Here is a 72,089-nt window from a genome sequence, read left to right as displayed (position 1 = left end):
GGCAGCGGCGTTCCACTCGCCGCCGCCACCTGACTCTTCCCCGGTGGATTCGGGGACACGTGGCCTGGCGACCCACCACCAAATCCTCCCTCCGCCCTCCCTCGACTCTTGAACTATTTCTTGTTTTTTGGGTTCTAGTTTTATTTTGTGTCAAGGGACATCTGGAATCTGTCCTTTAAGGGGGGGGGGGTACTGTAACGATCCGCTGCCCGGATCATAGTTTGTTTATGTTTGAGTCACGTGTTTTCAGCACCTTGAGTTTCGTTTGTTTCTGTTGCCATGTCGACCGATTACATTCACCTGCCTCTGGTTAGTGTTCGGGACGCGCACCTGTTGCCCGGGCACTAATCAGAGGCATTATTTAAGCCTGCCTTTGCCGGTCAGTCGGCCTCGCTTCATTGTTTGCTACACGCAACCTGCTACGTGGGTATTGCTTCTCCTAGTCTATGCTAAGTGGTAGCCTAAGCTTCCAGTGCGATCGGCACGTTGTTCCTTCGGCTTGTTTTCTGTTCTTGGTACTTCTTTGATTTTCAAAGAATAAATCATGTTCCTACCTGCACTTCCTGTCCGGAGTGGTTCGTCTGCATCCCGGGGGAACGAACCCTGCAGTAAGCTGCGACCCCTCCCACAACTACAGTTTCAGTACATGAGTTTATTCATTTGTATCTGTTGTAAAAATAATTTGTTTTGAAATGATCATCCAAACTGGTATATAAGTGTTTTGTGTCATTTCGTTTTGGTCTGTTGTTGTCCAAGTCCTCCTCCTGTCAGGCTTGTCCTTGACAGTTTTAGTTTTTCCTCTGTTTCTGTCTTTATTTCCTGTTGGCACTCTTATTTTGTCTTTATTTCCTGCTTGTATCCGTGAGTGTTTTTTCAGGTGTGGCCAGGTGTGGCACCGGGCCACACCTGGTGTCAATCAGCCAGCTGCTACTTAGATCTGCTTTGTCCTCCAGTCAGGGCTGGATTATTGTCGCTACTACCTGTTATTAATACCGTATTTTCCGCACCATAAGGCGCCCTGGGTTAAAAGCCGCGCCTTCAATGAACGGCATATTTCAAAACTTTGTCCACCTATAAGCCGCCCCGTGTTGTAAGCCGCATCTAACTGCGCTAAAGGAATGTCAAAAAAACAGTCAGATAGGTCAGTCAAACTTTAATAATATATTAAAAACCAGCGTTCTAACAACTCTGTTCACTCCCAAAATGTACGCAAATGTGCAATCACAAACATACGTATATCAACATGGACAGAGCTGCGTGAAAAAAGCCACCCGGCCTCTTCGCGTAAACTTAAACTTACCTTAACCACTCGCTCATCTTTTCTTCATCCATCCCTTCGAGTTAGCTTTTATGATGACGCCGGCTGGAAAGGTCTCTTTTGGCAAGGTCTTCCTTTTGAATATCACCATGGGTGGAAGTTTCTGGCCATTAGCATGGCAAGCTAGAACCACAGTGAAGGATGACTTCTCATTCCCTGTGGTGCGAATATTCACCGTACGTGCTCCCGTTGTATCCACAGTGCGGTTCACAGGAATATCAGTTGCTGTGAAATAGTAATCCGTGTGCGGATGGAGAGATTGCGTCTTTTCATGAACCGGATCCCTGACGCTTAGTAGGAGCCATTTTGTGGTCTTTACAGATGTAAACACACAAAGGAAATGAAACGTACGGTATATCCGCGCGCTTTTTCTTCTTCTACGCGGGCGGGTGGTTGCTTACAGTAGAAGAAGAAGCGCCTCCTGTTCTATGGGGGCGGGTGCTTACCTTGGCGGTTGCTTGCGTAGAAGAAGAAGCGCTTCTTGTTCTACCGGGAAAAAAGATGGCGGCTGTTTACCGAAGTTGCGAGATCGAAACTTTATGAAAATGAATCTTAATATTAATCCATATATAAAGTGCACCGGGTTAAAAGCCGCACTGTCAGCTTTTGAGTAAATTTGTGGTTTTTAGGTGCGGCTAATAGTGCGGAAAATATGGTAATGTCTGGCCAGACTAATGACGTATTGTAAACGTGTCATCGACATACCCATATTAGTTATTACTGTTTTTTTGCGTACATTTGCATGTTATTTGAAAATGTTTACTTCTATTAATGATTATTGTGATCTTGTGTTTAACTTTTCTGTTTTTGTTGCTGTGCAGAATAATCAAGGAGGTGTCAGAGTGTGTAGGTGACGAACCCCAAGATGCGGAGATGGCGGCAGGCATTGAGCAGGAAAACATGATTTAATTTAACACTAAAACAAGAACAAACAAAAAGGTACAAACAAAAGGCGCGCACAAGGCGGAGAACAAACTTGGCTATGAACAAAAACTAGCACCAAGGCTAACTGTGGACAAGAAATAAAAGGAACTATGACATGAGCAGAGTGAACAGAAGTAGACACAGCTACAACGGCAAGTATTAATAGTAGCGACAATAATCCAGCCCTGACTGGAGGACAAAGCAGATCTAAGTAGCAGCTGGCTGTTTGACACCAGGTGTGGCCCGGTGCCACACCTGAAAAAACACTCACGGATACAAGCAGGAAATAAAGACAAAATAAGAGTGCCGACAGGAAATAAAGACAGAAACAGAGGAACAACTAAAACTGTCAGGGACAAGCCTGACAGGAGGAAACGAAATGACACAAAACACTTATATACCAGTTTGGATGATCATTTCAAAACTAATGATTTTTACAACAGATACAGATGAATAAACTCATGTACTGAAACTGTAGTTGGGGGGGGGGGGGGGGGGGTCCTGAAGCCGGATTGGAATTTGTACATGAGTTTATTAGTGGCAAGGTAACCATCGACCTGTTCATAAACTATTTTTTCCATTACTTTCGAAATGGAACTGAGAATAGAAACAGGTCGGTAGTTGCCAGGTTCCAATTTAATAATAACTGGGATTTATATAGCGCTTTTCTAAGTACCCAAAGTCGCTTTACATGTAGAACCCATCAATCATTCACACCTGGTGGTGGTAAGCTACTTTCATAGCCACAGCTGCCCTGGGGTAGACTGACGGAAGCGTGGCTGCAATTTGCGACCACCACCTATCATTCATCATTCAATTCACCGGTGTGAGTGGCACCGGGGGCAAAGGGTGAAGTGTCCCGCCCAAGGACACAACGGCAGCGATTTTTGGATGGTAAGAGGCGGGGAGAGAACCTGCAACCCTCAGGTTTCTGGCATGGTTGTTCTACCCACTACGCCAAGTATTTCTTTTATTTATATATATATATATATATATATACTAATATATATATATATATATATATATATATATATATACTAATATATATATATACTAATATATATATATATATATATATATATATATATATATATATATATATATACCGTATTTTCCGCACTATTAGCCGCACCTAAAAACCACAAATTTACTCAAAAGCTGACAGTGCAGCTTATAACCCGGTGCGCTTTATATATGGATTAATATTAAGATTCATTTTCATAAAGCTTCGGTCTCGCAACTACGGTAAACAGCCGCCATCTTTTTTCCCGGTAGAACAGGAAGCGCTTCTTCTTCTATGCAAGCAACCGCCAAGGTAAGCACCCGCCCCCATAGAACAGGAAGCGCTTCTTCTTCTACTGTAAGCAACCACCCGCCCCGGTAGAAGAAGAAGAAGCGCGCGGATATTACGTTTTATTTCCTTTGTGTGTTTACATTTGTAAAGACCAGACCACAAAATGGCTCCTACTAAGCGACACGCGTATAACGCAGAATTTAAACTTAAGGCAATAAGTCATGCCGAAGAACACGGAAATAGAGCAGCAGCAAGAGAATATAACATAAATGAATCAATGGTGCGTAGGTGGAGGAAGCAAGAAGATGACCTGCGCCAGGTAAAGAAGACAAAACAGAGTTTCCGAGGGAACAAAGCAAGATGGCAACTGTTGGAGGACAAACTCGAACAGTGGGTTGTTGAGCAGAGAGCAGCAAGCAGAAGTGTCAGCACCATCACTATTCCAATGAAGGCAACAGCGCTAGCAAGCGAACTTCACCTGGATGATTTTAAAGGTGGTGCTTCTTGGTGTTTCCGGTTCATGAAAAGACGCAATCTCTCCATCCGCACACGGACTACTATTTCACAGCAACTGCCTAAAGACTTTCAAGAAAAGCTGGCTACTTTCCGTGCATATTGTAAAAACAAGATAGCTGAAAAAAAGATCCGGCCAGAGAACATTATCAACATGGACGAGGTTCCACTGACTTTTGATATTCCTGTGAACCGCACTGTGGATACAACGGGAGCACGTACGGTGAATATTCGCACCACAGGGAATGAGAAGTAGAAGAAGAAGCGCTTCCTGTTCTATGGGGGCGGGTGCTTACCTTGGCGGTTGCTTGCGTAGAAGAAGAAGCGCTTCCTGTTCTACCGGGAAAAAAGATGGCGGCTGTTTACCGAAGTTGCGAGACCGAAACTTTATGAAAATGAATCTTAATATTAATCCATATATAAAGCGCACTGGGTTATAAGGCGCACTGTCAGCTTTTGAGAAAATTTGTGGTTTTTAGGTGCGCCTTATAGTGCGGAAAATACGGTAACTATTTAGTTACTTCTTTTTTTCTTTTTTTTTTTTTAAAGCTCCCATTAATGCCCTTTTTGCCTTCATTTCAGTACTGTTATTGCACTGGAGAATAATACAATCTGTTGATCAACTTGACATGCATTTTTATTTTCCTTTTAACATAATGAATGAAAAACAGTGCAACATAAAAAGGCATTCCTCCTTTCTTTAAACTTGGACCAATGACCATTAATAAAAAACAAGTTTAAGTGCAACATAAGAAGAAACATCATCTTCCTTGAAACATAGGTAGTGAAATAAAGCCTGACATCTGGAGTGATGCTGCTGTCTTCCACACTTGGAGCCATGGATTGTAGAATCCTTGTTTTCAGTGGCAGGATCATTGACACAGATGGTGAAGTTTCAGTGCTCAGTAGAGATGGAACACTTTTGAGGGGTTTAAGCACCTGGAGGACCTCATCTGCCACTCTCACATCATCATCAGACAGGGTGACATTTGTCTTCAGGGTGTTGTGGGTCAATGCAGAGTATATAGCTGCCTGCTGCTCCAACATATCATAAGTGGAGTTCCACCTCGTTGGGACATCATGTATGAGCAGGCAGCTTTAGCATTTCTTGCTTTGTCTTAAGCACATGAGCAGCTGTTGTGCTTGGGTGGAAGTAAGAAACCTTCCTGATCCTCCCAAAGAGGCGCTCCATCCTATTAGAGGACCTCATCTGCCACTCTCACATCATCATCAGACAGGGTGACATTTGTCTTCAGGGTGTTGTGGGTCAATGCAGAGTATATAGCTGCCTGCTGCTCCAACATATCATAAGTGGAGTTCCACCTCGTTGGGACATCATGTATGAGCAGGCAGCTTTAGCATTTCTTGCTTTGTCTTAAGCACATGAGCAGCTGTTGTGCTTGGGTGGAAGTAAGAAACCTTCCTGATCCTCCCAAAGAGGCGCTCCATCCTACTGACTGAGATTCCCTTCTGTGATGCCAAATTCACTACATGTGCAAAGCACCTATCTGTGGTCCCAGTCCTGCCTCATTCTCTGTAATTATTTGATTTTTGGCATTATCACGTGTGACTGGGATATCTTTATCTTCCATTCCTCCACTGCTTGTGTCAGTACCTGCGCAAGGTGACTCTCGTAGAGGGGGCGTGTCTTCTCATCTCCCAGTCTGCTGTGATGAAGTGAGCGCTTATAGTTCCGCTGGACGTCCAGCCGTCTGTCATGAGCGCAACAGATGATGCTCGGGATAGTTCATCCACAACTTTTTGTACTCCTGCTCATAAAGATCTGGCACAATCTTATTGCTGAAGTGGGTGCGCGACGGGATGTCGTAACGTGGTTCAAGCACGTTCAGCATGTGTTTAAAACCCTCGTTTTGCACAACCGAGTCTGCACTTATAAACACACCGATTCAATGGCGCTGGGCGTTCAAGCTCCTCCGTTATTGCGCTCGCCATGACCACGCTGTGTGTGGACTGAACGTGCCAACAACTTTTTTTTTTTGTTTCATATATCAAACCGCGGATCAAACCTCCCCTCCCCGTCCCCCCACCCCCCACACACACATAGACCGCGCCTCTTTTCTTCTCTCCGGCTTGTGACAGAGGAAGATTCAGAAGAAAGACACCGCAGCGCTTCTGTTTCTAGCCGATACTACATCAAAAGTAACGTAAAATAACGCAGTAACGCATCATGTAGTAACGGTAACTAAATTACTGAATAAAAAAAAATAACGCGTTAGATTACTAGTTACCGCCGAAACTAACGGCGTTACAGTAACGCGTTACTTTGTAACGCGTTAGTCCCAACACTGCTGATTATAACCCAGTTAGCAGAAGAAGTCCAAAGATGGGCGCCGCAACCAAACCATAACTTAGAATGGTAGGCTGAATAGCTATATGGAATGATGCAGTCACTGCTTATGTTGATTACCAAACCGTAACTTAGGATGGTAGGCTGAATGGCTATAGGTATTATGCCATGTACCTGCCTGGCAGGTGGTGTCGTTTACCAAATCCTGCATTGTGTCATGATCCGTTGCCCGGATCATGTTTTGTTTAGTTAAAGACTACCTTAGTTCTGTTTCAGCACCCCTGGGTCTGTGTGTTCTTGGTTACCATGGGTGCTGATTAGTGTTCAGGACGCTCCCGGGCACTAATTAGAGAGCTACTTATTCCTGCTTTTTGCCACACTCAGTCTGGCTGTTTTGTTTGCTTTACGCAACAAGTTACGATCGGTGATTCCTACGTCTTGTTTCTATGCTAAGCTTTTCCATAGCTTCCCGTGCTATCGGCACATTTGCTCTATTTTTGTTTGTTTTCCCGTCTGATTTATGGAAAATAAATCATTGTCCTACCTGCACTTTGGCTCCGGAGTTCCATCTGCATCCTGGGAAAACGATCCGCGCATTAACATGCGACTCCGACTTTACACATCGAAGCTTTCGAGAAATTGTCAAAGCAATTGGTTCAAGTGATTCAATGCCTCAGGAGGTTTCATCCAACCATCCCTAGGAGGTTTGCCCAAGATTTTGTTTATAATCAAACATAGAACATTGTCAGAGCCTTCTGTACTATAAGAGCAATTTGGGATTGCCATCGCGATCAATCACAACTCAATGAGAAGTCGAGTCTGCGCGGTCCACAAGATGACGTTTCACTTTAATGTTTTAAACCTGTTGATTATCTACGGCACTGACCCAGGTACTTCGCCTTTTCCCACACACAGTCCTAATTCACGGTTTCAACTTTTGGTTCTTCTTAAATGTGTATTTACATTTTACTTTCTGCAACCTTTGTAAATTGTACTACCTTTACCTGAGTGAAGCAGGTAGCTTGGTATTGGTGGCATGGCTCAGTGTGTAGCGTGGCTGTACAGAAATACAAAGGGATCCCTGTTCAAATCCAGCTTCAGCCGCTGTGTCCTTGGGTATAGCACTTAGACAAACTTTTTTGATCCACAATTGTTTCACACAGTAGCTCAGTTACAAAGGATGGAAAGGGTGAGGATGGAAAAGACAATGCAGGTATAAAGTAGACTAAAAATGTACCATAGTAACAATATAACGTCACCCACCTTTCTCCCGGTGCCACCCACACTGATATAACTGTGACTCATCACCACTAAGCTTCAATGTATGGGTCTCTCAAAGTGAAGCGCGTAGGGACAATTTTGAAATAGCATTAGGGCAAGAAAAAACTCAACCCAATGGGAACAAGGAGAAACATTGGAAGGGACCGCAGATGTGGGGATCCCCCCTGGGTGACCGGTGCAATGGATGCCGAGTGGTTACGGTTATTAATGTGAGAGTCCAGTCCATAGTGGGGCCAGCAGGGGATCCTCTTGCATGTAGACACGTCGGGGCGCAGAGACGTCACCGACTGATGCATAAGGAGTGGTTCATGTGAGGGTCCAGTCCATTGGGAGGCCAACAGGGGATCCTTTTGAATGGAGACAAGTCAGCAGCGCAGAGACGTCATCAACTGATGCAAAGAGGAGTGGTCAATCCCGTGTCCCGACTTTGTAAGGGGGCAGAGCAAAAAAGAGAGACAGCAGATCAACTAGTCTAAAAAGATGGGCCCCTTATCAGTCACAACCACCCGATCTTGCTGAAAGTTTGGTGATGGGTCAGGGCATTGGGAAGGACGTGACTGCACTGTGCAATGTGTGAACCCAGAGGTGCCAGGGCCCGTTCATCGCTGTTTGCTAATTTAATTGCGATTATTTTTGTTATTATCACACATCAGTGGTGGGCCAGCAAGGTCTTCTCGGCTGGCCTAACATAACCAGAAATCATCATCATAACTAAAGATAAAGGTTTTTTTTTTTATTTACTGTCCCTAAATATCTAAAAGTATTCATATTCTCTTCATGTCATATTATGCTCCTTCCAGTGCTGTGGTTTTTGGTTTTAGTTTATATCCAATCAGAATTCAGCTAGCTTATGTTGCCATGCTGTACCTAATAAAGTTAAAGTTAAAGTACCAATGATCGTCACACACACACTCGGTGTGGTGAAATTTGTCCTCTGCATTTGACTCATCCCCTTGCTCACCCCCTGGGAGGTGCGGGGAGCAGTGGGCAGCAGCGGTGGCCGCGCCCGGGAATCATTTTTGGTGATTTAACCCCCAATTCCAACCCTTGATGCTGAGTCCCAAGCTGGGAGGTAATGGCTCCCATTTTTATAGTCTTTGGTATGACTCGGCCGGGGTTTGAACTCACAACCTACCGATCTCAGGGCGGACACTCTAACCACAAGGCCACTGAGTAGGGGCCTTCAGAATCAACAATATCTGTGCATTGTAAGTGATTGTGCACATACGGTTGATAGATAATTGCACTAGCCAATCAGATCACCAGTTGTTGTCAATAAGGCCTTCTAGCTGGCCTCATGTTGACCGTGATATTTACACGTCCTGTGATTGGATACTCAGTGGTTTGAGCCGCGGCGGCGCTATGCAGATCAGCAGAGCCACACCCGGATAGCGGATACATTTGAGAACACATACAGCTGATAGACAGTTGCGATAGCCAATCAGATCACAAGTTGTTGACAGTAACCTATCTAGGTAGCCTGATGTTAACGAGACTGTAATTGGATACTCACTTGTCATTCCAAAGTGAGTATCCATTCACAAGTTGCAGTTTACTAAAAGCAGGAAGTGTTGCGCCGTAGCCATACCGGGCTAGCAGAGAAATCGCCGATACACACTTTTTTAACCCACAAAAGAAGAAGAACAAAAGGTTGATTAGGTGGCAGATATATATTTGCAGGGCCATTTTGAAGAAGGATATTTAAAGAGAAACTACATCTTGTGAAACGATGTCGGCCAACCCCAGCCACTTCCACTTGAATCACCCGACTACAAGCGGTACCACTGGCTTGAATGGGTTCTACAAATTGTGAGTTCAAATATTTGATTTCTTAATTTTTTCACGTGTATTGTGTTTTTTTGCAATTTTAATTTTGACAGTACCACATAAGATATGTTTTAATTGCTGATGCGGGTTTATTGATTTTTAAATGCGCCAGAAAATAACCCGTTTTATACACTTCAACGCACAGTAGTGCGTAAATGTGTTTCTGTATAGTATTTCTCCAGCAATGGTCATGTGGCGACATCAATTATGGCATTTTGAGAGGTAATCATTGAAGTCGTAGGTAATCATTGAAGGCCTAGGTGGGACTTACTATTGCATGGCGTAGTGGGTAGAGCAACCGTGCCAGAAACCTGAGGGTTGCAGGTTCGCTCCCCGCCTCTTACCATCCAAAAATCGCTGCCGTTGTGTCCTTGGGCGGGACACTTCACCCTTTGCCCCCGATGCCACTCACACCGGTGAATTGAATGATGAAAGATAGGTGGTGGTCGGAGGGGCCGTTGGCGCAAATTGCAGCCACGCTTCCGTCAGTCTACCCCAGGGCAGCTGTGGCTATGAAAGTAGCTTACCACCACCAGGTGTGAATGAATAATGAGTTCTACATGTAAAGCAACTTTGGGTACTTAGAAAAGCGCTATATAAATCCCAGGTATTATTATTATTATTATTATACTAAAGTTAAAATATGAACAAACCATACATCCACATATGTATGAACCTGTTGAATGACTTACCAAATAACTGTTGAGCAGCAAATTCATAATATTATATATGACAATAGATGATCAATTATTCACTTTCATGATAGGAGCTTTTACAAAACATTTTGTACCTGGAGGAGGTCAAGTCAAAAAATGAGGCACTCCTAACTTGGAGGAGCCAAACCACAGTCTTATATTCCTTCTTTCTCTGTCTGGATGAGAAAAAAAACTTGACTCGTTGGAAGCGCCACAAAGGCGCAGAGGCCGTTTGCACATAACAAAAAGGTGGCTGCCAGTCGATCATTACGACTTGTTTATTTTTTCACAGCACGTCCCCTCTATGATAAAGCATCATCGACACGGGCGATCCCCGCTTCTGCCGTCCTAGTCAGTGCCGTTGTGTCCTCGGGCAAGACACTTTACCCACCTGCTCCCAGTGCCACCCGCACCGGTTTACAAAGACGGGCGGGGGACAAAACTGCTGACTCACAGTCTTCAGGATGTAGAAACACAAAGAAACACCCGTGGAAAGACTGGCCTGCCCGCCATGCTGACGGTGGGAGATCAGTCCCAAAAAGGACATTTTGCACAGAAGTGCCGATCAGTTTGCAGCATCAATGACATCCTGGGACGTGAAGACGAGGAGGATTTTGCTTTTCCAGGAAAAGTGAGAGAAGCCAATGAAGAAAATATGAAAGTGAACTGGGTGTTGTTTGGTGGAACCCTTCATGGCTGCAAAGAATAAAACATGAAAGTCATGTTGACGTACAAACTAATGGTTGGAAATGTTACTTGACCTGATGTGCAATGATTAGTTGGCACTCTTACTCCCATTAAAACTAATTAGCTGTCACGGAACTAAGAGTACTTAGCTAAATGAGTCCCTGCCTTAAATGTTTTTAATCACCTGAGTGTTTACATCGTCAAAACACTGGACCGGACTGTGGTGGAAGGTCTGAATCTTAAACAGCAACAAAAGTGAATTTAGTACAAAAGTTTTATTTACCCATAATCAAATGGTACAAGGTTGGATTGAATTGTCATGCAAACAGACAACGTCCTCCGGAGACGTTGGATGAATGGAGAATCATGCGAATCATACATAGACTTGGTTTATTTGGTCATTTATGTGTTTCCCTCGTGTGTCAAGGTCCCGTTGTTTTGGACCTGTTTATTCTGCAACCTCCTTGAATCCTTTAGCCATAACAAACAATCAAAACATTTTGTAGAATGTTCAGGCCGACCATATATTCAACTCTAACCCACATATGCTCCTTCAATGGCACAGAATAGAAAAAAGAGAAACGAGCAGACATTCTTAATGCTTTTCGACCTCGCTCTCCTTTCGGACTTTGACAGACACAAACTATGGTACAAAGGTCAGAAATTCCACCACATATCCCCCTTCCAGGGTTTTAGAACCCTGGACCATACCGATTTCTGACCGAGGCCACTTCCTTAAAAAATCTCTACCACAGATTGAGGCGAAAACCCCAATGTTGTTATGCGGGGTGAAAATTCCTCTATGACCCTCACTAAGCGATCGCTGTTATCAGCCTGCAGTAAAACCGTATCACAGAACACAATTAGTGGCCTCACCTTTGATTTAGTAAAATGGAATAACAGAATACTTTGATTATGCACATCATTGAACATAATTAGATGAATATATATATAAATATATATATATATATATATATATATATATATATATATATATATATATATATATATATATATATATATATATATTTGGGCTTCACGGTGGAAGAGGGGTTAGTGCATCTGCCTCACAATACGAAGGTCCTGAGTAGTCTTGGGTTCAATCCCGGGCTCGGGATCTTTCTGTGTGGAGTTTGCATGTTCTCCCCGTGACTGCGTGGGTTCCCTCCGGGTACTCCGGCTTCCTCCCACTTCCAAAGACATGCACCTGGGGATAAGTTGATTGGCAACACTAAATTGGCCCTAGTGTGTGAATGTGAGTGTGAATGTTGTCTGTCTATCTGTGTTGGCCCTGCGATGAGGTGGCGACTTGTCCAGGGTGTACCCCGCCTTCCGCCCGATTGTAGCTGAGATAGGCTCCAGCGCCCCCCGCGACCCCAAAGGGAATAAGCGGTAGAAAATGGATGGAGATATATATATATATATATATATATATATATATATATATATATATATATATATATATATATATATATATATATATATATATATATATATATATATATATATAGTTTTATAATACACCTCGGCGTGGCGCAGTGGAAGAGTGGCCGTGCGCGATCCGAGGGTCCCTGGTTCAATCCCCACCTAGTACCAACCTCGTCATGTCCGTCGTGTCCTGAGCAAGACACTTCACCCTTGCTCCTGATGGGTGCTGGTTAGCGCCTTGCATGGCAGCTCCCTCCATCAGTGTGTGAATGGGTAAATGTGGAAGTAGTGTCAAAGCGCTTTGAGTACCTTGAAGGTAGAAAAGCGCTATACAAGTACAACCCATTTATTTATTTATTTACCTCACGGTGCAACCTGGACACATCATCAGTGATTCTCCCGGGGTCATAGGGTGTTTCGGGTCTTAATCAAACACCCTCACCCGGGCGACCCAGCCGAGGGTGATCAGTCCCCCAACTTGTGTCCAGGTAGCGCTCTACGCCACGCGTCTCCCCTCCGACGGTCTGCCCTGGGGCTGCTCCGGTGGTGTTTGGAGGTTCTGGGCACTGTGGGGAGTGTCCGGGCCTGGATCCTCCTCCGTCTCATCAGGTGCCGTACAGGGTATTGGCACTGTGCGTTGCACCACGGGTTTCCCTAGGCAGCCTATCTTGGTCTGATGTATCTTCAGGGTTTTTCGTAGCGCTGTATGGGTGCTCCCTTGCGAGAGCTGCAGCTTGGGATGCTACCCCTCCCTGCCCCGGTCGCCGTCTTTCCGGGCTGTCAACTGTCTCTTCAGTTATCACCACTCTTTGGGGGTTGTCATCCAGCCTCTTCCTGGAAGTCAATGGCGATGCCATACTATAATAGTTTTATAATACACCTCACAGTGTGTATATATATATATATATATATATATAGGTACTTATACAGATGTATTTCACATTAATGATCAATCAACCAAAATCTGTTTTAGAATGAATATAGACTTATGACTGTAAGCTGTTGTAGAATTCTTTCTCCGGCATTTGCAATGAATGTAGTTACCAATATTGTTGTTGTGTTTGATTTTGAACAAAAAAATGAATTTCATATGAGTCCATGCTCGATTAGTGCTCGTGTAGATCCCTCGGTGGTGCATCAGGCTGGTGGCCTGCCGACACCTCGTTGGGCTTTTGGCTGCCTTTGTGGAGAAGGGCGCTATTTCACCCCTTCCCGTGGCTGGCAGGGTGGCTTTTGGAGTAAGGGGGCCATGGTCATCTACACTGTCGGCCTTGGTGAAGGAGGAGATCCACTCAAACAGTCTGGCTCTGTCCATTGGGCAGGCTGTGCAGTGGCATGTGCGCGCTGGCCGCTTTAAGGAAGGCTGAGGTAGAGTTGGAGCTGTTGGTGCTCTATTCCAGGCCTTCGGCTTGCTTCAAGGCCTCCTCGCCGCTCGGCACCCCCGACACCTCCTTCCACAGCTGCTGGAGGTCCGACGGACACATCGTGGCTGGCAACCTTAGTCGTTCTCGTCATCGCTGGCAAGGTGTTTTCTCTCCTCTGAGGTTCCTCCCAGTCAGGTATCAGGTGTTGTCTCTCCTCTCCCGATTCCTCCCAGTCAGGTATCGGGTGTTGTCTCTCCTCTCCCGGTTCCTCCGAGTCAGGTATCGGGAACAGGTCTGGGATCCGTCTTTGACCCTGACCCTCTCGGCGGGTAGAAGGGAATCTGGAGTGGCGGGCTGTCATCCACGAATCTGCACAGAGGAACTGGCACACAAATTCTGCATTTTGTAAAAATACCATTTTGGTCTCACGCTGATTCCCCCTCCCCTGCTGGTCCTGGGAAGGGCTGATCTGTATGCAGTTCATAGGGTGAAAAATTCAAAGACCGTAAAAACAGTTTTATTCAGGGACATTCGAATGATCATTAACGCTAATGGCAACATGTCAATCAAATTCAATTTGGTCTGTGCACAGATTTTAGCCAATTTGTTTTGATGTTCTGGTTCATCCTTTCAACCTTACCTTGTGACTGAGGATGATAACTTGTGTTCTAGTCCGCGAGCCTTTTCGACCAAGGCTAAGTGAGTATTTTTAAAATGGGTGCCGTTGTTTGACCTAATGTCTTTGGGGAAACCATGTCGGTGTATTAGGTCATTCACAAGTCATTTAATTACTGAATTGGCATCTTCCTTTGAGGTTGGGGTTGCTTCCGGCCAACCACTGTAATTGTCAACACAAGTCAGCAAGTACCTTTTTCCTTGTACCGGATTGATCATATCAATTAAATAAAAAACTTGATGCGCTCAAACTCGACACGATCCAAACTCACCTCTTCCCCCCTCTGTCCCTGAAAAGGGGACAGTGTTAGTAGTAGTAGTAGTGGTAGTAGTAATAGTATCACTTTCAGAAACATCCAAGAAAAATGGCAGCTGATAGTCGAACGCAGCAAGAGCAGAGGCGGAGGACAGGTCATGTTTGAGGTCAATGAAAGCCTTTTTCTGTGGACCACTGGAGGGTGGCAATAGGGTAGGGAACCCCTTAGTGATATTGACCCTACATTTTATGCATATTATTCAATATGGCGAAAGCCACAAAATATGCTTATATATATATATTGTCACAATATTAGAAAAATACTAACCTTATGGCGGATGCTTTTGCAATAGTAATTTGATATTTTACAACACCTAGTGAATTATTGTGGCCACAATAATTCACTAAGTAGTTTATTTAGTTTAGTGTTTATATGATAGGACAATGCACAGAAACATTAAATTCAAAGACAGATATGTTCTGTACCAGATTATAGCTAAATAGCTACTTTCCATCTGCAGTCCCTGGCTACCTAAATTAAAGTGATACAAAAATCATGCAATAAAATTATGACAATAAAATCATACTATCCATCCATCTTCTTCCGCTTATCCGAGGTCGGGTCGCTGGGGCAGCAGCATAAGCAGGGAAGCCCAGACTTCCCTCTCCCCAGCCACTTCGTCCAGCTCTTCCTGTGGGACTCCGAGACGTTTCCAGGCCAGCCGGGAGACATAGTCTTCCCAACGTGTCCTGGGTCTTCCCCGTGGCCTCCTACCGGTCGGACGTGCCCTAAACACCTCCCTAGGGAGGCGTTCGGGTGGCATCCTGACCAGATGCCCGAACCACCTCATCTGGCTCCTCTCGATGTGGAGGAGCAGCGGCTTTACTTTGAGCTCACCCCGGATGGCAGAGCTTCTCACCCTATCTCTAAGGGAGAGCCCCGCCACTCGGCGGAGGAAACTCATTTCGGCCGCTTGCACCCGTGATCTTGTCCTTTCGGTCATAACCCATAGCTCATGACCATAGGTGAGGATGGGAACGTAGATCGACCGGTAAATTGAGCGCTTTGCCTTCCGGCTCAGCTCCTTCTTCACCACAACGGATCGATACAGTGTCCGCATTACTGAAGACGCCGCACCGATCCGCCTGTCGATCTCACGATCCACTCTTCCCTCACTCGTGAACAAGACTCCGAGGTACTTGAACTCCTCCACTTGGGGCAAGATCTCCTCCCCAACCCGGAGATGGCACTCCACCCTTTTCCGGGCGAGAACCATGGACTTGGACTTGGAGGTGCTGATTCTCATCCCAGTCGCTTCACACTCAGCTGCGAACCGATCTAGTGAGAGCTGAAGATCCTGGCCAGATGAAGCCATCAGGACCACATCATCTGCAAAAAGCAAAGACCTAATCCTGCAGCCACCAAACCAGATCCCCTCAACTCCTTGACTGCGCCTAGAAATTCTGTCCATAAAAGTTATGAACAGAATCGGTGACAAAGGGCAGCCTTGGGGAGTCCAACCCTCACTGGAAACGTGTCCGACTTACTGCCGGCAATGCGGACCAAGCTCTGACACTGATCGTACAGGGAGCGGACAGCCACAATCAGACAGTCCGATACCCCATACTCTCTGAGCACTCCACAAAGCACATGTAGACTGGTTGGGCAAACTCCCATGCACCCTCAAGGACCCTGCCGAGAGTGTAGAGCTGGTACACAGTTCCACGACCAGGACGAAAACCACACTGTTCCGCCTGAATCCGAGGTTCGACTATCCGGCGTAGCCTCCTCTCCAGCACACCTGAATAGACCTTACCGGGAAGGCTGAGGAGTGTGATCCCACGATAGTTGGAACACACCCTCCGGTTCCCCTTCTTAAAGAAAGGAACCACCACCACGGTCTGCCAGTCCAGAGGTACCGCCCCTGATGTCCACGCGATGCTGCAGAGTCTTGTCAACCAAGACAGCCCCACAGCATCCAGAGCCTTAAGGAACTTGTATAGCGCTTTTCTACCTTCAAGGTACTCAAAGCGCTTTGACACTATTTCCACATTCACACACTGATGGCGGGAGCTGCCATGCAAGGCGCTAACCAGCAGCCATCAGGAGCAAGGGTGAAGTGTCTTGCTCAAGGACACAACGGACGTGACTAGGATGGTAGACGGTGGGGATTGAACCCCAGTAACCAGCAACCCTCCGATTGCTGTTACGGCCACTCTACCAACTTCGCCACTCCGTCCATTTCACTATCAGAAGGTGGAATACTTACAGGAATTGTTTAAAACGGTGGCTTTGCTGTGATGGTGAGTCTCATAAAGTAGCCGAGACATTCAAATCCTGTATCGATGTTGAATTTAAAGATATTCCTGATGACGCTGGGCTTCACCCGACTTGCTACCGGCGGTTCATTGATAAGAAGTGTTTGGATTCTGCCGAAAAACTGGCCAATCGGCTGGATGTGGGTCAAGATGAGTTTGTGGCATCAGACAACACTTCAGAATCGACAAGTGGCATTCCAAAGAAAAAACTAAGATCGAAGACGGGCCTGCCTATCGCTTCTGCTGGCCCTGTGCTCCCTGCCATGTGTATCATTTGCAAGAAAACGGACAAGAGAATTACTGTGGGAGGCAAACGGCAGAAGGACGATCTCTCACAGGCACAAACGCTTTCAGCAGGTAAACACACACACACTACACGTAGCACTTACACACTTACAAACCATTGAATCATCTTTTATTTTTAGGCCAGTTGATGAACGCTACCAGGATAAAGCAAGACAGTAGCATTCTCTTGCATATTGAAGACAGAGACTGTGTGGCCATGGAAGTGCGGTTCCACAAGTCCTATTACAGACAGTACACCAGCTTCATGACAAAGTCTGATGTAACACTTACTGGAACCGCAGATGAAGAAGTGAGTTATTAAATTCCATCCATCCATCCATCTTCTTCCGCTTATCTGAAGTCGGGTCGCAGGGGCAGCAGCCTAAGCAGGGAAGCCCAGACATTCCTCTCCCCATCCACTTGGTCCAGCTCTTCCCGGGGGATCCCGAAGTGTTCCTAGGCCAGCCGGGAGACATAGTCTTCCTGGCACCTCCTGGTACCCTAGCACCTCCAAAACGCTCAAATCTAAACTCCAAACATCCCACAACAAGCTGGTCAGATTACTTCTAGACCTCCACCCCACATCCCACCTCACTCCTACCCACTTCTCCAAAGTGGGCTGGCTCAGGGTGGAGGACAGAGTAAAACAACTTGCACTGAGCCTAGTCTATAAAATCCGCTACACCTCCCTGATACCGAAGTACATGTCAAACTACTTCCTTAACGTAAATGACCGCCATAACCACAACACCAGGGGGAGCTCCACTAACCACGTTAAACCCAGATTCCCATCTAACAAAGGTCTTAACTCATTCTCCTTCTATGCCACATCAATGTGGAATGCGCTCCCAACAGGTATAAAAGAAAGGGCATCTCTATCCTCCTTCAAAACCGCAATAAAAGTACACCTCCAGGCAACTTCAACCCTAAACTAACACCCTCCCCGGATTGTTAATAATAATCAAATGTAAACAATCAAATGCAGATATTTTTCTTATGCTTTCTGATCTCTCTCTCTCTCTCTCTCTATGTCCACTACTTGCTGTCCATATCCTACCAAGTCAGACCTACACTGTTTCAATATCCATTTTTCTGTTCTCAATTGTTGATGACTGATGATAACAACCAAACCTAACCCCCCTTCCACACCCCAAATTGTAAATAATGTAAATAATTCAATGTATACACCATGATGATTATCTTGTGTGATGACTGTATTATGATGATAGTATATATGACCCCGACTTAAACAAGTGGAAAAACTTATTGGGGTGTTACCATTTAGTGGTCAATTGTACGGAATATGTACTGTACTGTGCAATCTACTAATAAAAGTCTCAATCAATCAATCAATTCCCAACGTGTCCTGGGTCTTCCCCGTGGCCTCCTACCGGTTGGACGTGCCCTAAACACCTCCCTAGGGAGGCGTTCGGGTGGCATCCTGACCAGATGCCCAAACCACCTCATCTGGCTCCTCTCCATGTGGAGGAGCAGCGGCTTTACTTTGAGTTCCTCCCTGATGGCAGAGCTTCTCACCCTATCTCTAAGAGATGATGAATTGTGTTGTGGTAAGTATTCCCCCATACTTCAACACAAGACTGAAAGATGCGTGTACATTGGACCTCCTCGCTGGCATGGGAATACTTCGCCGGCCTGTAAAGCAGCGGAGTCAAGTACCAGCGGGGACCGTCAACAGAAGACACGTAAGCGGTGTGATCGGAAGCAGAAGCGGGGATGCCGAGCGGGGCTAACAACAAAGCTAAAGGCTAATCCCCACAGAACGCCGCTTCCTTCCACCCTGCTTTCAAACGTCCACTCCCTGGAGAACAAACTGGACTACCTGAAGCTGGATTTAAATGCAAGACGCGAGATGAGAGACTACTGCGCCATATTTCTAACAGAAACGTGGTTGAAATCATCTGTTCCGGACGAGGCAGTTAGCATCGAGGGGCTAACTATGTTCCGGTCGGACAGGAGCAAATCTCTCACTGGTAAATCCCGTGGCGGTGGTGTTTGCATATACGTCAATAATAACTGGTGCAATAATGGGAAGACAGTATCACGTCACTGCTCTCCTGATGTTGAACTATTAACTATAAAATGCAGGCCATTTTATTTACCCAGGGAATTCAGTGCTATGATCTTCACAGCAGTGTACATTCCTCCCAGTGCTAACACCAGAGAAGCTTTGAATGCTTTGTACTGCTCCATCAATGAACTGCAAACTACACATCCAGAGGGAGTTTTCATTGTGGCAGGGGATTTTAATCAAGCTAACATGAAAACAGTTTTCCCTCATTTCCATCAATATGTGAATTTTGCAACCAGGGGTGGAAACAGATTGGACTTGGTGTATAGTAATATTAAACAGGCGTATAAAGCTGCACCACGCCCCCACCTTGGCTCCTCAGACCATCTATCTGTGATGCTAATTCCTGCATACAAGCCCCTGCTGATCAGGAAGCAAGCTACAGTGAAGCAGGCGAGGACCTGGCCAGAGGGAGCAATGGAAGCATTACAAGACTGCTTAGAAACCACAGCAGCCGCCACCGAAAATCATGTGTGGAGGAGTATGCAGAGTGTGTGTCCGCATACATTCAGAAGTGCATGGAGGACGTCAGTGTGATCAAGAACATCCCCACACAGGCCAACGAGAAACCCTGGATGAACAGTGAGGTACGTGCAATGCTGAAGGCTCGGAACAAGGCTTTCAAGTCTGGGGACATGGTGGCATCAAAATCAGCCAGAGCTAACCTGAACCGTGCCATTAAGGTTGCAAAGCGTGCTCACAGTCAAAAAGTGCAGGACTTCTTCGACAACCCCACAAACACTAGACAAATGTGGCAGGGCATACAGGTCACCAAGGACTATAAAGCTGCTCCCTGTCCCTGTGACAACAGTATCAGCTTCCTAGATGACCTTAACAACTACTTTGCAAGGTTTGAGGCACTTAACACCACTCCGGCGAGAAAATCCATCCCTTGCCCTGATGAGCAGCCGCTCAACCTGGATATAGCGGATGTCCGGAAAACCCTGAGGAGAGTGAACCCCCGGAAAGTACCAGGACCTGATGACATTCCGGGCAAGGTGCTTAAGGGATGTGCAGACCAGCTAGCTGGGGTTCTCACAGACATTTTCAACATCTAGCTGACGCAGGCTGTGGTACCATCATGTTTTAAGACGGCCACAATCATTCCAGAGCTCAGCAGCGCATGCACTTTTTGCGTCGGATGAAAAAAAAGCACAGCTCCCTCCCCCCATTCTCAGCACATTCTACAGAGGCACTATAGAGAGCCTGCTGACCAACAGCATCTCTGTCTGAACTGGAGCCTGCAGTGCCTCAGACTGGAAGTCTCTCCAGAGAGTGGTGAGGACGGCGGAAAAGATCATCAGGACTCCTCTTCCTCCTATCCAAGAGATCGCAAAAAGCCGCTGCCTGACCAGGGCTCAGAAAATCTGCAAAGACTCCTCCCACCCCCACCAAGGACTGTTTTCACTGCTGGACTCTAGAAAGAGGTTCCGCAGCCTCCGAAGCAGAACCTCCAGGTTCTGTAACAGCTTCTTTCCTCAAGCCGTAAGACTCTTGAACGCATTGCATTGCATTTTTTTGCAAATAATAATAAACTTAGAATTTCATGGCTGCAACACGTGCCAAAGTAGTTGGGAAAGGGCATGTTCACCACTGTGTTACATGGCCTTTCCTTTTAACAACACTCAGTAAACGTTTGGGAACTGAGGAGACACATTTTTGAAGCTTCTCAGGTGGAATTCTTTCCCATTCTTGTTTGATGTACAGCTTAAGTTGTTCAACAGTCCGGGGGTCTACGTTGTGCTGTTTTAGGCTTCATAATGCGCCACACATTTTCAATGGGAGACAGGTCTGGACTACAGGCAGGCCAGTCTAGTACCCGCACTCTTTTGCTATGAAGCCACGTTGATGTAACACGTGGCTTGGCATTGTCTTGCTGAAATAAGCAGGGGCGTCCATGGTAACGTTGCTTGGATGGCAACATATGTTGCTCCAAAACCTGTATACACCTTTCAGCATTAATGGCGCCTTCACAGATGTGTAAGTTACCCATGTCTTGGGCACTAATACACCCCCATACCATCACAGATGCTGGCTTTTCAACTTTGCGCCTATAACAATCCGGATGGTTCTTTTCCTCTTTGGTCCGGAGGACACGACGTCCACAGTTTCCAAAAACAATTTGAAATGTGGACTCGTCAGACCACAGAACACTTTTCCACTTTGTATCAGTCCATCTTAGATGAGCTCAGGCCCAGCGAAGCCGACGGCGTTTCTGGGTGTTGTTGATAAACGGTTTTCGCCTTGGATAGGAGAGTTTTAACTTGCACTTACAGATGTAGCGGCCAACTGCAGTTACTGACAGTGGGTTTCTGAAGTGTTCCTGAGCCCATGTGGTGATATCCTTTACACACTGATGTCGCTTGTTGATGCAGTACAGCCTGAGGGATCGAAGGTCACGGGCTTAGCTGCTTACGTGCAGTGATTTCTCCAGATTCTCTGAACCCTTTGATGATATTACGGACCGTAGATGGTGAAATCCCTAAATTCCTTGCAATAGCTGGTTGAGAAAGGTTTTTCTTAAACTGTTCAACAATTTTGCTCACGCATTTGTTGACAAAGTGGTGACCCTCGCCTCATCCTTGTTTGTGAATGACTGAGCGTTTCACGGAATCTACTTTTATACCCAATCATGGCACCCACCTGTTCCCAATTTGCCTGTTCACCTGTGGGATGTTCCAAATAAGTGTTTGATGAGCATTCCTCAACTTTATCAGTATTTATTGCCGCCTTTCCCAACTTCTTTGTCACGTGTTGCTGCCATCAAATTCTAAAGTTAATGATTATTTGCAAAACAAAAAAAATGTTTATCAGTTTGAACATCAAATATGTTGTCTTTGTAGCATATTCAACTGAATATGGGTTGAAAAGGATTTGCAAATCATTGTATTCCGTTTATGTTTACATCTAACACAATTTCCCAACTCTTATGGAAACGGGGTTTGTACTTTTACAGAATCTGTGTTGTCTTTCTCCCCGGTCTCATGGTTCACTTACCTGTCGCTTAAAGAAATCTGTTTTAATGGTTGTCTCCATTGTCCATACAATAAACAGGTTAAACATCTTCCATTTGAACTGATGTGACCTATAGTTAATGGCTTCTCTTATTTTGAAGAAGGTGTTTAGTCCCAAGAGGCAACAAAACAATTCCGTTGCCATCATAAGACCGAAGCACAGCAGCTGCAAAAATAATTTACATTCCGGTACCATTTAAATGATTGTGTCACTTGGTGGTTAAACCCCACCTAACCTAATTTAACCTGTCCTACCTTACCATACCTTAAAAGGCGGTACACGTCTTTATAAGGCAGGCACAGAGGAGGACAGGACATTAAGATCCAGATCAAGCTCTCGTCCGGACATCAGACTTGACTGCGGTGAGTCCTTTTTTCACCTTACATTCCAGGAAATAGATGTTTCATTGAAAATGTAGTGGCTATTGTAAATATACAGAAGACCTCTGGTACCTTTGGACATTAGCCCTTGTCCAACAGATTTGAGGTACTTTAGGGTCCTGGGACCTTTAGTTCCTTAAGGTCCCTGTAGACCTGTGTGGTTTGTGTTTCCAACACATGTCACAGTTCAGGTAGTTTCTACAAATCAGGCTGATGACATATGGATGAGTGGTACTGTATATGTTTACTTTAATATCATGTAACAAGTACCACCTCGCTACTCGGCACTAAAGGTATTTCGTTTACCAGGGTAAACTGGAATGTTCCCGTGAAGGTTCCTGTGGTAGAAAATAGATTCTAGTTGGACTTAAGTACTTAAGTACGACGACCGTTACTTTAGAATAATTTGACCCAAGCAAAAGTCAAAAGTATTAATCTAAATAATTACTTGAGGATTACTTGAAGAGTAAGTCAGTTGGGAGAGTGGCGCAGTTGGGAGAGTGGTCGTGCCAGCAACCTGAGGGTTCCCGGTTTGATCCCCACCTTCTACCAACCTCGTCACGTCCGTTGTGTCCTTGGGCAAGACACTTCACCCTTGCTCCTGATGGGTCATGGTTAGCGCCTTACATGGCAGCTCCCGCCATCAGTGTGTGAATGTGTGTGTGAATGGGTGAATGTGGAAATAGTGTCAAAAGCGCTTTGCGTACCTTGAAGGTAGAAAAGCGCTATACAAGTATAACCCATTTATTCTGTAAAAAAAACATAAAACTACTCAAGTACTGAGTAAATTGTGAGTAACTTCGGATTTATGTAGCAGCTCTTTTCTAAAAGTTTTTTTGAGTGTGATACGAAAAATATCTACAACTTTCTACAACGTGTTTTCTCTGGTTGAAACCGGAATTATTGTGGGCTGACATGTGAACGTCGAAATTGTTGTAATTGGATGTTCAATTCTCACACCACTAAAAAAGGTACGGTTGTTGTGGATGTTTTGTATGAATAAAATAAATGCTATCTTCAAATCATAGAATCTACTATTTACTATTTTTGTCTACTGACTAAACACATTTATTTTATTTTATTTTTTTCTCCATATTAATTCCATTGTGTGTATAAACAGGTTTTAGTGTCAATACAGCTGTTTAGAAGTTTCTGTCCACCGGTTCTACACCACCAGCTGGGATGTGCTGGGGTCATATTGACCTATTTCAGCGTGTCCATCTGTATTTTGTGCTAGTTGGTGCAAACCATCCCTCCCACCCGAACGGAATGCAACTCATTGTGACAAAGTAGAAGTTCTTCTTCACAAAACTACTCAAGTAAAAGTAAAGCGTATGTTGCATTAAAACTAATTTAACATGTACAATGTATACAAAAGTTACATACGAAAATGTAACTCGTTACTACCGACCTCTGGCTGGAGGAGTTTTGACGGGACGAGTGACTTTTTGGACATTAGAAATATTCATCTTTGTTCTGCTTGGGTCCTGTTGCTAACACCTTTTTGACCTGGAAACTCTAACAAGACTTTGTGGGGAAAATGTCCTTTCATGGATCCCAGAGCTCTGTGGAGTCCAGGATTGTCTTTTTTACAGTCCAACAATGTCCTGTTTTCATGTTTCAGTTTCAGTTAGAGGGCCTTCCAGTACCGACAGCTGTAGTTTCAGGGACACACAATAATGTAACATGGCTCTGGTAGAGTAACTTGTGGACGTTGGGACAGAGGTGTCCATGGTCTTCCTGAGCACTGAACAACAGCACACCATCTTCTGATGGACGCCACATACTTTCTATCAAGCACTCACTCTTGCTTTTCACTGTCTTACAGGAAGTACTTCAACTTGGACATCATAGGACACAGATTTAACCATGATCAGGACTTTCCTCCTTCTGTTTCTGCTTGTCGGTAAGTCCTCCAACACTCAACAAGACATGACCTACAGAATTGTACACACTGTACTGCAATACAAGTACAAAAGTGCACGCTGATATGGGACTTGTTTCAAACAGGAAGCAACAGTCGCGTTTTAAACAAACGTGACTCAGGCGAGCCAGACGAGTGGTCTGGTGAGCCAGTCGAGTGGTCTGGTGATCACCCCCCAAAGCATACCACCGCCCCCCCAGTGAGGAGGACCAGATACCCAAAGACCACCACCACCCCATCTACGACCACAGACACCACCACCACATATACGACCACATACACCACCACCCCCACCACATACACCACCACGTACACCACCAGCCCGACGACCACGTACACCACCACATACACCACCACCCCATATACGACCACATACACCACCAGCCCGACGACCACGTACACCACCCCATATACGACCACATACACCACCAGCCCGACGACCACGTACACCACCCCATATACGACCACATACACCACCAGCCCGACGACCACGTACACCACCCCATATACGACCACATACACCACCAGCCCGACGACCACGTACACCACCCCATATACGACCACATACACCACCAGCCCGACGACCACGTACACCACCACATACACCACCACCCCATATACGACCACATACACCACCAGCCCGACGACCACGGACACCACCACATACACCACCACCCAATATACGACCACATACACCACCAGCCCGACGACCACGTACACCACCAGCCCGACCACGGACACCACCACGTACACCACCAGCCCGACCACGGACACCACCACCGCCAAAGTGAAGCCCTACTACCACCATCACCACCATTACTACTACTACCACCACCACCCCTCTTCCAACTCCACTGCACACCACCACCACCCCCACCACAACTCCAGTGCACACCACCACCACCACCACCACCACACCCCCCACAACTCTAGTGCACACCACCACCACCACCACCACCATCACCACCACCACCACCACCGTAGATAGGACACAGTATATCGGTAGCACCCCACTGTGGACCGCCACCATCACGACCCCAGCGCAGACCACCATGCTACATTTGATAGTGAAACATCTACAATAAATGAACAAGTGAAATAAAATGTCTCCTCACTTCACTGGCTGCCTGTGTCTTTTAGAGTCCATTTAACTTTAGAGTTAGGCTCCACCATCAGAATGTGTACTTAAACTTATAAAGATCACATGGATATTATTCAGTGAGTTGATTCACCAAAACTAACCTGTTATACAGGAGGAAAAAGCACACAGGACGTTTCAATTGTTCACAGACTGGTCGCTCTCATCAGAATGACAAGACACTTCCGGTCTGCAGGTGATATCATTCAATTGGGAAGAAACGCCCTACTGCCCCCTACTGACCAATGTGAATACTGATAAATGTGTAATGACAGCTCCAAAAACGAATTCAAACCACAAAATAAAATAAATAAATCAACACAAAAATGTGACACATTATGGGTGGGTCACATATGCATGTACAGTAGATGGCAGTATTGTCCTGTTTAAAAGTGTCACAACATTGCTGTTTACGGCAGACGAACTGCTTTACGGTAGACACTGTTGTTGTGTGTTGTCAACACGTCACTCAGGTGCGCCTGGATTTCGGGAGATTTTCGGGAGAAAATTTGTCCCGGGAGGTTTTCGGGAGAGGCGCTGAATTTCGGGAGTCTCCCGGAAAATCCGGGAGGGTTGGCAAGTATGACATAATACGTAGTCTTACTTAATGATATCATATAAACCAACAATCACATCCAAATATAACGAAAACAAACAAAAAAACACAACAAGTGCAAACTTCATGAAGTACAAACCGAACCAAAAAAAGTAATACACACCTCACAGAAAAATTAGTAAAATAGTAAATATAAAGCAAAATGTAAACACTTATGGCTGTCCATATGATCTTATTGTTCTGTCTTTATATATTTTTTTCAATTGTAATATATTTTTACAATCTTTTATCTCATTGTAAAGATAATTCCATAGTTGAACCTCCACCACTGATATACACATTTGTTTTAAACTTGTCCTTGAATACTGATGTTGGAAATGACCTTTTCTTCTATGCTCTTCATTCTCACAAGTCATGACAAACACTGTTTGTAAATTTGCTGGTAATGTTTTACTTTTAGCCTTAAACATGACACATAATATCTGTAACTTTACTAGCTCCTGTAGTTTCAATACACCATAATTAATAAATGATATGTTAGTGTGTCCTAAGCAGAGGTGGGACCAAGTCATTGCTTTGCAAGTCACAAGTAAGTCTCAAGTCTTTGCCCTCAAGTCTCGAGTCAAGTCCCGAGTCAAGACAGGCAAGTCCCGAGTCAAGTCCAAAGTCAAGACTGGAAAGTCTCAAGTCAAGTCCCAAGTCCTGCATTTTGAGTTTCGAGTCCTTTCAAGTCATTTTAACCACAGACTAATATATTTACACAGATTGTGTATGCTTTTAAAACGCTGTATTTATTTATTAAAACAAGTGCATTTGAAATTGCAGGAACAAAAATAGTGCTGACATTGCACTTCAAAATAGCACTATTAACCAGTCATTTTAAACATGTAACTCATTCCTTTACAGAATAAACGCATTTGCAAAAACAAGTGCAACTGTACTTATTTGCACAAAAGTGTTAACATTGTATTTCCATGGCATATTGCATTGTAACTAGTTCCACAGCAGTTTATATCCTGTTCTTACCTTATCTCATTGATCTCATCTCATACTGTATGTGTGTTGATGTGTGCGTACACATGAAAAACATAACAAATACATGAACATAACAATGAACACAGTTGTACTTTTTAGATGTCAGTGCCCTATGCAATATGTACACATATTCTTAATATAGTATACATTTTAACTGACCTTTATTTGACTATGTTTGTCTTTTTGTAGGTGGCTAAAATACGCGGCGCTGCTGACCGCCGTCTAACGTTATGTTACTGTGTGTGATACATTGACTAACGTTACATTACTGTGTGTGATACATTGACTAACGTAACGTTATGTGTAGGTACCTCATGCAACCCTGCTTAAAAAAAATCACTTGACAAAAAGTATGAATAAGGTAGCGAACTGCAGTGGACGCAACATATCGCAGTGTTTGCAATGACGTTATAACCATAGACATCTTATAAGTAGACGCAGCATTGGTTGCTGTGACGTGAGCAATTTGGCCGCCATCTTGAAGTGGTGATGAGGAGCCGGCGAGCAGCCTAAACCATACTTGCCAACCCTCCCGGATTTTCCGGGAGACTTTTTCTCCCGAAAATCTCCTGAAATTCAGGCGGAGCTGGAGGCCACGCCCCCTTCAGCTCCATGCGGACCTGAGTCCGCTTTCCCACAATATAAACAACGTGCCTGCCCAATCATTATAACTGTAGAATGATCGAGGGCGAGTTCTTGGTTTATGTGGGGTTATTGTTAGGCAGTTTCATTAACGTCCTCCCAGCGCGGTAACAACACACAACAACAGCAGTCACGTTTTCGTTTATATATATATATATATATAAAAGAAATATATATATATATATATATATATATACATATATATATTGTCGGAGGCAGATATTTACATATATCCGAATGTAAGTTGTACTTCTTTCATTTCTTAGTCATATTTGGAAAACAGCTCGTGTTTTCCATTTCTTCTCTTGATGCTCTGTCAGCAAGTATACTGTGTGTGTTAACCTTGAGTTCTTTGGAATGTGTTTTGACTAGCATTTGTTTTGTCTACAGAGATGGGACGAGAGAGAGGGTGGTGGGATCGGGAAGACAGACCATTTTGGGAGGCGCAATAGAATGTTCTAGGGTTAGACTGGTCTCATAATGTATATTGGCAAAGCTTTGATAATATACAACAAAATACCTATTCTGTCTCTGGTGGTTTTTCAACTCAGCTTTAAGTGTCGTAAAGAGCTTGGGAGCGAATTGTGACTTGAATTCCCTGGGAGGAACAACTGGTCCAAAACGCAACAATTTGGGGGCCCGTCCGGGCGACACGCTGAGAATTGGACACCTCTTACACTCTTCTGGACAGACTCACTAGTGGCCAAACAAAAACAAGGTAAGCAGAGCCTTTTTCTAAAATCTGCTTTAGGAGTCTGTCTTGAAGTATGTAAGTCAAACACTGTTTGTACCCCAGACACAGAGTAGGTGTTTTGTACGAGACGGGGATGTGAGAGTGGACATTTTGATGGATTGATTGCATTTCTCCCTTGTCCGCCATTACATAAAAAGCTGTAAATAAGTGGTCATCTCGCGTCATTGTGTCTCGACTACCGTGACGGGCAGTTTCATTGACGAATAAACTAATAGTTGGGTGTAGCTCACCCTGGGTCATTGGTCGTCGCCCAAACGAGTAAGGGTTTCCAGACCCTTCGTCTGGGACGAAAAATTCTGAGGTAAGGGTTTCCAGACCCTTCGTCTGGGACGAAAAATTCTGAGATAAGGGGTTCCAGACCCTTCGTCTGGGACGAAAAATTCTGAGGTAAGGGTTTCCAGACCCTTCGTCTGGGACAAAAAATTCTGAGGTAAGGGGTTCCAGACCCTTCGTCTGGGACGAAAAATTCTGAGGTAAAAGACACAATGGCTACGGAGTGTGACAGACAGGAATGTGATGGCGGGGGGGGGGGGGAGTGTGATGAATGTACTGTTGTCAACAATGAAATTGGCAGGTAGAGTTTAAAAAGAAAAAAAAAAAAAAAGGAAAAAAAAAAGAGAACGTTTCATGAAAGGTTTAAGAGGGAGTTTACAACACTCGAAAAGTCGTGAACTCAAACGTTTGGTAAATAAAGAAAAGTAACTGGAAGTTTTATGGTAAAGTGAAACGCAGAGAAAGAGCTATTGTGCAGCTTTTTCCTTGTGTGTGTTGCGTGGGAGAGTGTGTGTGTGCGTGCTTGTGAGTGTGTGTGTGCGTGGGAGAGTGTGTCTGCGCGTGCTTGTGTGTGTGTGTGTTGCTATTGGTGACGGTGTAGTCCGCGGGGAGAGACGTAGGGGGGGGGAACAAGGCGAATTTGATAAGGACATGACTCGCGCATGCGCGAGACTATTCAAACGACCCGCCCAGACTTTGACTAAGCCAACGCCCCCTACTCAAGTGCCAAGAGAGGGAGGTACTCACAAGCCCTCTCTAAACCATCGGCTCAAATTCTTAACCCTTTCCTTTGCACGTCTGACCATTTTCCTCCGGCAGATGGCAACCTCGCGCGTGCATACCAGACATTGTTGACACATAAAGCTGCTATTAGGGGCCAAATCAAAATAAGCATTTTGCCGTCACAGACATGCAAGCCATTGTTGACCTTGCTTTCCCACCTGTACCTGAAGGAGGGAGTCTTTGGCTTAACACGTTAGACAAACTAACAGCGGGATACACTCTCTCCGTAGCAGACTTTAGAGGCATTTTGTATCGTTGTGTTTCCACACAAGATGGCCAAAATATGGAACAACAAGCAGGATTATTGGCTGAATCTTCGACTTCACCGGTAACACCGTACATAAGAGGCACAGCTACTGCTATGCGCAGTCTGTTTCCTCTTCCGTGTCAAAATGCCACTCCTACATATCGGTGGGAAGATGGTGAGTCACCTTATGTATTTATAGACCAAGCTAAAGAGCAGTGGTCACGTGCTACAGGTGTGCATCCCAGTAAAGAAGGGGAACACCGACAGTTTTTTAGACGAGCCGTACTTGACGCAATGCCAACTGTGGTGAGACGCAGGATGGATGATAACCCTGATATACACGGTGCTAAAAACAACACATGGCAGGGACATCTTAAGCATCACATGCAAAATTGGACAGAGCAGGATGGTGGTAGAGTAACAAGGAAACAACTACTTAAATTACAGATCGCTGAAGATGAAAAGTTAAAAGAACCAAAAGGTCAAAGATCAGCTAGCGTATATTCAGCAGTGGGTGACCTTGCTTTTGAGTCCCAGCAGGTGGAGGAAAGAATCCTCAACAGACGTGCGACCAGACGGCTGGACTCGGGTGGTGGACACGGTGCTTTAAGGCCAAGACAGGGTGAAAACTGTTTCATCTGTGACCAGCCGGGTCACTGGCAACGTGAATGTCCTAACTCCTCTGAGCGAGACAGGCTCCCAATTGCAGCCAAAACATCATACAGGCATGGCAAAGGACGCCCAAGGCAGAAGCCCCAGCAGGAAATACAGACAGGCCCCCTGCTGGACATAAGTGTCAACAGACAATGTTATCAGTTTGTGATTGACACGGGTGCCACCCACTCATTTCTGAATGCAGAGGTACCAAAGAAACTGTGTGCTTCCTTTTTGAAGGTCGAAGGCTTCGCTGAGGTCACAAGAATGTTACCGGTCACCAAACCTCTTCCGGTTCAGATTGCTGGACACACACTGAAGCACCCCTTCGTGGTTGACCTGCACACACCTTGCCTAATTGGTAATGACCTCCTTTACAGACTGTACCCTGACATTCAATATCGCACAGAAGGAACCTTCCTGGTGTTACCTGACGGCTCAACCACCAAGCTGCGACACCACTACCAAAGCTCCTCCATGAGCTCATACCACAGCCTGAAACACCAGAAATAGCTGACATCTCCAACTGCTCTATCAGTGAAAACCCTGGCTGACTGAGATGCTTCCGTGTGTACCGCCACCCGACTCGCCTCATGTTCATGCCAGGAGGCCTTTGACTCCTTTATATTTATATATGTTGGAACTCAAGGTGTGGCTGCTCATGTTGACATATCTTTGCTACAACTAGCATAGTATAAGATGGACACAATTGCTGTCCCACATTGTTCCCTTGCTCTTTGCCCCGCCTACAAAACCAAAGACTTAGGTCCAATGATAATCATTGCAAATAGTACTACTAAATATGTTGAGAAAGTAATAAAGAAAGCTGCAGAACAATTAAAAGCACACAAATAGAACGATACTTAGCTTTTTCGAAACAGCGAGCAGTCAGCGAGCAGTCACGCATGGTGAACCGCAACCGGAAGAAAATATGGGTTAAAAAGGATTTGCAAATCATTGTATTCCGTTTATGTTTACATCTAACACAATTTCCCAACTCTTATGGAAACTGGGGTTTGTACTTTTACAGAATCTGTGTTGTCTTTCTCCCCGGTCTCATGGTTCACTTACCTGTCGCTTAAAGAAAACTGTTTTAATGGTTGTCTCCATTGTCCTGTACAATAAACAGGTTAAACATCTTCCATTTGAACTTATGTGACCTATAGTTAATGGCTTCTCTTATTTTGAAGAAGGTGTTTAGTCCCAAGAGGCAACAAAACAATTCAGTTGCCATCATAAGACCGAAGCACAGCAGCTGCTAAACTAATTTACATTCCGGTACCATTTAAATGATTGTGTCACTTTGTGGTTAAACCCCACCTAAACCAATTTAACCTGTCCTGCCTTACCATACCTTATGAAGGCGGTACACGTCTTTATAAGGCAGGCACAGAGACCAGGACATTAAGATCCAGATCAAGCTCTCGTCCGGACATCAGACTTGACTGCGGTGAGTCCTCTTTTCACCTTACATTCCAGGAAATAGATGTTTCATTGAAAATGTAGTGGCTATTGTAAATATACAGAAGACCTCTGGTACCTTTGGACATTAGCCCTTATCCAACAGATTTGAGGTACTTTAGGTTCCTGGGACCTTTAGTTCCTTAAGGTCCCTGTAGACCTGTGTGGTTTGTGTTTCCAACACATGTCACAGTTCAGGTAGTTTCTACAAATCAGGCTGATGACATATGGATGAGTGGTACTGTATATTTTTACTTTAATATCGTGTAACAAGTACCACCTCGCTACTCTGCACTAAAGGTATGTCGTTTACCAGGGTAAACTGGAATGTTCCCGTAAAGGTTCCTGTGGTAGAAAATAGATTCTAGTTGGACTTAAGTACTTAAGTACGACTACCGTTACTTTAGAGTAATTTGACACAAGTAAAAGTCAAAAGTATTAATCTAAATAATTACTTGAGGATTACTTGAAGAGTAAGTCAGTTGGGAGAGTGGCGCAGTTGGGAGAGTGGCCGTGCCAGCAACCTGAGTGTTCCCGGTTTGATCCCCACCTTCTACCAACCTCGTCACGTCCGTTGTGTCCTTGGGCAAGACACTTCACCCTTGCTCCTGATGGGTCGTGGTTAGCGCCTTACATGGCAGCTCCCGCCATCAGTGTGTGAATGTGTGTGTGAATGGGTGAATGTGGAAATAGTGTCAAAAGCGCTTTGCGTACCTTGAAGGTAGAAAAGCGCTATACAAGTATAACCCATTTATTCTGTAAAAAAAACATAAAACTACTCAAGTACTGAGTAAATTGTGAGTAACTTCGGATTTATGTAGCAGCTCTTTTCTAAATGTTTTTTTTGAGTGTGAGTGATACGAAAAATAACTACAACTTTCTACAACGTGTTTTCTCTGGTTGAAACCGGAATTATTGTGGGCTGACATGTGAACCTCGAAATTGTTGTAATTGGATGTTCAATTCTCACACCACTAAAAAAGGTACGGTTGTTGTGGATGTTTTATATGAATAAGATCAATGCTGTCTTCAAATCATAGAATCTACTATTTATTATTTATGTCGACTGACTAAACACATTTTTTTAATTTATTTTTTTCTCCATATTAATTCCATTGTGTGTATAAACAGGTTTTAGTGTCAATACAGCTGTTTAGAAGTTTCTGTCCACCGGTTCTACACCACCAGCTGGGATGTGCTGGGGTCATATTGACCTATTTCAGCGTGTCCATCTGTATTTTGTGCTAGTTGGTGCAAACCATCCCTCCCACCCGAACGGAATGCAACTCATTGTGACAAAGTAGAAGTTCTTCTTCACAAAACTACTCAAGTAAAAGTAAAGCGTATGTTGCATTAAAACTAATTTAACATGTACAATGTATACAAAAGTTACATACGGAAATGTAACTCGTTACTACCGACCTCTGGCTGGAGGAGTTTTGACGGGACGAGTGACTTTTTGGACATTGGAAATATTCATCTTTGTTCTGCTTGGGTCCTGTTGCTAACACCTTTTTGACCTGGAAACTCTAACAAGACTTTGTGGGTAAAATGTCCTTTCATGGATCCCAGAGCTCTGTGGAGTCCAGGATTTTTTTTTTTACAGTCCAACAATGTCCTGTTTTCATGTTTCAGTTTCAGTTAGAGGGCCTTCCAGTACCGACAGCTGTAGTTTCAGGGACACACAATAATGTAACATGGCTCTGGTAGAGTAACTTGTGGACGTTGGGACAGAGGTGTCCATGGTCTTCCTGAGAACTGAACAACAGCACACCATCTTCTGATGGACGCCACATACTTTCTATCAAGCCCTCACTCTTGCTTTTCACTGTCTTACAGGAAGTACTTCAACTTGGACATCATAGGACACAGATTTAACCATGATCAGGACTTTCCTCCTTCTGCTTCTGCTTGTCGGTAAGTCCTCCAACACTCAACAAGACATGACCTACAGAATTGTACACACTGTACTGCAATACAAGTACAAAAGTGCACGCTGATATGTGACTTGTTTCAAACAGGAAGCAACAGTCGCGTTTTAAACAAACGTGAATCAGGCGAGCCAGACGAGTGGTCTGGTGAGTCAGACGAGTGGTCTGGTGATGGAGTCACTTCCACCACTGTACATCAGCCCACTGAGTACACCCATGGACCGACGACCACCACCCCAGAGACGATCACATACCCATGGTACTATATCACCACCTCAGAGACGACCACGTACACCACCAGCCCGACCACGTACACCACCACATACACCACCCTCATATACGACCACACCACCACCCCGACCACGTACACCACCACATACACCACCACCCCGACCACGTACACCACCAGCCCGACCACGTACACCACCACATACACCACCACCCCATACACCTCCACCACATACACCACATACACCACGACCCCATACACCCCCACCACATACACCACCACCCCATACACCTCCACCACATACACCACATACACCACGACCCCATACACCTCCACCACATACACCACATACACCACGACCCCATACACCTCCACCACAGAGACGACCACCACCAAAGTGAAGCCCTACTACCACCATCACCACCATTACTACTACTACCACCACCACCCCTCTTCCAACTCCAGTGCACACCACCACCACCCCCACCACAACTCCAGTGCACACCACCACCACCACCATCACCACCACCACCACCACCACCACCACCGTAGATAGGACACAGTATATCGGTAGCACCCCACTGTGGACCGCCACCGTCACGACCCCAGCGCAGACCACCACGCTACATTTGATAGTGAAACATCTACAATAAATGAACAAGTGAAATAAAATGTTCCTCACTTCACTGGCTGCCTGTGTCTTTTAGAGTCCATTTAACAATGATTTGAGTCTTTTTGACATTTCTACATGGTCTTGCCCACTCTGCCACTCCTGTGCCCTCGCCTTGTGGCTCCAGTCAGCTGGTCAGCTGCTCTTGGAGGTACTACCCAAGTTGAAGCACAAGTTCAGAGGAAACCGAACTTTTTTGAACCAACTTCATTTCACACTGAAATATCTACATTTAACATTGAAACATTTACATTTAACATTGAAACATCTACATGTTTCATTTCATTTTTATTTATCTCTTTCATTGATTTATTTATTATACCTCAATTATTCAATGATACATTTACACAGCAATGCCTGAGAAGGAGCAGGATGAAGAAAAATCTAATATTTTCCTGCCCCCTTCAACATAATACATACTTGCCAACCTTGAGACCTCCGATTTCGGTTCAGTGTTCATTTACAAACTACAACTCACAAACACTTTAGAGTTAGGCTCCACCATCAGAATGTGTACTTAAACTTATAAAGATCACATGGATATTATTCAGTGAGTTGATTCACCAAAACTAACCTGTTATACAGGAGGAAAAAGCACACAGGACGTTTCAATTGTTCACAGACTGGTCGCTCTCATCAGAATGACAAGACACTTCCGGTCTGCAGGTGATAGCATTCAATTGGGAAGAAACGCCCTACTGCCCCCTACTGACCAATGTGAATACTGATAAATGTGTAAACGAATTCAAACCACAAAATAAAATAAATAAATCAACACAAAAATGTGACACATTATGGGTGGGTCACATATGCATGTACAGTAGATGGCAGTATTGTCCTGTTTAAAAGTGTCACAACATTGCTGTTTACGGCAGACGAACTGCTTTACGGTAGACACTGTTGTTGTGTGTTGTCAACACGTCACTCAGGTCCGCCTGGATTTCGGGAGATTTTCGGGAGAAAATTTGTCCCGGGAGGTTTTCGGGAGAGGCGCTGAATTTCGGGAGTCTCCCGGAAAATCCGGGAGGGTTGGCAAGTATGACATAATACGTAGTCTTACTTAATGATATCATATAAACCAACAATCACATCCAAATATAACGAAAACAAACAAAAAAACACAACAAGTGCAAACTTCATGAAGTACAAACCGAACCAAAAAAAGTAATACACACCTCACAGAATGATACCAAATAAATACAAAACCAGGCAAAAAAATAAGTAAAATAATAAATATAAAGCAAAATGTAAACACTTATGGCTGTCCATATGATCTTATTGTTCTGTCTTTATATTTTTTTTTCAATTGTAATATATTTTTACAATCTTTTATCTCATTGTAAAGAGAATTCCATAGTTGAACCTCCACCACTGATATGCACATTTGTTTTAAACTTGTCCTTGAATACTGATGTTGGAAATGACCTTTTCTTCTATGCTCTTCATTCTCACAAGTCATGACAAACACTGTTTGTAAATTTGCTGGTAATGTTTTACTTTTAGCCTTAAACATGACACATAATATCTGTAACTTGACTAGCTCCTGTAGTTTCAATACACCATAATTAATAAATAATATGTTAGTGTGTCCTAAGCAGAGGTGGGACCAAGTCATTGCTTTGCAAGTCACAAGTAAGTCTCAAGTCTTTGCCCTCAAGTCTCGAGTCAAGTCCCGAGTCAAGACAGGCAAGTCCCGAGTCAAGTCCAAAGTCAAGACTGGAAAGTCTCAAGTCAAGTCCCAAGTCCTGCATTTTGAGTTTCGAGTCCTTTCAAGTCATTTTAACCACAGACTAATATATTTACACAGATTGTGTATGCTTTTAAAACGCTGTATTTATTTATTAAAACAAGTGCATTTGAAATTGCAGGAACAAAAATAGTGCTGACATTGCACTTCAAAATAGCACTATTAACCAGTCATTTTAAACATGTAACTCATTCCTTTACAGAATAAACGCATTTGCAAAAACAAGTGCAACTGTACTTATTTGCACAAAAGTGTTAACATTGTATTTCCATAGCATATTGCATTGTAACTAGTTCCACAGCAGTTTATATCCTGTTCTTACCTTATCTCATTGATCTCATCTCATACTGTATGTGTGTTGATGTGTGCGTACACATGAAAAACATAACAAATACATGAACATAACAATGAACACAGTTGTACTTTTTAGATGTCAGGACCCTATGCAATATGTACACATATTCTTAATATAGTATACATTTTAACTGACCTTTATTTGACTATGTTTGTCTTTTTGTAGGTGGCTAAAATACGCGGCGCTGCTGACCGCCGTCTAACGTTATGTTACTGTGTGTGATACATTGACTAACGTTACATTACTGTGTGTGATACATTGACTAACGTAGCGTTATGTGTAGGTACCTCATGCAACCCTGCTCAAAAAAAATCACTTGACAAAAAGTATAAATAAGGTAGCGAACTGCAGTGGACGCAACATATCGCAGTGTTTGCAATGACGTTATAACCATAGACATCTTATAAGTAGACGCAGCATTGGTTGCTGTGACGTGAGCAATTTGGCCGCCATCTTGAAGTGGTGATGAGGAGCCGGCGAGCAGCCTAAACCATACTTGCCAACCCTCCCGGATTTTCCGGGAGACTCCTGAAATTCAGCGCCTCTCCCGAAAACCTCCCGGGACAAATTTTCTCCCGAAAATCTCCCGAAATTCAGGCGGAGCTGGAGGCCACCCCCCCCTTCAGCTCCATGCGGACCTGAGTCCGCTTTCCCACAATATAAACAACGTGCCTGCCCAATCATTATAACTGTAGAATGATCGAGGGCGAGTTCTTGGTTTATGTGAGTTTATTGTTAGGCAGTTTCATTAACGTCCTCCCAGTGCGGTAACAACACACAACAACAGCAGTCACGGTTTCATTTATATATATATATAAAAGAAATATATATATATAAAAGAAATATATATATATATATATATATATATATATATATATATATATATATATATATATATATATATATATATATATATATATACGTATATATACATATATATATTGTCGGAGGCAGATATTTACATATATCCGAATGTAAGTTGTACTTCTTTCATTTCTTAGTCATATTTGGAAAACAGCTCGTGTTTTCCATTTCTTCTCTTGATGCTCTGTCAGCAAGTATACTGTGTGTGTTAACCTTGAGTTCTTTGGAATGTGTTTTGACTAGCATTTGTTTTGTCTACAGAGATGGGACGAGAGAGAGGGTGGTGGGATCGGGAAGACAGACCATTTTGGGAGGCGCAATAGAATGTTCTAGGGTTAGACTGGTCTCATAATGTATATTGGCAAAGCTTTGATAATATACAACAAAATACCTATTCTGTCTCTGGTGGTTTTTCAACTCAGCTTTAAGTGTCGGAAAGAACTTGGGAGCGAATTGTGACTTGAATTCCCTGGGAGGAACAACTGGTCCAAAACGCAACAATTTGGGGGCCCGTCCGGGCGACACGCTGAGAATTGGACACCTCTTACACTCTTCTGGACAGACTCACTAGTGGCCAAACAAAAACAAGGTAAGCAGAGCCTTTTTCTAAAATCTGCTTTAGGAGTCTGTCTTGAAGTATGTAAGTCAAACACTGTTTGTACCCCAGACACAGAGTAGGTGTTTTGTACGAGACGAGGATGTGAGAGTGGACATTTTGATGGATTGATTGCATTTCTCCCTTGTCCGCCATTACATAAAAAGCTGTAAATAAGTGGTCATCTCGCGTCATTGTGTCTCGACTACCGTGACGGGCAGTTTCATTGACGAATAAACTAATAGTTGGGTGTAGCTCACCCTGGGTCATTGGTCGTCGCCCAAACGAGTAAGGGTTTCCAGACCCTTCGTCTGGGACGAAAAATTCTGAGGTAAGGGGTTCCAGACCCTTCGTCTGGGACGAAAAATTCTGAGGTAAGGGGTTCCAGACCCTTCGTCTGGGACGAAAAATTCTGAGGTAAGGGTTTCCAGACCCTTCGTCTGGGACAAAAAATTCTGAGGTAAGGGGTTCCAGACCCTTCGTGGGGGGGGAGTGTGATGAATGTACTGTTGTCAACAATGAAATTGGCAGGTAGAGTTTAAAAAAAAAAAAAAAAAAAAAGAACGTTTCATGAAAGGTTTAAGAGGGAGTTTACAACACTCGAAAAGTCGTGAACTCAAACGTTTGGTAAATAAAGAAAAGTAACTGGAAGTTTTATGGTAAAGTGAAACGCAGAGAAAGAGCTATCGTGCAGCTTTTTCCTTGTGTGTGTGTGTGTTGCTGGTTGTGTGGGAGAGTGTGTGTGTGCGTGCTTGTGAGTGTGTGTGTGCGTGGGAGAGTGTGTGTGCGCGTGCTTGTGTGTGTGTGTGTTGCTATTGGTGACGGTGTAGTCCGCGGGGAGAGACGTAGGGGGGGGAAACAAGGCGAATTTGATAAGGACATGACTCGCGCATGCGCGAGACTATTCAAACGACCCGCCCAGACTTTGACTAAGCCAACGCCCCCTACTCAAGTGCCAATAGAGGGAGGTACTCACACGCCCTCTCTAAACCATCGGCTCAAATTCTTAACCCTTTCCTTTGCACGTCCGACCATTTTCCTCCCGCAGATGGCAACCTCGCGCGTGCATACCAGACATTGTTGACACATAAAGCTGCTATTAGGGGCCACTTTCAAAATAAGCATTTTGCCGTCACAGACATGCAAGCCATTGTTGACCTTGCTTTCCCACCTGTACCCGAAGGAGGGAGTCTTTGGCTTAACACGTTAGACAAACTAACAGCGGGATACACTCTCTCCGTAGCAGACTTTAGAGGCATTTTGTATCGTTGTGTTTCCACACAAGATGGCCAAAATATGGAACAACAAGCAGGATTATTGGCTGAATCTTCGACTTCACCGGTAACACCATACATAAGAGGCATAGCTACTGCTATGCGCAGTCTGTTTCCTCTTCCGTGTCAAAATGCCACTCCTACATATCGGTGGGAAGATGGTGAGTCACCTTATGTATTTATAGACCAAGCTAAAGAGCAGTGGTCACGTGCTACAGGTGTGCATCCCAGTAAAGAAGGGGAACACCGACAGTTTTTTAGACGAGCCGTACTTGACGCAATGCCAACTGTGGTGAGACGCAGGATGGATGATAACCCTGATATACACGGTGCTAAAAACAACACATGGCAGGGACATCTTAAGCATCACATGCAAAATTGGACAGAGCAGGATGGTGGTAGAGTAACAAGGAAACAACTCGCACAGAAGGAACCTTCCTGGTGTTACCTGACGGCTCAACCACCAAGCTGCGACACCACTACCAAAGCTCCTCCATGAGCTCATACCACAGCCTGAAACACCAGAAATGGCTGACATCTCCAACTGCTCTATCAGTGAAAACCCTGGCTGACTGAGATGCTTCCGTGTGTACCGCCACCCAACTCGCCTCATGTTCATGCCAGGAGGCCTTTGACTCCTTTATATTTATATATGTTGGAACTCAAGGTGTGGCTGCTCATGTTGACATATCTTTGCTACAACTAGCATAGTATAAGATGGACACAATTGCTGTCCCACATTGTTCCCTTGCTCTTTGCCCCGCCTACAAAACCAAAGACTTAGGTCCAATGATAATCATTGCAAATAGTACTACTAAATATGTTGAGAAAGTAATAAAGAAAGCTGCAGAACAATTAAAAGCACACAAATAGAACGATACTTAGCTTTTTCGAAACAGCGAGCAGTCAGCGAGCAGTCACGCACGGTGAACCGCAACCGGAAGAAAATATGGGTTAAAAAGGATTTGCAAATCATTGTATTCCGTTTATGTTTACATCTAACACAATTTCCCAACTCTTATGGAAACTGGGGTTTGTACTTTTACAGAATCTGTGTTGTCTTTCTCCCCGGTCTCATGGTTCCCTTACCTGTCGCTTAAAGAAAACTGTTTTAATGGTTGTCTCCATTGTCCTGTACAATAAACAGGTTAAACATCTTCCATTTGAACTTATGTGACCTATAGTTAATGGCTTCTCTTATTTTGAAGAAGGTGTTTAGTCCCAAGAGGCAACAAAACAATTCAGTTGCCATCATAAGACCAAAGCACAGCAGCTGCTAAGGTAATTTACATTCCGGTACCATTTAAATGATTGTGTCACTTGGTGGTTAAACCCCACCTAAACCAATTTAACCTGTCCTGCCTTACCATACCTTATGAAGGCGGTACACGTCTTTATAAGGCAGGCACAGAGACCAGGACATTAAGATCCAGATCAAGCTCTCGTCCGGACATCAGACTTGACTGCGGTGAGTCCTCTTTTCACCTTACATTCCAGGAAATAGATGTTTAATTGAAAATGTAGTGGCTATTGTAAATATACAGAAGACCTCTGGTACCTTTGGACATTAGCCCTTGTCCAACAGATTTGAGGTACTTTAGGGTCCTGGGACCTTTAGTTCCTTAAGGTCCCTGTAGACCTGTGTGGTTTGTGTTTCCAACACATGTCACAGTTCAGGTAGTTTCTACAAATCAGGCTGATGACATATGGATGAGTGGTACTGTATATTTTTACTTTAATATCATGTAACAAGTACCACCTCGCTACTCGGCACTAAAGGCATTTTGTTTACCAGGGTAAACTGGAATGTTCCCGTAAAGGTTCCTGTGGTAGAAAATAGATTCTAGTTGGACTTAAGTACTTAAGTACGACTACCGCTACTTTAGAATAATTTGACCCAAGCAAAAGTCAAAAGTATTAATCTAAATAATTACTTGAGGATTACTTGAAGAGTAAGTCAGTTGGGAGAGTGGCGCAGTTGGGAGAGTGGCCGTGCCAGCAACCTGAGTGTTCCCGGTTTGATCCCCACCTTCTACCAACCTCGTCACGTCCGTTGTGTCCTTGGGCAAGACACTTCACCCTTGCTCCTGATGGGTCGTGGTTAGCGCCTTACATGGCAGCTCCCGCCATCAGTGTGTGAATGTGTGTGTGAATGGGTGAATGTGGAAATAGTGTCAAAAGCGCTTTGCGTACCTTGAAGGTAGAAAAGCGCTATACAAGTATAACCCATTTATTCTGTAAAAAAAACATAAAACTACTCAAGTACTGAGTAAATTGTGAGTAACTTCGGATTTATGTAGCAGCTCTTTTCTAAATGTTTTTTTTGAGTGTGAGTGATACGAAAAATAACTACAACTTTCTACAACGTGTTTTCTCTGGTTGAAACCGGAATTATTGTGGGCTGACATGTGAACGTCGAAATTGTTGTAATTGGATGTTCAATTCTCACACCACTAAAAAAGGTATGGTTGTTGTGGATGTTTTATATGAATAAGATCAATGCTGTTTTCAAATCATAGAATCTACTATTTATTATTTTTGTCGACTGACTAAGCACATTTTTTTTATTTTTATTTTTTCTCCATATTAATTCCATTGTGTGTATAAACAGGTTTTAGAGTCAATACAGCTGTTTAGAAGTTTCTGTCCACCGGTTCTACACCACCAGCTGGGATGTGCTGGGGTCATATTGACCTATTTCAGCGTGTCCATCTGTATTTTGTGCTAGTTGGTGCAAACCATCCCTCCCACCCGAACGGAATGCAACTCATTGTGACAAAGTAGAAGGTCTTCTTCACAAAACTACTCAAGTAAAAGTAAAGCGTATGTTGCATTAAAACTAATTTAACATGTACAATGTATACAAAAGTTACATACGGAAATGTAACTCGTTACTACCGACCTCTGGCTGGAGGATTTTTGACGGGACGAGTGACTTTTTGGACATTGGAAATATTCATCTTTGTTCTGCTTGGGTCCTGTTGCTAACACCTTTTTGACCTGGAAACTCTAACAAGACTTTGTGGGGAAAATGTCCTTTCATGGATCCCAGAGCTCTGTGGAGTCCAGGAATTTTTTTTTACAGTCCAACAATGTCCTGTTTTCATGTTTCAGTTTCAGTTAGAGGGCCTTCCAGTACCGACAGCTGTAGTTTCAGGGACACACAATAATGTAACATGGCTCTGGTAGAGTAACTTGTGGACGTTGGGACAGAGGTGTCCATGGTCTTCCTGAGCACTGAACAACAGCACACCATCTTCTGATGGACGCCACATACTTTCTATCAAGCCCTCACTCTTGCTTTTCACTGTCTTACAGGAAGTACTTCAACTTGGACGTCATAGGACACAGATTTAACCATGATCAGGACTTTTCTCCTTCTGTTTCTGCTTGTCGGTAAGTCCTCCAACACTCAACAAGACATGACCTACAGAATTGTACACACTGTACTGCAATACAAGTACAAAAGTGCACGCTGATATGTGACTTGTTTCAAACAGGAAGCAACAGTCGCGTTTTAAACAAACGTGAATCAGGCGAGCCAGACGAGTGGTCTGGTGAGTCAGACGAGTGGTCTGGTGATGGAGTCACTTCCACCACTGTACATCAGCCCACTGAGTACACCCATGGACCGACGACCACCACCCCAGAGACGATCACATACCCATGGTACTATATCACCAGCACAGAGACGACCACATACACCACCACCCCGACCACGTACACCACCAGCCCGACCACATACACCACCACATACACCACCACCCCGACCACGTACACCACCAGCCCGACCACGTACACCACCACATACACCACCACCCCATACACCCCCACCACATACACCACATACACCACCACCCCATACACCTCCACCACATACACCACATACACCACGACCCCATACACCTCCACCACATACACCACATACACCACGACCCCATACACCTCCACCACAGGGCCAACCACCACAGAGACGACCACCACCAAAGTGAAGCCCTACTACCACCATCACCACCATTACTACTACTACCACCACCACCCCTCTTCCAACTCCAGTGCACACCACCACCACCCCCACCACAACTCCAGTGCACACCACCACCACCATCACCACCACCACCCCCACCACAACTCCAGTGCACACCACCACCACCCCCACCACAACTCCAGTGCACACCACCACCACCATCACCACCACCACCCCCACCACAACTCCAGTGCACACCACCACCACCACCACCACACCACCACCCCGACCACGTACACCACCAGCCCGACCACGTACACCACCACATACACCACCACCCCGACCACGTACACCACCAGCCCGACCACGTACACCACCACATACACCACCACCCCATACACCTCCACCACATACACCACCACCCCATACACCTCCACCACATACACCACATACACCACGACCCCATACACCTCCACCACATACACCACATACACCACGACCCCATACACCTCCACCACAGGGCCAACCACCACAGAGACGACCACCACCAAAGTGAAGCCCTACTACCACCATCACCACCATTACTACTACTACCACCACCACCCCTTTTCCAACTCCAGTGCACACCACCACCACCCCCACCACAACTCCAGTGCACACCACCACCACCACCACCACCACCACCCCCACCACAACTCCAGTGCACACCACCACCACCACCACCGTAGATAGGACACAGTATATCGGTAGCACCCCAATGTGGACCGCCACCATCACGACCCCAGCGCAGACCACCATGCTACATTTGATGGTGAAACATCTACAATAAATGAACAAGTGAAATAAAATGTTCCTCACTTCACTGGCTGCCTGTGTCTTTTAGAGTCCATTTAACAATGATTTGAGTCTTTTTGACATTTCTACATGGTCTTGCCCACTCTGCCACTCCTGTGCCCTCGCCTTGTGGCTCCAGTCAGCTGGTCAGCTGCTCTTGGAGGTACTACCCAAGTTGAAGCGGAAGTTCAGAGGAAACAGAACTTTTTTGAACCAACTTCATTTCACACTGAAATATCTACATTTAACATTAAAACATTTACATGTTTCATTTCATTTTTATTTATCTCAATCAATCAATCAATCAATCAATCTTTATTTATATAGCCCTAAATCACAAGTGTCTCAAAGGGCTGCACAAGCCACAACGACATCCTCGGTACAAAGCCCACATAAGGGCAAGGAAAAACTCACCCCAGTGGGACGTCGATGTGAATGACTATGAGAAACCTTGGAGAAGACCGCATATGTGGGTAACCCCCCCCCTCTAGGGGAGACCGAAAGCAATGGATGTCGAGTGGGTCTGACATAATATTGTGAGAGTCCAGTCCATAGTGGATCCAACATAATAGTAAGAGTCCAGTCCATAGTGGGGCCAGCAGGAAACCATCCCGAGCGGAGACGGGTCAGCAGCGCAGAGATGTTCCCAGCCGATGCACAGGCGAGCGGTCCACCCCGGGTCCCGACCCCGGACAGCCAGCACCCCATCCATGGCCACCGGATCTGTGTGTCTCCCCTTCCACAAGGGATAGGGGGGAGCAGAGGAGAAAAGAAAAGAAACGGCAGATCAACTGGTCTAAAAAAGGGGGGCTATTCAAAGGCTAGAGTATACAAATGAGTTTTGAGATGGGACTTAAATGCTTCTACTGAGGTAGCATCTCTAACTGTTACCGGGAGGGCATTCCATAGTACTGGAGCCCCAATAGAAAACGCTCTATAGCCCGCAGACTTTTTTTGGGCTCTGGGAATCACTAATAAGCCGGAGTTCTTTGAACGCAGATTTCTTGCCGGGACATATGGTACAATGCAATCGGCAAGATAGGACGGAGCTAGACCGTGTAGTATTTTATACGTAAGTAGTAAAACCTTAAAGTCGCATCTTAAGTGCACAGGAAGCCAGTGCAGGTGAGCCAGTATAGGCGTAATATGATCAAACTTTCTTGTTCTTGTCAAAAGTCTAGCAGCCGCATTTTGTACCAATTGTAGTCTTTTAATGCTAGACATAGGGAGACCCGAAAATAATACGTTACAGTAGTCGAGACGAGACGTAACGAACGCATGAATAATGATCTCAGCGTCGCTAGTGGATAAAATAGAACGAATTTTAGCGATATTACGGAGATGAAAGAAGGCCGTTTTAGTAACACTCTTAATGTGTGATTCAAACAAGAGAGTTGGGTGGAAGATAATACCCAGATTCTTTACCGAGTCGCCTTGTGTAATTGTTTGGTTGTCAAATGTTAAGGTGGTATTATTAAATAAATGTCGGTGTTTAGCAGGACCGATAATCAGCATTTCCGTTTTCTTGGCGTTGAGTTGCAAGAAGTTAGCGGACATCCATTGTTTAATTTCATTAAGACACGCCTCCAGCTGACTACAATCCGGCGTGTTGGTCAGCTTTAGGGGCATGTAGAGTTGGGTGTCATCAGCATAACAATGAAAGCTAACACCGTATTTGCGTATGATGTCGCCTAGCGGAAGCATGTACATACTAAAGAGTGCAGGGCCAAGAACCGAACCCTGAGGAACTCCGCACGTTACTTTAATATAGTCCGAGGTCACATTATTATGGGAGACGCATTGCATCCTGTCAGTAAGATAAGAGTTAAACCACGACAAAGCTAAGTCTGACATACCAATACGTGTTTTGATACGCTCTAATAAAATATTATGATCGACGGTATCGAAAGCAGCGCTAAGATCAAGAAGCAGCAACATAGATGACGCATCAGAATCCATCGTTAGCAGTAGATCATTAGTCATTTTTGCGAGGGCTGTCTCCGTAGAGTGATTTGCCCTGAAACCGGATTGAAAAGGTTCACAGAGATTGTTAGACACTAAGTGTTCATTTAGCTGCTGTGCGACAATTTTTTCGAGGATTTTCGAAATAAAGGGAAGGTGGGACACCGGTCGGTAGTTTACCATGAGGTCAGGATCAAGGTTAGGTCTTTTGAGCAGAGGATGAATAACCGCTTTCTTGAATGCTAGGGGAACAGTGCCAGAGGAAAGTGATAAGTTTATAATATTTAGCACTGATGGACCTAATAATACAAAAATCTCCTTGATAAGTTTCCCAGGAAGTGGGTCAAGTAAACATGTTGTTTGTTTTATCCCACTTACACGCCGTAATAGTTCCTCTAATGTTATTTCATCAAAAAGAGAGAGACTATTTTGTATTGCAGTATCCGTCGTAGATACAGTTGTATCTGTGTTCATAGAACCCAGTTGTAGCTGGGATGCGTTGTCTTTAATCTCCTTTCTAATGAGTTCAATTTTCTTATTAAAGAAATTCATAAAGTCATCTGCCGAGTGGGTGGAGCTATTGGGAGGAGTCCCTTGTTGGGTTAGCGATGCTACTGTACTAAACAAAAATTTAGGGTCGTTTTTGTTGAGGCGGATGAGATTTGAGTAATATTTAGCTTTAGCTAAGGTAAGCATGCGTTTATACGATATTAAACTATCACTCCATGCTTGATGGAAAACCTCAAGCTTGGTCGCGCGCCATTTGCGTTCCAACTTTCTACATGATCATTTATGAGCTCTGGTTTCTTCTGTAAACCATGGGGTGCGCCTTTTAGGGGCCCTTTTTTGTTTTAGCGGTGCTATACTATCAATGGTTTTGCGCAGGGCGTTGTCAAAGTTGTTAGTTAGGTTATCAATAGAGCCGACATAATTTGGGAATGGTGCCATTACCGAAGGCAGTAGGTCAGCAAGAGTCATCGTTGTGGCAGCATTAATGTTGCGGCTGCTATAGCAGTTATTATTATTATTAGTTTGTTGACAATGAGTCAGAACTTCGAATTTTATAAGGTAATGATCGGACATTACTTTAGTATACGGGAGTACCATAACTTTGGAGGTGGTGACACCCCTGACCAGCACTAGATCTATCGTATTACCGTTGCGATGCGTAGGTTCATTTATTATTTGTGTAAGACCACAGCTATCAATTATAGTCTGGAGCGCCACGCACTGAGAGTCCGATGGGGTATTCATATGGATATTAAAGTCCCCCATTATGATTATATTGTCTGCGTGCGTCACTAGATCAGCAACGAACTCTGAGAATTCATTGATAAAGTCCGAGTAGGGCCCTGGGGGGCGGTAGATAACAGCCATATCGAGAGGCAGCGGTGCGACAAACCTCATAGTAAGCACCTCAAACGATTTGTATTTATTATTTAGGTTAGGGGTAAGGTTAAAGTTTTCATTGTATATTAGTGCGACCCCCCCCACCCCTTTTGAGGGGACGGGCAATATGCGCATTCGTATAGTTAGGAGGAGATGCCTCATTTAGCGCAAAAAAATCGTCTGGTTTGAGCCAGGTTTCGCTAAGACCAATGACGTTAAGATTGTTGTCTCTAATGACCTCATTAACTAATAACGTTTTGGGAGACAATGATCTTATGTTTAAAAAGCCCATATTATAAGTATTGGGCTGTTTTGACGAGTTTTTGTTTAAATTATCCGTAGTAGCAATATTAATAATGTTGCGTTTATTATACGTAGTGCACTTTAAATAGTTTCGACCATATCTAGGAATTGATACGACGGGAATTTTCAGATTGTCTGCTTGATGCTGCGATCGACTGAACGCATCATGATTTGCCACCTCAGTAGAATGCATATCTACCCCTAACACATTCACAACAGAAAACACATTATGTGAGTTGTGTGTTATTCTAAGAAAATTGCTATGCGTACAGGAATTATCCAGCCTGGCGCTGGCTAGTTCTAGCTTAACTGACTCCTCACCCGGACTAGCAGGCTCTGTAATTGCCTGTGACCGGGCTTGCTCTAGTGTAGTTAGTCAAATGTGACTTAAACAGTAGTCTATGTTTTTAGGCAGGATGATGGCGCCTTCCTGGTTAGGGTGAAGGCCGTCTCTCATCAGCAAGCCTGGTTTGCCCCAGAAAGAGGGCCAATTATCAATAAACGTTAGTCCCTGTTGTCTACAGAAGCTAGCCAGCCACTTGTTAAGCGAGACTAATCTGCTATATCTCTCATCATTGCCTCTCGCAGGCAGGGGGCCAGAGACAATTACTCGATGCCTGGACATCTTTCTAGCGAGATCACAAGTCCTGGCTATGTTTCTCTTTGTAATCTCTGACTGTCTCATTCTAGTGTCATTGGAGCCAACGTGTACAACTATATTCGCATAACTAGTGGTGCGATTAGCCTGTCGTACGTGTTTACTAGGCCTGTTGCGAGTTAGCTCCCTAAGATTAGCCTCAATGTCAGGTGCTCTGGCCCCAGGAATGCACTTAATTGTGGCTGGTTTGCTAAGCTTTATGTTTCGGGTGATGGAGTCCCCTATGACTAAGGTGTGGTGCCCGGTAGACTGGGGTGTAGGACTAGCTAAAGAGCTAAATCTATAATGCGTCTCAACCGGTACACCGTAGCTTGTAGGCCGCTTAGGACTACTACAGGCTGGGCTAGTTAGCTCGCTACAGCTAACGCTAGCAGATGTGTCCGCAACATCTAAAGTTACGAGATTACTCTGCTCTAACTGGCGGACACGGCCCTCTAGCAGAGCCAGCCTCTCCGTGAGTAAGGTGCAAGACGCGCAGGAAGCCATACTCACGGTGTTTTCTGTCACCGAGTGAAGTTCCTGCTGTCTTCCGAGAAGTCCTGGTCACGGTGTGCAGGAGTAGATTCCTTCTGACCGGCGCCGCCTTTCTTCGCGCTAGCTTCGTTAGCTTAGCAGCTAGCTGCTAGCTAGCGGCGGGAGGGGTGGTGAGACAGAGATCGGGTGATTTGCAAGTTAAATAGTACTACTAAATATGTTGAGAAAGTAATAAAGAAAGCTGCAGAACAATTAAAAGCACACAAATAGAACGATACTTAGCTTTTTCGAAACAGCGAGCAGTCAGCGAGCAGTCACGCACGGTGAACCGGAACCGGAAGAAAATATGGGTTAAAAAGGATTTGCAAATCATTGTATTCCGTTTATGTTTACATCCAACACAATTTCCCAACTCTTATGGAAACGGGGTTTGTACTTTTACAGAATCTGTGTTGTCTTTCTCCCCGGTCTCATGGTTCACTTACCTGTCGCTTAAAGAAAACTGTTTTAATGGTTGTCTCCATGGTCCTGTACAATAAACAGGTTAAACATCTTCCATTTGAACTGATGTGACCTATAGTTAATGGCTTCTCTTATTTTGAAGAAGGTGTTTTGTCCCAAGAGGCAAAACAAAACAATTCAGTTGCCATCATAAAACCGAAGCGCAGCAGCTGCTAAACTAATTTACATTCCGGTACCATTTAAATGATTGTGTCACTTGGTGGTTAAACCCCACCTAAACTAATTTAACCTGTCCTGCCTTACCATACCTTATGAAGGCGGTACACGTCTTTATAAGGCAGGCACAGAGACCAGGACATTAAGATCCAGATCAAGCTCTCGTCCGGACATCAGACTTGACTGCGGTGAGTCCTCTTTTCACCTTACATTCCAGGAAATAGATGTTTCATTGAAAATGTAGTGGCTATTGTAAATATACAGAAGACCTCTGGTACCTTTGGACATTAGCCCTTGTCCAACAGATTTGAGGTACTTTAGGTTCCTGGGACCTTTAGTTCCTTAAGGTCCCTCTAGACCTGTGTGGTTTGTGTTTCCAACACATGTCACAGTTCAGGTAGTTTCTACAAATCAGGCTGATGACAAATGGATGAGTGGTACTGTATATTTTTACTTTAATATCATGTAACAAGTACCACCTCGCTACTCGGCACTAAAGGTATTTCGTTTACCAGGGTAAACTGGAATGTTCCCGTAAAAGTTCCTGTGGTAGAAAATAGATTCTAGTTGGACTTAAGTACTTAAGTACGACTACCGTTACTTTAGAGTAATTTGACACAAGTAAAAGTCAAAAGTATTAATCTAAATAATTACTTGAGGATTACTTGAAGAGTAAGTCAGTTGGGAGAGTGGCGCAGTTGGGAGAGTGGCCGTGCCAGCAACCTGAGGGTTCCCGGTTTGATCCCCACCTTCTACCAACTTGTCACGTCCGTTGTGTCCTTGGGCAAGACACACTTCACCCTTGCTTTCACCTGGAAACTCTAACAAGACTTTGTGGGGGAAAATGTCTTTTCATAGATCTCAGAGCTCTGTGGAGTCCAGGATTTTTTTTTTACAGTCCAACAATGTCCTGTTTTCATGTTTCAGTTTCAGTTAGAGGGCCTTCCAGTACCGACAGCTGTAGTTTCAGGGACACACAATAATGTAACATGGCTCTGGTAGAGTAACTTGTGGACGTTGGGACAGAGGTGTCCATGGTCTTCCTGAGCACTGAACAACAGCACACCATCTTCTGATGGACGCCACATACTTTCTATCAAGCCCTCACTCTTGCTTTTCACTGTCTTACAGGAAGTACTTCAACTTGGACGTCATAGGACACAGATTTAACCATGATCAGCACTTTCCTCCTTCTGCTTCTGCTTGTCGGTAAGTCCTCCAACACTCAACAAGACATGACCTACAGAATTGTACACGCTGTACTGCAATACAAGTACAAAAGTGCACGCTGATGTGTGACTTGTTTCAAACAGGAAGCAACAGTCGCGTTTTAAACAAACGTGAATCAGGCGAGCCAGACGAGTGGTCTGGTGAGTCAGACGAGTGGTCTGGTGATGGAGTCACTTCCACCACTGTACATCAGCCCACTGAGTACACCCATGGACCGACGACCACCACCCAAGAGACGATCACATACCCATGGTACTATATCACCAGCACAGAGACGACCACATACACCACCACCCCGACCACGTACACCACCAGCCCGACCACGTACACCACCACATACACCACCATCATATACGACTACACCACCACCACCCCATATACGACCACATACACCACCACCCCGACCACGTACACCACCAGCCCGACCACGTACACCACCACATACACCACCACCCCATACACCTCCACCACATACACCACATACACCACCACCCCATACACCTCCACCACATACACCACATACACCACGACCCCATACACCTCCACCACATACACCACATACACCACGACCCCATACACCTCCACCACAGGGCCAACCACCACAGAGACGACCACCACCAAAGTGAAGCCCTACTACCACCATCACCACCATTACTACTACTACCACCACCACCCCTCTCACAACTCCAGTGCATACAACCACCACCCCCACCACCACCCCTTCCACAACTCCAGTGCACACCACCACCACCACCACCACCACCACCCCTTCCGCAACTCCAGTGCACACCACCACCATCACCACCACCACCACCACCACCACCACCACCGTAGATAGGACACAGTATATCGGTAGCACCCCACTGTGGACCGCCACCATCACGACCCCAGCGCAGACCACCACGCTACATTTGATGGTGAAACATCTACAATAAATGAACAAGTGAAATAAAATGTTCCTCACTTCACTGGCTGCCTGTGTCTTTTAGAGTCCATTTAACAATGATTTGAGTCTTTTTGACATTTCTACATGGTCTTGCCCACTCTGCCACTCCTGTGCCCTCGCCTTGTGGCTCCAGTCAGCTGGTCAGCTGCTCTTGGAGGTACTACCCAAGTTGAAGCGCAAGTTCAGAGGAAACAGAACTTTTTTGAACCAACTTCATTTCACACTGAAATATCTACATTTAACATTGAAACATTTACATTTAACATTAAAACATTTTTCATTTCATTTTTATTTATCTCAATCAATCAATCAATCTTTATTTATATAGCCCTAAATCACAAGTGTCTCAAAGGGCTGCACAAGCCACAACGACATCCTCGGTACAAAGCTCACATAAGGGCAAGGAAAAACTCACCCCAGTGGGACGTCGATGTGAATGACTATGAGAAACCTTGGAGAAGACCGCATATGTGGGTAACCCCCCCCCTCTAGGGGAGACCGAAAGCAATGGATGTCGAGTGGGTCTGACATAATATTGTGAGAGTCCAGTCCATAGTGGATCCAACATAATAGTAAGAGTCCAGTCCATAGTGGGGTCAGCAGGAAACCATCCCGAGCGGAGACGGGTCAGCAGCGCAGAGATGTTCCCAGCCGATGCACAGGCGGTCCACCCCGGGTCCCGACTCTGGACAGCCAGCACTTCATCCATGGCCACCGGACCTGTGCCCCCCGCCCCTCCACAAGGAAAAGGGGAGCAGAGGAGAAAAGAAAAGAAACGGCAGATCAACTGGTCTAACAGGGGGGCTATTTAAAGGCTAGAGTATACAAATGAGTTTTAAGATGGGACTTAAATGCTTCTACTGAGGTAGCATCTCTAATTGTTACCGGGAGGGCATTCCATAGTACTGGAGCCCCAATAGAAAACGCTCTATAGCCCGCAGACTTTTTTTGGGCTCTGGGAATCACTAATAAGCCGGAGTTCTTTGAACGCAGATTTCTTGCCGGGACATATGGTACAATACAATCGGCAAGATAGGCTGGAGCTAGACCGTGTAGTATTTTATACGTAAGTTGTAAAACCTTAAAGTCGTTCCCCTTTAAAATACACATATATATATACATATACATATACATATCTCATAACACGAACGCAGGTCACTTCTTGCTCATTAAACGGGGATTAACCCGTCCAGCGGAGCAGACCCTACGTTACCACCCTGACCAACACGGCAACAGCCTAAAGGCACCGTAGAATCACTGGTAATCAGCCAACAATTCTACAGCCATCATGTTTGGTCAGTTCCATACAGTTTCACCAAGTTTCACCAACGCTCAACTGTCATGATCCGTGGTTCGGATCATGTTTTGTTTAGTTATGCTGTTAGTTTTGGACTTCCTTAGTTCCTGGTTTCACTTCCTTGTCTGAGTTTGTTTTGTTTCCATGGTCACCCACTAGTTTCACCTGTTCCACGTTTGGACTCACACACACCTGTCACCAATCATGTCACTGTTATTTAAGCCTACCTTTGTTCATCACTCATTCTGCCTGCATTGTCTTGATGTCACACCGGTTTATGTCTTGCTCTGACCAAGTAAGTTTCTCTGTCCATGCCCTAGCTTCTGCTAAAGATTAGCTTCACTTGTGTTTTAGGCACGCTCGCCTTTTTTTAGTTGTATTGTTTATGTTTGTGGTATTGCATGATTTATGTTAATAAATCCTAGCCTACCTTCACGCTGTTGTCCGGAGCCGTCTCTTTGCATTGGAAGAACACCCGCGCAGCGAGCTGCGACCCCCACGTGACAGAATGCAGGCAGCTTATGTTCTTCCGCAGACCGGCCACGAGGAGGTGATGGAGACGCGCTGGCAAAGATGGAAGCCAGCCAGAAAGACTTTTTCTCGCCAGCATGACGCGTTGTTCCACCAAAATCCTCCCCCGGACAACAAGATTCCCCAACCAGCCCATTCTTCCTTGCCGCCGCAGGAGACCCTTGCTGATGACGTCATCCCGCCCACTGGTGATGACGTCAGAAACCAAGACTTTTTAAAAAAAATTCTATTTACGCCCTCTGTCATCCCGCCCACTGGTGATGACGTCAGAAACCAAGACTTTAAAAAAAAAATTCTATTTACGCCCTCTGTCAGCCGCCCACTAAGGACTTTGTTTAAAAAAAAAAAATCCTTTTGAGAAAATTTTCTCTAAATTTAGATTTTTTCAGACCCAGTCTAAAGTGGGGGTAGGGAATAGATATTTTGGACAATTTAATGGGGAGGATTCTGCCCCCCTCCTGACCTTTCTCCACCCACCCCTAAAGAGAGTTCCAGACCGCAGGGAGCGCGTCTGGTATCCGCCCCTTGAGGGGGAGGGGGCTGGGGCCAGGAGCTGTGCTGGTGGGGTGACTCAGATGCACCCAACCAGGCAGCAACCTCCAGCCCGTCCTCCACCACCAGTCCGTCGGCATGTCAAGCCGCAACCCCCAGCTAGACCGCCTCCGCCATGCTCATGGCTAACCTCAGCCCGGGTGGGCCTGCAGACGCCACCATCATCTCCGGTGGGCTTGCAGACACCACCATCATCTCCGGTGGGCTTGCAGACGCCACCATCATCTCCGGTGGGCTTGCAGACGCCACCATCATCTCCGGTGGGCTTGCAGACGCCACCATCTCCAGTTCCTGTTCCTCGGCTAGTACCTGATCCTGTTCCTCGGCTAGCACCTGCTCCAGTTCCTGCACCTTGGTTGACACATGTTCCTGCACCTCGGCTGACACGCCAAGCTTCGCCGCCTGTACCTGCACCACGCCAAGCTTCGCCGCCTGTACCTGCACCACGCCAAGCTTCGCCGCCGGTACCTGCACCACGCCAAGCTTCGCCGCCTGTACCACGCCAAGCTTCGCCGCCTGTACCAGGCCAAGCTTCGCCGCCTGTACCTGCACTACGCCAAGACCCAAGCCAAGACCCAAGCCAAGACTTGTCTGCTGCTGCGTCCACGTCTGCTGCTGCGTCCACGTCTGCTGCTGCGTCCAAGCCTGCCATGACGGCGCCGACGCGCCCACCTCCCCGTCGACCACGGATGTGGCCGCTCCCTGGTCGTCCGCCTCGCCAAGTGCGCCCACCTCCCTGTCGGCCACGAATGTGGCCATTCCCTGGGTGTCCGCCTCGCCTGCTGCAGCAGGCGTTCCATTCGCCGCCGCCACTTGACTTTGCCTCGGTGGATTCGGGGACACTTGGCCTGGTGACCCACCGCCAAGTCCTCCCTCCGCCCTCCCGTGACTTTTGACCCTGCTTGTTTTTTTGTTGTATGGACATCTGGTATCTGTCCTTGAGGAGGGGGTTCTGTCATGATCCGTGGTCCGGATCATGTTTTGTTTAGTTATGCTGTTAGTTTTGGACTTCCTTAGTTCCTGGTTTCACTTCCTTGTTTGAGTTTGTTTTGTTTCCATGGTCACCCATTAGTTTCACCTGTTCCACGTTTGGACTCACACACACCTGTCACCAATCATGTCACTGTTATTTAAGCCTACCTTTGTTCATCACTCATTCTGCCTGCATTGTCTTGATGTCACACCGGTTTATGTCTTGCTCTGACCAAGTAAGTTTCTCTGTCCATGCCCTAGCTTCTGCTAAAGATTAGCTTCACTTGTGTTTTAGGCACGCTCGCCTTTTTTTAGTTGTATTGTTTATGTTTGTGGTAGTGCATGATTTATGTTAAGAAATCCTAGCTTACCTTCACGCTGTTGTCCGGAGCCGTCTCTTTACATTAGAAGAACACCCGCACAGCGAGCTGCGACCCCCACGTGACATCAACTATATGGAGCCCGATCTCCATCTGTCTAACTGCAGCACACTAATCAGAACGTCGTGACAGCTCAGTCGATCTCCTTTACCGGAGTCACTGAAAAGGTCACTTAAAATGAGGCCTTTTTACCGCTGCAGCTCCACATAAACAGATGCGTCACACATTCACAAACCTTCAACAATTTTTTATTGTCAAATCAATCAATCAATCAATGTTTATTTATATAGCCCTAAATCACAAGTGTCTCAAAGGGCTGCACAAGCCACAACGACATCCTCGGTACAAAGCCCACATAAGGGCAAGGAAAAACTCACCCCAGTGGGACGTCGATGTGAATGACTATGAGAAACCTTGGAGAGGACCGCATATGTGGGTAACCCCCCCCTCTAGGGGAGACCGAAAGCAATGGATGTCGAGTGGGTCTGACATAATATTGTGAGAGTCCAGTCCATAGTGGATCCAACATAATAGTAAGAGTCCAGTCCATAGTGGGGCCAGCAGGACACCATCCCGAGCGGAGACGGGTCAGCAGCGCAGAGATGTTCCCAGCCGATGCACAGGTGAGCGGTCCACCCCGGGTCCCGACTCTGGACAGCCAGCACTTCATCCATGGCCACCGGACCTGTGCCCCCCCCCCCCCCCCTCCACAAGGAAAAGGGGAGCAGAGGAGAAAAGAAAAGAAACGGCAGATCAACTGGTCTAAAAAAGGGGGGCTATTCAAAGGCTAGAGTATACAAATGAGTTTTAAGATGGGACTTAAATGCTTCTACTGAGGTAGCATCTCTAACTGTTACCGGGAGGGCATTCCATAGTACTGGAGCCCGAATAGAAAACGCTCTACAGCCCGCAGACTTTTTTTGGGCTCTGGGAATCACTAATAAGCCGGAGTTCTTTGAACGCAGATTTCTTGCCGGGACATATGGTACAATGCAATCGACAAGATAGGACGGAGCTAGACCGTGTAGTATTTTATACGTAAGTAGTAAAACCTTAAAGTCACATCTTAAGTGCACAGGAAGCCAGTGCAGGTGAGCCAGTATAGGCGTAATATGATCAAACTTTCTTGTTCTTGTCAAAAGTCTAGCAGCCGCATTTTGTACCAATTGTAGTCTTTTAATGCTAGACATAGGGAGACCCGAAAATAATACGTTACAGTAGTCGAGACGAGACGTAACGAACGCATGAATAATGATCTCAGCGTCGCTAGTGGATAAAATAGAACGAATTTTAGCGATATTACGGACATGAAAGAAGGCTGTGACTCAAAGGAGAGAGTTGGGTCGAAAATAATACCCAGATTCTTTACTGATTCGCCTTGTGTAATTGTTTGGTTGTCAAATGTTAAGGTGGTATTATTAAATAAATGTCGGTGTTTAGCAGGACCGATAATCAGCATTTCCGTTTTCTTGGCGTTGAGTTGCAAGAAGTTAGCGGACATCAATTGTTTAATTTCTTGAAGACACGCCTCCAGCTGACTACAATCCGGCGTGTTGGTCAGCTTTAGGGGCATGTAGAGTTGGGTGTCATCAGCATAGCAATGAAAGCTAACACCGTATTTGCGTATGATGTCGCCTAGCGGCAGCATGTAAGTACTAAAGAGTGCAGGGCCAAGAACCGAACCCTGAGGAACTCCGCACGTTACCTTAACATAGTCCGAGGTCACATTATTATGGGAGACGCATTGCATCCTGTCAGTAAGATAAGAGTTAAACCACGACAAAGCTAAGTCTGACATACCAATACGTGTTTTGATACGCTCTAATAAAATATTATGATCGACGGTATCGAAAGCAGCGCTAAGATCAAGAAGCAGCAACATAGATGACGCATCAGAATCCATCGTTAGCAGTAGATCATTAGTCATTTTTGCGAGGGCTGTCTCCGTAGAGTGATTTGCCCTGAAACCGGATTGAAAAGGTTCACAGAGATTGTTAGACACTAAGTGTTCATTTAGCTGCTGTGCGACAATTTTTTCGAGGATTTTCGAAATAAAGGGAAGGTGGGACACCGGTCGGTAGTTTACCATGAGGTCAGGATCAAGGTTAGGTCTTTTGAGCAGAGGATGAATAACCGCTTTCTTGAATGCTAGGGGAACAGTGCCAGAGGAAAGTGATAAGTTTATAATATATAGCACTGATGGACCTAATAATACAAAAAGCTCCTTGATAAGTTTCCCAGGAAGTGGGTCAAGTAAACATGTTGTTTGTTTTATCCCACTTACACGCTGTAATAGTTCCTCTAATGTTATTTCATCAAAAATTGAGAGACTATTTTGTATTGCAGTATCCGTCGTAGATACAGTTGTATCTGTGTTAATAGAACCCAGTTGTAGCTGGGATGCGTTATCTTTAATCTCCTTTCTAATGAGTTCAATTTTCTTATTAAAGAAATTCATTAAGTCATCTGCCGAGTGGGTGGAGCTATTGGGAGGAGTCCCTTGTTGGGTTAGCGATGCTACTGTACTAAACAAAAATGTAGGGTCGTTTTTGTTGAGGCGGATGAGATTTGAGTAATATTTAGCTTTAGCTAAGGTAAGCATGCGTTTATACGATATTAAACTATCACTCCATGCTTGATGGAAAACCTCAAGCTTGGTCGCGCGCCATTTGCGTTCCAACTTTCTACATGATAATTTATGAGCTCTGGTTTCTTCTGTAAACCATGGGGTGCGCCTTTTAGGGGCCCTTTTTTGTTTTAGCGGTGCTATACTATCAATGGTTTTGCGCAGGGCATTGTCAAAGTTGTTAGTTAGGTTATCAATAGAGCCGACATAATTTGGGAATGGTGCCATTACCGAAGGCAGTAGGTCAGCAAGAGTCATCGTTGTGGCGGCATTAATGTTGCGGCTGCTATAGCAGTTATTATTATTATTAGTTTGTTGACAATGAGTCAGAACTTCGAATTTTATAAGGTAATGATCGGACATTACTTTAGTATACGGGAGTACCATAACTTTGGAGGTGGTGACACCCCTGACCAGCACTAGATCTATCGTATTACCGTTGCGATGCGTAGGTTCATTTATTATTTGTGTAAGACCACAGCTATCAATTATAGTCTGGAGCGCCACGCACTGAGAGTCCGATGGGGTATTCATATGGATATTAAAGTCCCCCATTATGATTATATTGTCTGCGTGCGTCACTAGATCAGCAACGAACTCTGAGAATTCATTGATAAAGTCCGAGTAGGGCCCTGGGGGGCGGTAGATAACAGCCATATCGAGAGGCAGCGGTGCGACAGACCTCATAGTAAGCACCTCAAACGATTTGTATTTATTATTTAGGTTAGGGGTAAGGTTAAAGTTTTCATTGTATATTAGTGCGACCCCCCCACCCCTTTTGAGGGGACGGGCAATATGCGCATTCGTATCGTTAGGAGGAGATGCCTCATTTAGCGCAAAAAAATCGTCTGGTTTGAGCCAGGTTTCGCTAAGACCAATGACGTTAAGATTGTTGTCTCTAATGACCTCATTAACTAATAACGTTTTGGGAGACAATGATCTTATGTTTAAAAAGCCCATATTATAAGTATTGGGCTGTTTTGACGAGTTTTTGTTTAAATTATCCGTGGTAGCAATATTAATAATGTTGCGTTTATTATACGTAGTGCACTTTAAATAGTTTCGACCATATCTAGGAATTGATACGACGGGAATTTTCGGATTGTTTGCTTGATGCTGCGATCGACTGAACGCATCATGATTTGCCACCTCAGTAGAATGCATATCTACCCCTGACACATTCACAACAGAAAACACATTATGTGAGTTGTGTGTTATTCTAAGAAAATTGCTATGCGTACAGGAATTATCCAGCCTGGCGCTGGCTAGTTCTAGCTTAACTGACTCCTCACCCGGACTAGCAGGCTCTGTAATTGCCTGTGACCGGGCTTGCTCTAGTGTAGTTAGTCAAATGTGACTTAAACAGTAGTCTATGTTTTTAGGCAGGATGATGGCGCCTTCCTGGTTAGGGTGAAGGCCGTCTCTCATCAGCAAGCCTGGTTTGCCCCAGAAAGAGGGCCAATTATCAATAAACGTTAGTCCCTGTTGTCTACAGAAGCTAGCCAGCCACTTGTTAAGCGAGACTAATCTGCTATATCTCTCATCATTGCCTCTCGCAGGCAGGGGGCCAGAGACAATTACTCGATGCCTGGACATCTTTCTAGCGAGATCACAAGTCCTGGCTATGTTTCTCTTTGTAATCTCTGACTGTCTCATTCTAGTGTCATTGGAGCCAACGTGTACAACTATATTCGCATAACTAGTGGTGCGATTAGCCTGTCGTACGTGTTTACTAGGCCTGTTGCGAGTTAGCTCCCTAAGATTAGCCTCAATGTCAGGTGCTCTGGCCCCAGGGATGCACTTAATTGTGGCTGGTTTGCTAAGCTTTATGTTTCGGGTGATGGAGTCCCCTATGACTAAGGTGTGGTGCCCGGTAGACTGGGGTGTAGGACTAGCTAAAGAGCTAAATCTATAATGCGTCTCAACCGGTACACCGTAGCTTGTAGGCCGCTTATGACTACTACAGGCTGGGCTAGTTAGCTCGCTACAGCTAACGCTAGCAGATGTGTCCGCAACATCTAAAGTTACGAGATTACTCTGCTCTAACTGGCGGACACGGCCCTCTAGCAGAGCCAGCCTCTCCGTGAGTAAGGTGCAAGACGCGCAGGAAGCCATACTCACGGTGTTTTCTGTCACCGAGTGAAGTTCCTGCTGTCTTCCGAGAAGTCCTGGTCACGGTGTGCAGGAGTAGATTCCTTCTGACCGGCGCCGCCTTTCTTCGCGCTAGCTTTTTTAGCTTAGCAGCTAGCTGCTACCTAGCTGCGGGAGGGGTGGTGAGACAGAGATCGGGTGATTTGCAAGTTAAATAGTACTACTAAATATGTTGAGAAAGTAATAAAGAAAGCTGCAGAACAATTAAAAGCACACAAATAGAACGATACTTAGCTTTTTCGAAACAGCGAGCAGTCAGCGAGCAGTCACGCACGGTGAACCGGAACCGGAAGAAAATATGGGTTAAAAAGGATTTGCAAATCATTGTATTCCGTTTGTGTTTACATCCAACACAATTTCCCAACTCTTATGGAAACGAGGTTTGTACTTTTACAGAATCTGTGTTGTCTTTCTCCCCGGTCTCATGGTTCACTTACCTGTCGCTTAAAGAAAACTGTTTTAATGGTTGTCTCCATTGTCCTGTACAATAAACAGGTTAAATATCTTCCATTTGAACTGATGTGACCTATAGTTAATGGCTTCTCTTATTTTGAAGAAGGTGTTTTGTCCCAAGAGGCAAAACAAAACAATTCAGTTGCCATCATAAAACCGAAGCGCAGCAGCTGCTAAACTAATTTACATTCCGGTACCATTTAAATGATTGTGTCACTTGGTGGTTAAACCCCACCTAAAGTAATTTAACCTGTCCTGCCTTACCATACCTTATGAAGGCGGTACACGTCTTTATAAGGCAGGCACAGAGACCAGGACATTAAGATCCAGATCAAGCTCTCGTCCGGACATCAGACTTGACTGCGGTGAGTCCTCTTTTCACCTTACATTCCAGGAAATAGATGTTTCATTGAAAATGTAGTGGCTATTGTAAATATACAGAAGACCTCTGGTACCTTTGGACATTAGCCCTTGTCCAACAGATTTGAGGTACTTTAGGTTCCTGGGACCTTTAGTTCCTTAAGGTCCCTGTAGACCTGTGTGGTTTGTGTTTCCAACACATGTCACAGTTCAGGTAGTTTCTACAAATCAGGCTGATGACATATGGATGAGTGGTACTGTATATTTTTACTTTAATATCATGTAACAAGTACCACCTCGCTACTCGGCACTAAAGGCATTTCGTTTACCAGGGTAAACTGGAATGTTCCCGTAAAGGTTCCTGTGGTAGAAAATAGATTCTAGTTGGACTTAAGTACTTAAGTACGACAACCGTTACTTTAGAGTAATTTGACACAAGTAAAAGTCAAAAGTATTAATCTAAATAATTACTTGAGGATTACTTGAAGAGTAAGTCAGTTGGGAGAGTGGCCGTGCCAGCAACCTGAGGGTTCCCGGTTTGATCCCCACCTTCTACCAACTTGTCACGTCCGTTGTGTCCTTGGGCAAGACACACTTCACCCTTGCTTTCACCTGGAAACTCTAACAAGACTTTGTGGGGAAAATGTATTTTCATGGATCCCAGAGCTCTGTGGAGTCCAGGAATTTTTTTTTACAGTCCAACAATGTCCTGTTTTCATGTTTCAGTTTCAGTTAGAGGGCCTATCGGGGGTGATGGGGCCGTGCTCTGGCTCCCACGCACTCTGGGAGTCGAATGTATTGTACATGCAAATTCACATATGCTCACATACGTACATAGGTACCTACGCTCCCACATACATACACAAATACAGTACATATTTACCTACCTAATGTTCGTACATCCACACGCACATTCAATATACAAACATACACATACACATACTGTACATATACATTCACTGTACAAACACATATACACATTCTGTACATATACATTCATTGTACAAACACATATACACATTCTGTACATATACAAGTACATATGCATACTTACACTCATGCACATAATCACGTTTCATCAAACATATATTAACGTTGTTGCCCTAGGGTAAACTGGGTGTAACACATGGCACACTGACAAAGCTTAACCTATTGTGACTATAACAATCTTCAAGGTTAATGTAGGTTGCTTCTCTTTCTCCCCCTCCATTTTTCTGCATTCTTTCGTATCTCAAGTTATCATTACGTATATGTATTGTTGCATTTAAACAACTGTATTGTTGATAATAAAGGTAAATTATTGGTATTGTTCATTATCAATAGCGCTATTTCTATTGGTATTTGTATTGATCCATTTGTAGTGTAATAATGCTCATTGTTATTTCTGTATTATTTTTTATTTTTCGCTAACTGCTTATTTGCTATTACTTTTACCATCATATTTGTACATGTCATATTTGCTGATGTTGCTCTATTGTTGTTGTTGTTGTTGTTGTTGTTGTTTGCTGTTGTTGTTTTTGTCTCTCTGTCTAATCCCCCTCTTGTCCCCACAATTTCCCCCTCTGTCTTCTTTTTTTTTCTCTTTCTATCCCCTCCTGCTCCGGCCCGGCTGCACTAAATGATAATATAAATACATTTAATAAAGTCAAATACAAATAAGGCAACAAGAGAAGTATCCTACACTTCTCTTTTGTAAAGTAAATCTGAACAGCCGACATGGGCATCTACATCAACTATATGATTTGCCTGAGAAGCTGGACAGGACATTTAAAAAAAAAAAAAAAAAAAAAAAAAAAAAAAAAAAAAAAAAAAAAAAAAAAAAAAAAAGAGGGCCTTCCAGTACCGACAGCTGTAGGTTCAGGGACACACAATAATGTAACATGGCTCTGGTAGAGTAACTTGTGGACGTTGGGACAGAGGTGTCCATGGTCTTCCTGAGCACTGAACAACAGCACACCATCTTCTGATGGACGCCACATACTTTCTATCAAGCACTCACTCTTGCTTTTCACTGTCTTACAGGAAGTACTTCAACTTGGACATCATAGGACACAGATTTAACCATGATCAGCACTTTCCTCCTTCTGCTTCTGCTTGTCGGTAAGTCCTCCAACACTCAACAAGACATGACCTACAGAATTGTACACACTGCACTGCAATACAAGTACAAAAGTGCACGCTGATGTGTGACTTGTTTCAAACAGGAAGCAACAGTCGCGTTTTAAACAAACGTGAATCAGGCGAGCCAGACGAGTGGTCTGGTGATGGAGTCACTTCCACCACTGTACATCAGCCCACTGAGTACACCCATGGACTGACGACCACCACCCCAGAGACGATCACATACCCATGGTACTATATCACCAGAGAGACGACCACGTACACCACCAGCCCGACCACGTACACCACCACATACACCACCCTCATATACGACCACACCACCACCCCGACCACGTACACCACCAGCCCGACCACGTACACCACCACATACACCACCACCCCGACCACGTACACCACCAGCCCGACCACGTACACCACCACATACACCACCACCCCATACACCTCCACCACATACACCACATACACCACCACCCCATACACCTCCACCACATACACCACATACACCACGACCCCATACACCTCCACCACATACACCACATACACCACGACCCCATACACCTCCACCACAGGGCCAACCACCACAGAGACGACCACCACCAAAGTGAAGCCCTACTACCACCATCACCACCATTACTACTACTACCACCACCACCCCTCTTCCAACTCCAGTGCACACCACCACCACCCCCACCACAACTCCAGTGCACACCACCACCACCATCACCACCACCACCCCCACCACAACTCCAGTGCACACCACCACCACCCCCACCACAACTCCAGTGCACACCACCACCACCATCACCACCACCACCCCCACCACAACTCCAGTGCACACCACCACCACCACCACCACACCACCACCCCGACCACGTACACCACCAGCCCGACCACGTACACCACCACATACACCACCACCCCGACCACGTACACCACCAGCCCGACCACGTACACCACCACATACACCACCACCCCATACACCTCCACCACATACACCACATACACCACGACCCCATACACCCCCACCACATACACCACATACACCACCACCCCATACACCTCCACCACATACACCACATACACCACGACCCCATACACCTCCACCACAGGGCCAACCACCACAGAGACGACCACCACCAAAGTGAAGCCCTACTACCACCATCACCACCATTACTACTACTACCACCACCACCCCTCTTCCAACTCCAGTGCACACCACCACCACCCCCACCACAACTCCAGTGCACACCACCACCACCATCACCACCACCACCCCCACCACAACTCCAGTGCACACCACCACCACCCCCACCACAACTCCAGTGCACACCACCACCACCATCACCACCACCACCCCCACCACAACTCCAGTGCACACCACCACCACCACCACCACACCACCACCCCGACCACGTACACCACCAGCCCGACCACGTACACCACCACATACACCACCACCCCGACCACGTACACCACCAGCCCGACCACGTACACCACCACATACACCACCACCCCATACACCTCCACCACATACACCACATACACCACGACCCCATACACCCCCACCACATACACCACATACACCACCACCCCATACACCTCCACCACATACACCACATACACCACGACCCCATACACCTCCACCACAGGGCCAACCACCACAGAGACGACCACCACCAAAGTGAAGCCCTACTACCACCATCACCACCATTACTACTACTACCACCACCACCCCTCTTCCAACTCCAGTGCACACCACCACCACCCCCACCACAACTCCAGTGCACACCACCACCACCACCACCACCACCCCCACCACAACTCCAGTGCACACCACCACCACCACCACCGTAGATAGGACACAGTATATCGGTAGCACCCCAATGTGGACCGCCACCATCACGACCCCAACGCAGACCACCATGCTACATTTGATAGTGAAACATCTACAATAAATGAACAAGTGAAATAAAATGTTCCTCACTTCACTGGCTGCCTGTGTCTTTTAGAGTCCATTTAACAATGATTTGAGTCTTTTTGACATTTCTACATGGTCTTGCCCACTCTGCCACTCCTGTGCCCTCGCCTTGTGGCTCCAGTCAGCTGGTCAGCTGCTCTTGGAGGTACTACCCAAGTTGAAGCGCAAGTTCAGAGGAAACAGAACTTTTTTGAACCAACTTCATTTCACACTGAAATATCTACATTTAACATTGAAACATTTACATTTAACATTAAAACATTTACATGTTTCATTTAATTTTTATTTATCTCAATCAATCAATCAATCAATCAATCTTTATTTATATAGCCCTAAATCACAAGTGTCTCAAAGGGCTGCACAAGCCACAACGACATCCTCGGTACAAAGCCCACATAAGGGCAAGGAAAAACTCACCCCAGTGGGACGTCGATGTGAATGACTATGAGAAACCTTGGAGAAGACCGCATATGTGGGTAACCCCCCCCCTCTAGGGGAGACCGAAAGCAATGGATGTCGAGTGGGTCTGACATAATATTGTGAGAGTCCAGTCCATAGTGGATCCAACATAATAGTAAGAGTCCAGTCCATAGTGGGGCCAGCAGGAAACCATCCCGAGCGGAGACGGGTCAGCAGCGCAGAGATGTTCCCAGCCGATGCACAGGCGGTCCACCCCGGGTCCCGACCCCGGACAGCCAGCACCCCATCCATGGCCACCGGATCTGTGTGTCTCCCCTTCCACAAGGGATAGGGGGGAGCAGAGGAGAAAAGAAAAGAAACGGCAGATCAACTGGTCTAAAAAAGGGGGGCTATTCAAAGGCTAGAGTATACAAATGAGTTTTGAGATGGGACTTAAATGCTTCTACTGAGGTAGCATCTCTAACTGTTACCGGGAGGGCATTCCATAGTACTGGAGCCCCAATAGAAAACGCTCTACAGCCCGCAGACTTTTTTTGGGCTCTGGGAATCACTAATAAGCCGGAGTTCTTTGAACGCTGATTTCTTGCCGGGACATATGGTACAATACAATCGGCAAGATAGGCTGGAGCTAGACCGTGTAGTATTTTATACGTAAGTTGTAAAACCTTAAAGTCGCATCTTAAGTGCACAGGAAGCCAGTGCAGGTGAGCCAGTATAGGCCTAATATGATCAAACTTTCTTGTTCTTGTCAAAAGTCTAGCAGCCGCATTTTGTACCAACTGTAATCTTTTAATGCTAGACATAGGTGCAGTGTCATCGTTCTGATTCTTCTTGTGTCACAAGCCGGAGAAGAGAGACGTGCGCTCTGTGTGTGTGTCTGGGTGTGGGTGTGAGTGTGGGGAGGGAGGAGAGGGGGGGGGGGGGGGGGGGGCGTGTCTGATAATGGCATAGCCAGAAGTCGAGTTTGCTAACATGGAGATATTTTCACTACTTTTCTTTTGTCGAGCACAAAGAAATTAACATTTTAGTTAAATGTAAATTGTGCTTTGGATCAAAGATCCCATCTACTGCCCAAAACAGCAATTCAAATCTGCTGAAACAGCTACATAAGCAACATGCTTTGACGAAGCTAGTAAAGAGAGATAGAGACTCCAATGACACTTCACCTCCACCACCACCATTTAAGGATGAACTCTGCCTCTGCTCATCATTCAGCACTGAAGGTACACACACTCTGCCAATCAATGTTCCCTCTAATTGTTCATGTGTGTGAGCAAACGCAAAAAGTCCCTGAGCATTGAGTGGAGCCTATGTGAGCAACATCAGACGTGCACACTGTGGCTACACCAGCAGCACACCTGTCCCAAACATGACTAAATAACAACTTACATCTCCATCCATCCATCCATTTTCTACCGCTTGTCCCTTTCAATACTCTTGTATTGTTTGTCTGGGTGGCGGTCCTGCTTTGGAAATAATTTGTACCCCTTTCAGACATTGCATTTAGTTTCCATTAAAACATTCACATGTTGCACAATGAGATGTAAGCAGGGGATCATGTGTACATTCCTGCAACTTCCTGTTTGTAAAAAAATATATTTTTATTAGTATTTATTTAATATACTAACAGCATTTCATGATTAATATTTATAAATTAAGATTCCTAATAAATGACACTAGAATAAGCACACATTTCATTGGTAAATCATAGAGTAACTGTTACGGCTCAGGCTTCTGCCAACGCCGCTCATCCGTCTGTGCGCACCTCGGGACACGCCCACGGGTGCGCACATCCAGGGACGCGCCGTGCGCACCCCCGCCCTGCAGCAGCCACCAGCTGCAATCACTCACCGGCAATCATCACACCTGGAACTGATGAGGGCGAGCTGGTTAAAAGACCAGTGGACCCTAGGATCGGCGCGGGAACTTAGTTTTCTCATGGTGTACCGTAAGCAACAAGCTTCATGCTCTCTATTCGTGTTTCCTCTCCGTGCCTTGATTTGTCCCTGGTCTTCTCCCGTGTCCCCGCAGTACCCTTCGTCACCTGGAAAGTGAGCTGTGCGTCTCACTTGTCCCTGGATCTCCCTCTGGACTCTGACTGCCTCCTTCGTTCCTCGACCTCTTGCTCGCCCCTGGATTCTGACGCCTCGCTCTCGCCCCGGATCATCTGCCTGCCCCCTGGACTTCCGGGTATCCCGTTCAACACGTTGGTAACACTCACTTCAGTTAAATTCTACACATAGTCTTACACCATTCCCTTTTGGATATAGTTCACACTCCATTTCCTTAGGTCAGTAGTATTGTTTATTATTATTTATATATATATATATATATATATATATATATATATATATATATATATATATATATATATATATATATATATATTATATATATATATATATATATATATATATATTGACTATATATATAATAAATAATTGTTTATACTCCCCCTGGTGTCTGTTTGCCGTCACCTCCCCTCAGTAAACACAACAGTAACAACCTGGAATTACACTTTATGTGTGGTGTTGGAGTTGTTCGATTTTTTGTGTGGCTGTAAAGGCATCACTGGCTAAGTGCCATATGTGCATGTGTTGGCGCAAGTGAGAAAGAGCGAGCGGCTGCTGTTGATATAACAAAGTTGCTTTTGGTCTGGTTTGTACTGCAGAAAATGACCACTTTGGCTAGATATCATTTTTTTTTACTAATGTTTTGGTGATGTGTTTATGGCCGACAATAAAGAGTTTAGCTCAGTAAAGTGATGGATGGAATTCATGTCTTCAAAGCGTCTCGACAGACGTTACAATATTTGAACAATGATGACGAAAAGTGTTTTCTCTGTCGTGTCCGTGTCGTGTCGAAAATTGTTATGCGCTTATGTTTTTATTTGATTTTCTGCGTGTCATAGATTTGCCGTGCGCAGAGGACGCTTGAGCAGTGCGCAATTGCACAGGCGCGCACCTTAGAGGGAACGTTGCTGTCAATTCTCTTATACACTCTTTCATTCTAGACTTCTAGAGTGTTTGATTATCACATCACTCTAAATGTATAGACTATAAAGTTCACAAACATAAAGAGGGATGCTAGTGGGCCAGGCCAATCTTTCCTTATCTCTAAACTAAAACTGTGTAGAGTGTTCTGGGCTTCAGACATGATTTTGTGTCCTTGAGGAAAAAATGCCTGGTTAGGCTTTGTGTATGTAGTGTGTGCCTTCCTTGCTTTACAGCTTTGTTGTTATTATGCTGTTTGTTACTTATCTATGTTATGTTGCAGCTATTTAAAATAGTTTTGTCAATTTGTTCTGGCCAGAAACAAATTGGCCTTTGTAACATATCTTGTCTTTATGTGTTGTATGTAGAGCACATTGCTTAGCAGAGTTGAGTGATACAAATGCATGTCAAGTTGATCAACACATTGTATTATTGTCCAGTGCAATAACAGTACTGAAATAAAGGCTAAAAGGGCATTAATGGGAGCCTTAAAAAAAGAAGTAACTAAATAGTTACTTTTCACAGTAACGCATTACTTTTTGGTGTAAGTAACTGAGTTAGTAACTGAGTTACTTTTGAAATAAAGTAACTAGTAACTGTAACTAGTTACTGGTTTTTAGTAACTGACCCAACACTGCTCTCATGTGTTCCCCCACACTTTGTTACTCTTATATGTGTTCCCCCACACTTTGTTACTCTAATGTGTGTTCCCCCACACTTTATGTTACTCTTATGTGTGTTCCCCTACACTTTATGTTACTTTTATATGTGTTCCCCCACACTTTGTTACTCTTATATGTGTTCCCCCACACTTTATGTTACTCTTATATGTGTTCCCCCACACTTTATGTTACTCTAATGTGTGTTCCCCCACACTTTATGTTACTCTTATGTGTGTTCCCCTACACTTTATGTTACTTTTATATGTGTTCCCCCACACTTTATGTTACTCTTATATGTGTTCCCCCACACTTTATGTTACTCTTATGTGTTCCCCCACACTTTATGTTACTCTTATGTGTTCCCCACACTTTATGTTACTCTTATATGTGTTGCACCACACTTTGTTACTCTTATATGTGTTCCCCCACACTTTATGTTACTCTTATGTGTGTTTCCCCACACTTTATGTTACTCTTATGTGTGTTCCCCCACACTTTATGTTACTCTTATATGTGTTCCCCCACACTTTGTTCCTCTTATATGTGTTCCCCCACCCTTTATGTTACTCTTATATGTGTTCCCCCACACTTTGTGTTACTCTTATGTGTGTTCCCCCACACTTTATGTTACTCTTATGTGTGTTCCCCCACACTTTATGGTACTCTTATGTGTTCCCCCACACTTTAAGTTACTCTTATATGTGTCCCCCCACACTTTATGTTACTCTTATGTGTGTTCCCTCACACTTTATGTTACTCTTATGTGTTCCCCCACACTTTAAGTTACTTTTATATGTGTTCCCCCACACTTTATGTTACTCTTATATGTGTTCCCCCACACTTTAAGTTACTCTTATATGTGTTCCCCCACACTTTATGTTACTTTTATGTGTTCCCCCACACTTTGTTACTCTTATGTGTGTTCCCCCACACTTTTTGTTACTCTTATGTGTTCCCCCACACTTTGTTACTCTTATATGTGTTCCCCCACACTTTATGTTACTCTTATGTGTGTTCCCCCACACTTTATGTTACTCTTATGTGTGTTCCCCCACACTTTATGTTACTCTTATGTGTGTTCCCCCACACTTTATGTTACTCTTATGTGTTCCCCCACACTTTAAGTTACTCTTATATGTGTTCCCCCACACTTTATGTTACTCTTATGTGTGTTCCCCCGCACTTTGTGTTACTCTTATGTGTGTTCCCCCACACTTTATGTTACTCTTATGTGTGTTCCCCCACACTTTATGTTACTCTTATGTGTTCCCCCACACTTTAAGTTACTCTTATATGTGTTCCCCCACACTTTATGTTACTCTTATGTGTGTTCCCTCACACTTTATGTCACTCTTATGTGTGTTCCCCTACACTTTATGTTACTTTTATATGTGTTCCCCCACACTTTGTTATTCTTATATGTGTTCCCCCACACTTTGTTGCTCTTATATGTGTTCCCCCACACTTTATGTTACTCTTATGTGTTCCCCCACACTTTGTTTCTCTTATGTGTGTTCCCCCACACTTTATGTTACTCTCATGTGTTCCCCCACACTTTGTTACTCTTATATGTGTTCCCCCACACTTTATGTTACTCTTATGTGTGTTCCCCCACACTTTATGTTACTCTTATGTGTTCCCCCACACTTTGTTACTCTGATGTGTGTTCCCCCACACTTTATGTTACTCTTATGTGTTCCCCTACACTTTATGTTACTTTTATATGTGTTCCCCCACACTTTGTTACTCTTATATGTGTTCCCCCACACTTTATGTTACTCTAATGTGTTCCCCCACACTTTATGTTACTCTTATGTGTGTTCCCCTACACTTTATGTTACTCTTATGTGTGTTCCCCTACACTTTATATTACTTTTATATGTGTTCCCCCACACTTTATGTTACTCTTATGTGTTCCCCCACACTTTAAGTTACTCTTATATGTGTTCCCTCACACTTTATGTTACTCTTATGTGTGTTCCCCCACACTTTATTTTACTCTTATGTGTTCCCCCACACTTTATGTTACTCTTATGTGTGTTCCCCCACACGTTATGTTACTCTTATGTGTTCCCCCACACTTTGTTACTCTTATGTGTGTTCCCCCACACTTTATGTTACTCTCATGTGTTCCCCCACACTTTGTTACTCTTATATGTGTTCCCCCACACTTTATGTTACTCTTATGTGTGTTCCCCCACACTTTATGTTACTCTTATGTGTTCCCCCACACTTTATGTTACTCTTATATGTGTTCCCCCACACTTTATGTTACTCTTATGTGTGTTCCCTCACACTTTATTTTACTCTTATGTGTTCCCCCACACTTTATGTTACTCTTATATGTGTTCCCCCACACTTT

The 72,089-nt window shown here is 44.8% G+C and overlaps 4 protein-coding genes and 1 long non-coding RNA gene across 5 annotated transcripts; all 5 read left to right on the top strand.

Moving 5' to 3' along the window:
- Positions 1-22,582: 22,582 nt before the first annotated feature.
- Positions 22,583-25,691, top strand: LOC133577196 (uncharacterized). The gene is made up of 3 exons (XM_072912564.1): positions 22,583-22,640; positions 24,487-24,564; positions 24,669-25,691. Exons 2-3 carry the CDS (start codon positions 24,528-24,530, stop codon positions 25,568-25,570), a joined length of 939 nt encoding a protein of 312 aa, XP_072768665.1. The 5' UTR covers positions 22,583-22,640; positions 24,487-24,527; the 3' UTR covers positions 25,571-25,691.
- Positions 25,692-32,013: 6,322 nt separating this feature from the next.
- LOC140677602 (uncharacterized) lies at positions 32,014-34,971 on the top strand. The gene is made up of 3 exons (XM_072912585.1): positions 32,014-32,114; positions 33,965-34,042; positions 34,147-34,971. The coding sequence occupies exons 2-3, from the start codon at positions 34,006-34,008 to the stop codon at positions 34,839-34,841; spliced, it is 732 nt and encodes a 243-aa protein (XP_072768686.1). The 5' UTR covers positions 32,014-32,114; positions 33,965-34,005; the 3' UTR covers positions 34,842-34,971.
- An 8,178-nt stretch (positions 34,972-43,149) lies between these two features.
- Positions 43,150-44,548, top strand: LOC140677588 (uncharacterized). Its single transcript, XM_072912540.1, has 3 exons — positions 43,150-43,186; positions 43,291-43,746; positions 44,293-44,548. The coding sequence occupies exons 1-3, from the start codon at positions 43,150-43,152 to the stop codon at positions 44,487-44,489; spliced, it is 690 nt and encodes a 229-aa protein (XP_072768641.1). The 3' UTR covers positions 44,490-44,548.
- Positions 44,549-50,147: 5,599 nt separating this feature from the next.
- On the top strand, positions 50,148-52,123 carry LOC133577195 (uncharacterized). The gene is made up of 3 exons (XM_061930828.2): positions 50,148-50,243; positions 51,187-51,264; positions 51,369-52,123. The coding sequence occupies exons 2-3, from the start codon at positions 51,228-51,230 to the stop codon at positions 52,121-52,123; spliced, it is 792 nt and encodes a 263-aa protein (XP_061786812.2). The 5' UTR covers positions 50,148-50,243; positions 51,187-51,227.
- A 9,329-nt stretch (positions 52,124-61,452) lies between these two features.
- LOC140677604 (uncharacterized) lies at positions 61,453-64,008 on the top strand. Its single transcript, XR_012049375.1, has 3 exons — positions 61,453-61,558; positions 63,576-63,653; positions 63,758-64,008. It is a non-coding gene; the product is annotated as an uncharacterized lncRNA (long non-coding RNA).
- The last annotated feature ends 8,081 nt before the right edge of the window (positions 64,009-72,089 follow it).

This window comes from Nerophis lumbriciformis, linkage group LG37, assembly GCF_033978685.3.
Source record: "Nerophis lumbriciformis linkage group LG37, RoL_Nlum_v2.1, whole genome shotgun sequence".
In the NCBI taxonomy this organism is placed as follows: domain Eukaryota; kingdom Metazoa; phylum Chordata; class Actinopteri; order Syngnathiformes; family Syngnathidae; genus Nerophis; species Nerophis lumbriciformis.
This window is presented reverse-complemented; position numbering and strand designations above follow the sequence as displayed.

Coding starts and splice junctions, on each gene's coding strand:
- LOC133577196 (XM_072912564.1), top strand. CDS start 24,528: ATGATCAGGACTTTCCTCCTTCTGTTTCTGCTTGTCG. Junction 24,565..24,668: donor CCTTCTGTTTCTGCTTGTCG/GTAAGTCCTCCA, acceptor TGTTTCAAACAG/GAAGCAACAGTCGCGTTTTA.
- LOC140677602 (XM_072912585.1), top strand. CDS start 34,006: ATGATCAGGACTTTCCTCCTTCTGCTTCTGCTTGTCG. Junction 34,043..34,146: donor CCTTCTGCTTCTGCTTGTCG/GTAAGTCCTCCA, acceptor TGTTTCAAACAG/GAAGCAACAGTCGCGTTTTA.
- LOC140677588 (XM_072912540.1), top strand. CDS start 43,150: ATGATCAGGACTTTTCTCCTTCTGTTTCTGCTTGTCG. Junction 43,187..43,290: donor CCTTCTGTTTCTGCTTGTCG/GTAAGTCCTCCA, acceptor TGTTTCAAACAG/GAAGCAACAGTCGCGTTTTA. Junction 43,747..44,292: donor CCCATACACCTCCACCACAG/GGCCAACCACCA, acceptor CAACCACCACAG/AGACGACCACCACCAAAGTG.
- LOC133577195 (XM_061930828.2), top strand. CDS start 51,228: ATGATCAGCACTTTCCTCCTTCTGCTTCTGCTTGTCG. Junction 51,265..51,368: donor CCTTCTGCTTCTGCTTGTCG/GTAAGTCCTCCA, acceptor TGTTTCAAACAG/GAAGCAACAGTCGCGTTTTA.